Source organism: Saccopteryx leptura, chromosome 1, assembly GCF_036850995.1.
Source record: "Saccopteryx leptura isolate mSacLep1 chromosome 1, mSacLep1_pri_phased_curated, whole genome shotgun sequence".
Taxonomy (NCBI): domain Eukaryota; kingdom Metazoa; phylum Chordata; class Mammalia; order Chiroptera; family Emballonuridae; genus Saccopteryx; species Saccopteryx leptura.
This window is the reverse complement of record NC_089503.1, coordinates 56289608-56361696: the sequence shown is the minus strand read 5'-3', so window position 1 is coordinate 56361696 and position 72089 is coordinate 56289608. Positions and strand designations below refer to the sequence as shown.

The following is a 72089-nucleotide window of genomic DNA, read 5'->3' as shown; positions in this document are numbered from 1 at the left end:
TGAGAATTACTCTCTTCCGGACATTGTGGGGCCTCCATCGGAGGGAAGGGGGCTGTGGTCTTGAAGCTATGTGTCTTTAGCAAGCTCTCTATATTTGCATAGGCCGTGGGCATATTTGGGGGCATAGGAAGCCAAAGACAGAGGGTCCTAGGGTTCACAGTTTACCTGTCTGAGCAGGGAGAGGTGGGGAGGCATCTGTTGCCCCTACTTTTCTCCACCTGCCCCTGGGCTGTGTGTCTTTTCTGCATGTATTTTGCGCATCTCCTGCACATATTTATTGAGCACCCAGTTGGCCAGGCGTGGTATACACCTGTGAACAAACAGAGCCTCACAGGGGTGTTGTGAGGATCAAGTGAGGAAACACCTGTGGCTTATTTAGCAGTTACCAACACGCAGTAGACTTTCTCTCTAATCCTCACAACAACCCTATGTGGTTGACCCTAGTGTTATCCAAATTTTATGGAGGACTAAACAGGAAAAGGCCACACTACTTCAAGGCCATGTAGCCAGGGAGCAGCAAAACTGGGACTTGAACTTGGGCTGTCTGATTCTAAACCCCATTGCTGCTGTTTCCACATTTAACGTGTGTGTGTCTCCTCTGAGGTCCCTCCAAATCTTCCTGAGCGAAATTTGGACCAACCTAGTCCACTTACTCAGACTCCCCCCGACTCCTTCTGCAGGTTTAATTATTTCTGGTAGGGGGAGTGGGTGGTCACCAATGATTTCAGGGGCCCTAAGAAGGTGCCAGACCCAGGTCCCTTCTGCCACTTCCTTAGGTCAAGGCCTGTCAGGGAGCAGAGGGCAGAGCTATCCGGCACCTGCCCCATCATGATTGCCCATCACGGAACTGGAAATGCGGGGTTCAGAATTTTTCTAAGGGGCAGAGAGCACCTGAGAATTACTCTCTTCCGGACATTGTGGGGCCTCCATCGGAGGGAAGGAGGCTGTGGTCTTGAAGCTATGTGTCTATAGCAAGCTCTCTGTATTTGCATAGGCCGTGGGCATATTTGGGGGCATAGGAAGCCAAAGACAGAGGGTCCTAGGGTTCACAGTTTACCTGTCTGAGCAGGGAGAGGTGGGGAGGCATCTGTCGCCCCCACTTTTCTCCACCTGCCCCTGGGCTGTGTCTTTTCTGCATGTATTTTGAGCATCTCCTGCTGTCTTACTGACCCTCAGTGTGAGTTCCCTGGAAAGAGGCAGGGTGGAGAGTCCAGCCCAGCTCGTGTCAGTGATGCTGAAGGTGGAAGGCTGAGTAAGGCTGCAGAACATTCTCTGGGCAGAAAAGCCTTCGGTGACCTGGGGTAATGACCTGAGGTCCCAGAATCTCAGCTTCCTTATCCCCGAAGTGGTATGGATATTTCTTATGGCTCTGGAATTGCAGACCATGCTTGCCTGCATTGCCATCTGTGGTTCTTACCTGCGGGGCAGGTATATTGCTCTAGCATGTAACAACTGATAAAGCTGGGCTTGGAGGGCTCAGTGACATCTCAGCCTGACTCCTGACCGGTTCTCCCTCCCACTGCACTCATTTCCTGTGTCGTCCTGCTCGGGAGAGCTAAGGGACACTGGAAATTCCAGGGCCAGCTTCGGAGCCTCGCATGGGTGAAGTGGACAAACGTAGTTTTTGAATTGCTGGCTTCAAGTCCTGTGCTTTTTAGTTCTACAGCTGTGAAAGCGTGTTAACCACAGTATTTAATGACTGTTTACTCTGAGCCAGGACTACAATAGGCATTTTAGAAACACCATCTTTAACGTCACAATCTCAGAAAAATAGATATGACAATGCCCTCAATTAACAGATGAAGAAAGAGACTCAGCGAAGTTAAATACCTTGCATCACTTAACACAGCTAGTTTAAGTGGCAGGGACTGGAGCCCAAAGTAGTCTCATGTCAAAGCTAAAATTCTCTATGAGGTGGGTGAGCTTCAGGTCTCTGAGTCTCAGTTTTCTCATGTATGAAGTAGGAGTAAGAATTCCCCTTCCGGGGGCTTCTCTGAAGAGCAAACGGGCTGAAGTAGTAACCATTCATCATGTTTGCATCCCCCCCCCCCCCCCCCGTGGCTGGTGTGAGGAGAAAATGGGCTACGGGGCGGGGGCGGGGGAAGCGGCCTCTGTGAACCTCCTGGACCGGGCCCATGGTCATGGTCAGGCTGATAACCAGACATCTTTTCCCCTTTAATTATGTTGAGCTCCAGGCCCGTTCCCTGGTGTGGAGGGGCTGCTGTCCCACCACGTGTCCCGGGATGGGGTGGGCGTGGAGGATAGAGCTAGTAGTCCCCCTCACCAGGTGGAGGGCACCCGTGGGCTCTGGGGAGCCTGGAGGTGCCTGAGACCTCAGCTCTGGCCGAGGGTGACGCCATCCCCAGCGGTGACAGCAGTGTATGGATGGTGCACCTGGACTTGGGCAATCTGGAGAAACCTGGGCACCAGTAGAGACCTCAGTGCCCCCAGGGCTGGGAAAGTTTGGGTCACTCTGGAGAAAGTTGTGGCCGCATGGGAGAAAGTTGTGGTGGCTCAAACTTTTCTCACTCTGAGCTCATCGTTCTGTCCCTGAGGCTGGCTGAGTGATTTGCCACTAATTAGGCCATAATGAGCTGGACCTCAGTGGCCTGTGAGGCTCCCAAGGAAAACAAGGGTTCAGCAGGACACCTGGGGCCCAATTACAGCAGCCTGGGCCTGCCACTGGGTCCAGCTGCGGCCTGAGCCCCAAGGAGATCTGCCTGCCCCCCAGGTGCCCCTGTGCTCACCTGGCCAAACTTTTAATGAGTACAAATGGTGACTTCTCTCATTTGACTGTGGCCCACGCATGCCACCTGTGTCCTGCTTCTCCCTCCCTTAAGAGCCAGAACAATTGCTAGAGTATGACTTGCTGTAGTTTCATTTGATCAGTCAACAACAGGCAGGTCATCTGGAGTCTAGTCCGTGACCCACTGTGTGACCCTGGGCAAGCCCCAGGCCACCCTAGGCCTTATTTCTCAGTGGTAATAATCACAGGGTTGGTGTAAGGCCCAGGTGAGATAATGCAAACTGTAGAGCGCTTGCTGCTTGTGAATGGTCCTTAATTATTGTATCACACTAGCCCAGCTGGGGCCTTGCCCATGACCCCACTCTTAGCTGAATTAGAGCCAACTCTGACCTGGGGGCTCACAGAGGCAGCAGTGGGGCCCTCCCTGCTCTGCTGGCCCCTGGCTGGCCCCGCCGAACCACCCTGCTGTTTCTAGGTTTTCCTTGGCCAAACTCCCTCTCCCTCTCTCCTCCCTACCTCGTAGGTCTGCAGGCAGCACCAAGAATTATCAAGCCCAGTCCTTACTTCACAGATGGGGAAACTGAGGCCTAGGAGGAGTAGACCCTGAACCCAAGTTCCCTCCTTTTCTGGGGCTTAGTAACAATAAACCTTTGTGCATATGTAGGGCTCTTAGTATTATATATTCTGACCTCAGTAATCCTGCCGGGGTATTTGGGAGCCATCTGTTTACCTCATTTATTATGGCTAAGCTTGCAGGCTTCAAAACCGGCTGACTGGGTTCAAATCCTGTCTCCATTATTTACCAAGCACATCTCTGTGCCTCAGTTTCCTCAAATGGTACTTACCTTGTAACAACAATACTTACCTCATATATTTGTTGCATTAAATGATTTAGAATCCATGCAAAATGTGTAGAACTGGGTGTAGTATACAGTGGGCTCTGCATAATTAATATTAGCTGTAAATCTTATAATTCTATCATCTATTCAGCAAACATTAAGTGGGCTCCCACTATGTATGTGCTGGGCTTAGTGTGTTAGACCCTAGGGATATAGCAGTGAACAAGACTGACCTTTGGAGCTCCTTTTAGTTGGGGAGAAAGACACATAAAGTCATGATTTCAAGACTGGGGGTGTGGTAGGCTGAGAAGGGTACAAGCCAGGGACAAGCAGAGGGGCCCTGACCTGCCTGGGGGCGGAGGGAGGTGCAGTCAGGAAGGCTTCTCAGAGGAGACAGGGGTGGGGATAGGTGTTAAGCCATCATTTATTGAGTTTAAGATGGGTTGGGCCCTGAGCTAAATGCTTGATATTCATTATCTTAGTCATCCTCACAGAAACATGTGAGGTAGACCACCCTGTCTTTTTACTGAAGAGGAAACTGATGGTTAGGTTACTTGTATAAGATCACTCAGTCACTAAATAGTAGGGCCAGGGTCCAATCCAGGTTTGTCTAACCAAAATTTTCCCTTTATTCTCCCAAGAGGGTGCTTGTATCAGTGCAGATGGGATGGTCAGGATAGGGGAGGTAGCCTCAGGCAGAGAAGAGATGCTCCCAGGGAGTATGGGCCTTGGTGCAGAGGGCCCAGATGCAGTGTTTACCCTCTACTTCGGGCAGAGAGGCAGGGCTCACACTGGGCACCAGCATAGGCCCTGCCCCTGATCCACTTACCATAAATGTGATCAACCTTTTCGTATCTCAGTTTCCTCCTCTGTAAAATGGGGATAATGATTCTAGCAAGTACTTATGGTATTTCTAAGTGCTTTCTTCTAAGAATTTTACATCCATTATTCATTTACTCATTATGATCTTATGTCATTTTTTTCCAAGTGGGGGTAACACCTGAATAGTTTTAAGGTATAAATTAGTTAATGTACATATAGCACTTATAACAGTGCTTGGTACATAAGGAGTGCTCAGTAAATGTTAGTTGTTACTATTAGTCGGCACGATAGAGTGGCTAGAAGGCCATGGAGAAGATCCATAAAAAAACAATGAAGAAGATGATGATGACGACAATAGCAATTATAATAAAAAATGCCCTTATAATGCTAAAGCACTTCTCAATTTATAGGGTTTAAAGGATCTATTCTTTCATTTAAGACTGAGGAGGTGTGTCCCAAAGTGTGTTTCATAGAACAAAGTTTCACACTAATAAGAGGGTCTTTTAAAAAAGAGGTTCCCTGTTCAAGTAAGTTTAGAAAACACTGGAAAGTAACTTTTTTTTTCTTCCTGAGAGACTGGCTAAGATGCCTTGTCAGCCTCCACGGAGCAGAGGAGAGACAATAAGTGCTTCTCCACATTACTGGGCTACACAATCCCGTGCTCTGAGGAGCATCTGTGTGGGTTGTGACCCCTGAAACACACTTAAGAAAACTCTCGAGTAAAGAACTTTGACCAAGTAAGGTGATCCTAGGCCTCAGTTTTTCTATCTGTAAAATGGGAAGAATGATACATCTGTGACAAGTCCTTATCAGTGTTGTATGAAGACCAAATGAGATAACTGGTGTAATAATGTCCTCAGCACAATTCCTAGCAAATGGTAAACGGGCAATAAATGTTAAATTATTATTCTTCAACCACCTTATTGCCCCCATCCAGATAAGCTGAGCTATAAGTCTCTGCAGAGAGGGCCGACCACTTCCCCTGCAAGTGCCTGATCTTCTCTGGTCACTGAGGTTGTCGGTGGGCGGGGGAGGCGCGTCCTTGGTAGGACTCCGCGACCCGCGGGCCCACCCGCAGTGGGATGGGCAAGGGAGAGACCCCCTTCGTCCCAGCGCAGTTCGGGCAGCTTCGCGGCGGGGCAAGGCTGGAGCGGCTCTTGCCTCAAGTGACGGGAAGCGGGAGAAGGTCGGCGGGGGGAGGGGGGAGGCGGCACGGCCAGGCCAGTCCTGCGGCGGCGGAGCGCCCTGGTTGCCACGGCCCGGCCTCCAGCCTCCGCGGGGCTCGTTAGCTCGGCCGGCCGGCTGCCGTCAACACGGCCCCGGGGGGCCCGGCGACTTCGTGCGCTGACAAGGCCCGGGGGAAGCTGGCGGCTTCGTGGGCCGCGGGGGAGGCGGCTCGCTCGCGAGCGCCAGGCCTCCGGAGACCCGGTGCCGTAACCCCGAGCCCGAGAGGCAGGCGCGCTGCGGCTCCGGGCCGCGCGGGGGCGCCCGCGTCCACGGAATGAGCCGAGCGGGCGGCAGGAGCACGCGCGGCGCCGGAGCCCAGCCTGGCCCTTCGCCTGGCTCTGAGCCGCCTGGCCTAGGTGGTGCCATCGGGAAGGTGCTTGCTCACCTAGGGGCAGCAGCCTGGCTGGTGGGACCTCGGGGCACCTGCCCTGCGAGGTGAGGCATCTGTCACTCAACTACCTTCAGAGCAACAACGAAGAATTGAAGTCTTGGTAGAGCTTTAAAAGGCCTTGACTCTTAAGATTTTGGGATGCCTCATTTAAATTTTCCCACTATATTGTCTGGCCACAGTCTATTTTTCTCATTGACTATTTTCTTTTCTAGCCTTAAACCCAGTTCAATTTTCTCCTACTCCTACAAAAGGAAGAATAACAAAAGCCACCTGGGAGGTCTCAGCGCATCTGAAAGTCTGCACTTTCACTTGTTAGCATAGCCGGGGGCCTCGGGATGCACATCAGATCTCCAAGCAGCCTGCATGCTGGAGAAACGGGCGCCAGGCCTCGCAGGAGCCCGCGCTTATGGCCAGGCCTGTGCCTCTGATGCTCTGTTTCGTGTCCCGTGTCCAGAGTGTGGACCTAGCGCTGCCTCTCCCCCCCCCCCCCCCCACTTTTCCCCCGTATTTGCTCAAAATTTATTTAGTGGATGAAAGGATTACTTTTTTACAAAAGTTACAGATTGTAACTGATTCTTTTTCTAAATAATTTCTACTGTCTTCCCTTTTTATTTTCTGTTATCCCCTAGGTGCAGAAAACTCGAATGCTACCCCTTCTGCAAATGGCTAACTTGTCCTTATACCTAAATCCCCAGCTCCTTAATCTGAGCTGCCTCGGACTGGTAGATTGCATAGTGGTGATGATGTCTATTTGACAATGGCTTCCTATAGTGTTAACAGTGCCCTGTCTGTGATCCCCACATTACTTCCCTGGCCAGTGCTGTCAGTAAGGGTCCTATTGGACTGGAGTGGGATGGAAAAGATCTGGCTGCTATGTAGGGAATGTCAAGAAATCAGGTCTTGGCTAAAAATAAAATTTGGCCAAACAAGTTAATTCTAGCTGTTCAAAATCCTATATTTTATAAAGTGTTTTCTATTTCCCTTTCAAATGTGCAGGCCCATCTTAAGGTGTGGGTTAATTGGATTACAAAGAAACTTTGATTTCTTCTTTTTTTTTTTTTTTAAAAAAAAATGCTGACATCATCATCTAAAATCAAAGTTGGTTGCTTGAGGACCTCTTCTGAGTTTGTGACTAGAATTCTGAAGGGAAGAGTTCTTAAGAAAGGTCTGGCACTGACACCAGGCTGGCCATTTTGGAATTAGGGAATGGCTGCGGTGTGGTAGAGAGCCTGGCAGCACAGTGTGGCTCCCGGGCAGAGACCTGCATGGCGGAGGGGGAGGCAGTTCCTTCCATGTGTGCTCTGTTTCCGTCTACCTAACTTGGCCTACCCTCTAAGGTTACATACATCACTGCAACTGTTCAATCAACTGCAATGAAATGAACTTGGCCGTATTGGGTGGCAATCATGGCTACTGTGTCCCTGAAGGTGCAGAGGTGGCCCTGGAGCCCATTGCTCTCTGGAGGCTTGGAAGACCTGGTGGTGGTGCTGTTGTGACAACTCCTCCCCATCCCCACAAAGCAAGCACACCCTCCCCACCCCCAGGAAGCCTGTTGTGCCTTCAGGTCTACCCTGGATGGCCTCTCTTTAGTCTGTATTGCTTCCCAAGGGCATTAGTTGGCCAGATGCTTGGAAGGAACCACACTGGCAGGAGCTGAGAAGAGGGAAGAGCTCCTCCTGGGTCGCCAGGGCTATGTTCCCACATGTGCTGCAGGGAAACCCACCAGACAGGGGCAGAAACAGGCTCTCTGCTCAGTCTCTAGCTTACCAGAGCCTTGGACTTGAGTTAGTTCTTTGTCTTTATCAGTATCTTGGGCAGAATAAAAAAGTTTTTTAAAGAGTTGATTTAGAGCCTGACCTGTGGTGGTGCAATGGATAAAGCATTGACCTGGAATGCTGAGGTCGCCGGTTCAAAACCCTGGACTTGCCTGGTCTAAGGCACATGTGGGAGTTGAAGCTTCCTGCTCCTCCCCCCTTTTCTCTCTCTCTCTCTCTCCTCTCTAAAATGAATAAATTAAAAAAAATTAAAAAAGTTGATTTAGAAAGTATCATAATGTAAACATATTGTACCACTTTGATTTTCTTTTAATTTAAGACTCATGATGCACAGCTGAAGCCACTCATGAGGATTGTGCATCTCCAGAAAGCTGGGATTCCCTTTAAGGCAGGCGCTGTTTGAGATCCTTCTCTGTTGTCACTAGTCACAGACAGCTGAAGTGGTCCTGTCTCTAAGATTTGTGCCACCAATGACTTTGGTGTCCAGTGACTAGATCCCCTAAGCATGGGAGGTGGGTGAAGAGTGTTGGACACAGAGGGGTTCTTAGAAGAAATAACTAAATGGCAAATAACACACAGGTCCTTATCTTAAGGGAGCCTAGTCTTATGATTGCTTATTTCCAAGGATGATAGTAAAAATGTTTAATAACCAGCATGGCATGAATTGTAAGGATGCTGGCATTGATGGTAGCATGGCTTACTTCAGTTGGACAGAATAACTTTAAAAAAATATTTCAATTGCTGAGTCTCTTTCTTCCATATCCAGGCCTAGGTGGGGCCGGAGGGGAAAGGGAGAAAGTCCAGTGCCCACTGTCTAGTCTACTTCCCAGCAGGGCCTGCAGGATGGAGGCCTTGGATAAGACTGGCTGAGTGAGACCCAGGGTGAGACAGGACAGACCACGATTTTTGGGCCAAAAGAATACTTTTGTTCAGGTTTCTTAAGTCTTTACAGAGTTGAGAGCTGGGTCGTGGGTGGGTGGCTATGCCAGGGCTAGTTTCCCCATTGCCCAGTACTTGTCTGGCATCAGACTCGGCTCTTGTCACAAGGCTTATGTAAAATTGTGGCCACAAGCATGTAAAGCAGGACAGAAATACAAGAGGGGAGGGCCTCCCTGTCATGGGCTAGGCTGAGGTGTCGTAAACGTGTGGGGCTGAGGAAGCGGGTTGCAGGGATGGATGGATGGGCCTTGCTACAGTCCCCTGCCCTGGGAGCTCCTCGTGTGTGGAGGGGTACAGGGTGTCAGAGGGCTAGTGATGGGGAAGGGCAGGCTTGACACTCAACCTATAGCAGTTTCAGTCTCTAAAATATTGGAACACAAAATATCAATTGGAAATGGCTGGGGCCCTGAGCCCTCTGAGTACCTGTTATTGCCTTAACCCCCAAACCCCCTTGATGGGCACCATCAGGGGTTGGAGACCTGGCTCTCACTGGCCTACACACTGTCAGCTCACCACAGAGGTACAGTGACCTCTGACCTGTCTTAACGTGTCCGCTTGACTAGGGTGAACACCTGGACCTCGATGGGAAGACAACTTCCCAGGAGACAGTGCTGGAAGTCTCAGATGCCGCTGTCAGCCCTGAGGCTGTGACTGCCAGCTGGTGCCAACCCCTCTCATGTGGCAGTTTGTGGAAACTTCTACCTCCACTGTGAACTGAATCAATTGTCAAATATTTGGCAGTCACTCCCAGAAAGGGGAGGGGACAGTTGGGTGAGAAATTCTGCTCTGGGTGGGAGGTCTCTCCACTGTGGGGATGGGTGGCACACTTGGCAGGCTAATGATCTTAGTTGTGGTGAAGAGAGTTGAGGGTGCCAAACCCAGTCCACAGGGCTTCCCAGAGACTATTCTAATATCTCCGCTGCAGGCGGGGTCATCAGTCCGCCATAGCAGACCACGTCACCTACTCTGTCTCCCAGCCATACCTGGCTGGAACCCCTGCTGCACCCCTGGGGGCTGAGTCCCGCTGGGAGCCAGGGTCTGCCAAAGGCTGGGAGCAATGTCTGCCTGTACCCTCTGCAGGTGGTTGGCAGGTTGAGTCCTGCTTCCTTGGCCACTTCCTGCCACTGCTAATCTCCTCCCTGTGGTCCTTTCTTGGCAATGAGCCCTGCCTGGCAGAGCAGGCTGCGTGCAGGTTGTCTTTGCCAGGCAACCCTGCCTCTTTCACGGGCACTGGCCCTGTTCTCCGGAATCCCTCCTGGTTGCACCGGCCCTTGCAGAATTCTCCCGGATCCTCCAAAGCGCCTCTCTTGCCAGTCCAGCACCTGATCACATTCCTGGATTTTTCCCCTTAAACTTTTCTGGTGTTTGCAGAATGCTTTACTGTTTGCAAAGCACTTTTTTTTTTTTGTATTTTTCTGAAGCTGGAAACGGGGAGAGACAGTCAGACAGACTCCCGCATGCGCCCGACCGGGATCCACCCGGCACGCCCACCAGGGGTGACGCTCTGCCCACCAGGGGGCGATGCTCTGCCCCTCCGGGGCGTCGCTCTGCCGTGACCAGAGCCACTGTAGCGCCTGGGGCAGAGGCCAAGGAGCCATCCCCAGCGCCCGGGCCATCTTTGCTCCAATGGAGCCTTGGCTTCCGGAGGGGAAGAGAGAGACAGAGAGGAAGGGGGGGGGGGGTGGAGAAGCAAATGGGCACTTCTCCTATGTGCCCTGGCCGGGAATTGAACCCGGGTCCCCCGCACGCCAGGCTGACACTCTACCGCTGAGCCAACTGGCCAGGGCTGCAAAGCACTTTTATATTTTATCTCATCAGGTGCTCAGAAGCCCCTCAAAGAGAAAGTGGTACCCCTGAGACTGAGGGCTCTGGAGTGGGCAGGTTTCCTGAATGGTGTGCTCTGCCTGTGCCTTTGTGCCCCAGGTCAGGGATTGGTGGGAGAGCACATCCTCAGGGTCTAGTTGGGGCAGGTGTGTTGCCATCTAATAGGGGTCATGAGTCCTTGTCTCCCGAGAAAGGCATCAGAGGGGTCAGGATAATGTGGCACCACCGTGGCTACCTGCTCTGTAACCAGTGGGGAAATTCTCTCACAAGAGCAGCAGCTTCGGGGTTAATCTGCAGGGCAGTGAGAAGGGGTCAGTAGGTGGGGTCTCCTGTGTTACCAGGCCACATGGAGACCTTGGCTTAGAGTGGGCACAGGAAGCTAGTGGGGGGTGGTGCTCACTAGGGAGAGGTGCGGGTATGTGGATGGAGCTGGGATCAGCCAGTGAGTGTCAAAACTTGGGGGAATACTCCTCCAAAATGGAGGCAAACTGAAGTTTGCAAGAACTGAACTAGCCATTCCTTCTTGGTGGATCATAGCAGTCTGCTGCCCATGCCATTCCCACCAGAGTCTGTGACAACTCTGTGCTCCCTCTGCTTGCTGCCTGCTCCCTCAGTGGGTCTGCTGGCCTCAGGGCTGGGGTGCTTTGTGGTGTGGGAGTCCTCCCCCTGTAGCCTGGGGCGCCCTTGTGGTACACTGAGCCTCCCACGATGGTGCTGGGCCTCCCACGATGGAACCGGGCCTCCCACGATGGCACTGGTCCTCCCATGATGGCACTGGTCCTCCCACGATGGCACTGGGCCTCCCACAATGGCACCGGGCCTCCCCTGATGGAACTGGGCCTCTGATGATGGCACTGGTCCTCCCACGATGGAACCGGGCCTCCCACGATGGAACCGGGCCTCCCACGATGGCACTGGGCCTGACATAATGGCACTGGGCCTCCCCTGATGGAACTGGGCCTCTGATGATGGCACTGGGCCTCTGATGATGGCACTGGTCCTCCCACGATGGAACCGGGCCTCCCACGATGGAACCGGGCCTCCCATGATGGAACCGGGCCTCCCACGATGGCACTGGGCCTGACATAATGGCACTGGGCCTGCCCTGATGGCACTGGGCCTCTGATGATGGCACTGGTCCTCCCCTGATGGCACTGGTCCTCCCCTGATGGCACTGGGCCTCCCACGATGGCACTGGTCCTCCCCTGATAGCACTGGGCCTCCCACGATGGAACCGGGCCTCCCACGATGGCACTGGTCCTCCCATGATGGCACTGGTCCTCCCACGATGGCACTGGGCCTCCCACAATGGAACCGGGCCTCCCCTGATGGCACTGGGCCTGACATAATGGCACTGGGCCTCCCACGATGGCTCTGGGCCTGACATAATGGCACTGGGCCTCCCCTGATGGCACTGGGCCTCCCACGATGGCACTGGTCCTCCCATGATGGCACTGGTCCTCCCACGATGGCACTGGGCCTCCCACAATGGCACTGGTCCTCCCATGATGGCACTGGTCCTCTCCTGATGGCACTGGTCCTCCCCTGATGGCACTGGTCCTCCCATGATGGCACTGGTCCTCCCACGATGGCACTGGGCCTCCCACAATGGCACCGGGCCTCCCCTGATGGCACTGGGCCTCTGATGATGGCACTGGTCCTCTCATGATGGCACTGAGCTTCACAGGAGAGATGTATGGGCTCTGGAAGATGTACTTCTGGGAGGTGACCTGCCTTCCTCCCATCACCCCTGCTCCTACTCAGGGCCTGAGAAGAATTTCACCTGGATAAACTGACGTTCTTCTCTCACCAAGAGAGGGGAACAACATCCTTGTGGCCTCAGATTAGCTGCCAGAAGGCTGAGGGGTGTGGCTCAAGCAGGTGCTGGTGCCCAGGCTGAGAGGAAGATGTCAAAATCCAGAGGGCTCTTAGGAAGGTGCGGGGGCAGTGTGGTGGGTGACAGTCATAGAGGAAGACGGGATTGTCAGGGTGCAGGTCTCTGCTGGAAGACACTTCCTTTCCATGGGGGTGGTGCTCTTCTTGGGCAGAATCCAGCCCTTCCCCCCAAAGAGGTCACCTGAAGACCCACCTTTCTGACCCTTGGTGGCCTCTTTCTTCCTGGTGAAAAGCCCGAGTTTGCCTTTGCTTGGCTGAGGGACTCACTTCTGTCAGTCGTCCTCAGGCTGTGGCTGCTGCGGCCCCACAGCCACTGTGGCTCTCTCAGCACCAGCCCTTCCTGTTCTCCTTGTGTCCCCTCTTCTGTGTGTGTGGGTAGGTTTGGGACAGGCCTGCACCCCATGGCAGTGGGAGCCAGGAGGCAGTCGGCTCACTCTGGTCATGCCAGAGTGCTTCAGTTTATACTGAAAGCCTAAAACCTGCCTGTAAGAGGTTAGAACTTTAAGTAAGAGTTGTCGGGCATGTCAATATGGTGACAGAAGGTTTGGAACTTGAACTGGGGGATGGGAACACCATGCTGCACTCTTGGCACAATGGAGTTGCAGCTGTTTCTGGATCTAAGGCCTCACTAGGAAGGTAAGAACCAAACCTGGTAGAGCTGGTGACTTCTCTGATACCAAATATGTGCCTATTGTACATATTTGAAGTGTGATTAAAACTCTGCCCTTCCAGGACCTGACATCTGTGCCAGACTTTATTATATGCTTTAAATATACACACACTTGTATGTGTGAAGTACGCGCGTGAGTATACATGCACACACACACACACACACACACACACACACACACCCCCCTATGACTCTATCCTGGATAAATATATACACACAAACACGATCCCACATCTATTATCCTCTTACTCCTTTCCCCATGTATTGTCCTCTCTATCCATCTTAAAAACCAAGCATTCATATGACACCTCCAGGTCCAATCAAACACCTAAGATGCATTTCAACCTCCTTCCTTTCCATATTAAGTTCCTTCTCCAAGAGTGAAAAACCAGGCTTTAACTATCTACAATAGATTTACTTATTTGCATAACCCTAGAATACATAGAGTACAGTTTCAGAATGGTTACCTAAGTCTACTGTGGGAAACAAACCTGCTACGTAGATTTCAATGTTTGTTGGAGCCTGAGGGAATGGAGGCAAAATATTGGCTCAAAGCTTACCCCCCTTCACTGCATGTGCCATTCATTTGAAATACAGTTGGGTTCATTTGCTTCCATTTGTATTCTATGGTAGGGGTTTCCCCTTTTATCCTTGATTGCATTCATTAAACCAATTGAGTATGTTAAATGTTAATGTGGTTCCAAAGTCGGAACAGCAGAAACCTGTAAACTCTGCCAACTCTCACCGCCCCACTTTGCTTTGTCTTCCCACTGTTTTACTTCCAACCACTCCCTGAAGGTATCTAACCTCGTTTGTTTCTGGGTTGCGTTTCCTAAGTTTATTTTTGTACAATTGTACAGATAATATATAGATTTTCTTATTCCACCTTTCTTTCCCAAAAGATGGCATACTCTTTCTCACATTTTTCTTTTGTGCCCTGACCAGGGATTGAACCCACAACCTTGGTGTATCAGGACAATGCCCCAGCCAACTGAGTTAACTGGCCAGGGCTCCTCACATTTCACTTTTTCATTTAACAATATATTTTGGAAGCCATTCCATATCAGTTTATAGATGTTGATCTCTCTTTTTTTTTGTTAGCTGCATAGTATTCTGTTGGGTAGATGTACTATTGTTCAGTCAGCCATTCTTTCATGTAAATAATTTAGGATGTTTCTAGTATTTTGCAATTACCATGCTAAAGTGGATAATTTTGGGCATATATATTCTTGGACAATTAGAGATGTTTGACCAGGGTAACCAGGGTAAATTGCAATAAGTGGAAAAAGCACGTGTCATTTTGTTAGATACTGTCCAATTTTCCCTGATTATCATGGTACTAATCTGCATTAAGACCACCGATGTGTAAGAGCATCTATTTCCCCCAGGCTTGCCAACAGAATGTATTGGTATACTTTTTTTGTTACCCTAATTTATTTTTAAATTAATTTTAATGGGGTGACATTGATAAATCAGGATACATATGTTCAGAGAAAACATCTCTAGGTTATTTTGACATTTGATTATGCTGCATTCCCATCACCCAAAGTCCAATTGTCTTCCATCATCTTCTAACTGGTTTTCTTTGTGCCCCTCCCCTCCCCCAACCTCCTCCCTCTTCTCCCCCCCACCCTGTAACCCCCACACTCTTGTCCATGTCTCTGAGTCTCATTTTTATGTCCCACCTATGTATGGAATCATATAGTTCTTAGTTCTTTCTGATTTACTTTTTTCGCTCAGTATAATAGTTATCAAAGTCCATCCATGTTGTTGTAAATGACCCAATGTCATCATTTCTTATGGCTGAGTAGTATTCCATAGTATATGTGTACCAAAGCTTTTTTTTTTTTTTTTTTTTCTTTTTTTTTTTTTTTTTTTTTCTTTCATTTTTCTGAAGCTGGAAACAGGGAGAGACAGTCAGACAGACTCCCGCATGCGCCCGACCGGGATCCACCCGGCACGCCCACCAGGGGCGATGCTCTGCCCACCAGGGGGCGATGCTCTGCCCATCCTGGGCGTCGCCATGTTGCGACCAGAGCCACTCTAGCGCCTGAGGCAGAGGCCACAGAGCCATCCCCAGCGCCCGGGCCATCTTTGCTCCAATGGAGCCTTGGCTGCGGGAGGGGAAGAGAGAGACAGAGAGGAAAGCGTGGCGGAGGGGTGGAGAAGCAAATGGGCGCTTCTCCTGTGTGCCCTGGCCGGGAATCGAACCCGGGTCCTCCGCACGCTAGGCCGACGCTCTACCGCTGAGCCAACCGGCCAGGGCTGTACCAAAGCTTTTTAATCCACTCATCCACTGATGGACACTTGGGCTGTTTACAGGTCTTCGCTATTGTGAACAATGCTGCCATAAACATGGGGGTGCATTTCTTCTTTTCAAACAGTGCTATAGTGTTCTTGGGGTATATTCCTAAAAGTGGGATAGCTGGGTCAAAAGGCAGTTCGATTTTTAATTTCTTGAGGAATTTCCATACTATTTTCCACAGTGGCTGCACCAGTCTGCATTCCCACCAGCAGTGCAGGAGGGTTCCCTTTTCTCCACATCCTCGCCAGCACTTATTCTGTGTTGTTTTGTTGATGAGCGCCATTCTGGCTAGTGTGAAGTGATATCTCATTGTGGTTTTAATTTGCATTTCTCTAATGATTAGTGATGTGGAGCATTTTTTCATATGCCTATTGGCCATCTGTATGTCCTCTTTGGAGAAGTGTCTATTCATTTCTTTCGTCCATTGTTTGATTGGATTGTTTGTCTTCCTGGTATTGAGTTTTACAAGTTCTTTATAAATTTTGGTTATTAATCCCTTATCAGACATATTGTCAAATATGTTCTCCCATTGTGTAGTTTGTCTTTTTATTCTGTTCTTATTGTCTTTAGCTGTGCATAAGCTTTTTAGTTTGATATAGTCCCATTTGTTTATCCTGTCTTTTATTTCACTTGCCCGTGGATATAAATCAGCAAATATATTGCTGCGAGAGATGTTGGAGAGCTTACTGCCTATGTTTTCTTCTAAGATGCTTATGGTTTTAAGGCTTACATTTAAGTCTTTCATCCATTTTGAGCTTATTTTTGTGAATGGTGTAAGTTGGTGGTCTAGTTTCATTTTTTTGCAGGTAGCTGTTCAATTTTCCCAACACCATTTGTTGAAGGGGCTATCTTTACTCCATTGTATGCTCTTACCTCCTTTGTCAAATATCAGTTGTCCATAGAGCTGTGAGTTTATTTCTGGGTTCTCTGTTCTGTTCCATTGATCTATATACCTGTTCTTATGCCAGTACCAGGCTGTTTTGAGTACAATGGCCTTGTAGTATAACTTGATATCCAGAAGTGTGATACCTCCCACTTTATTCTTCCTTTTCAAGATTGCTGAGGCTATTCATGTTCTCTTTTGGTTCCATATAAAGTTTTGGAATATGTGTTCTATATCTTTGAAATATGTCATTGGTATTTTAATCAGTATTGCATTGAATTTATAAATTGCTTTGGGTAATATAGACATTTTAATGATGTTTATTCTTCCTAACCATGAGCACGGTATATGCTTCCACTTGTTTGTATCTTCCCTGATTTCTTTTATCAATGTTTTATAATTTTCTGAGTACAAGTCTTTAATCTCCCTGGTTAAATTTATTTCTAGATACTTCACTTTTTTGGTTGCAATGGTAAAGGGGATTGATTCCTTAATTTCTCTTTCTGACAGTTCATTGTTAGTGTATAAAAATGCCTCTGAATACTGAGTATTAATTTTATATCCTGCCACCTTGCTGAATTCATTTATCAGGTCTAGTAGTTTTTTGACTGAGAATTTAGGGTTTTCTATATACAATATCATATCATCTGCAAATAATGATAGCTTGACTTCTTCTTTTCCAATTTGAATGCCTTTTATTTCTTTTTCTTGTCTGATTGCTGTGGCTAGGACTTCCAGAACTATGTTGAATAAGAGTGGTGAAAGGGGGCACCCCTGCCTTGTTCCTGATCTTAAGGGGATTGCTTTTAATTTTTGCCCATTGAGTATGATGTTGGCTGTGGGTTTGTCATAGATGGCCTTTATCCTGTTGAGGTATGTTCCCTGTATTCCCACTTTGCTGAGAATTTTGATCATGAATGTGTGCTGGATTTTATCAAATGCTTTTTCTGCATCTATTGAAATTATCATGTGGTTTTTCTCCTTCCTTTTGTTTATGTGATGAATCACATTGATTGATTTGCATATATTGTACCATCCTTGCCTCCCAAGAATAAATCCCACTTGATCATGGTGTATGATTTTTTTCATATATTGCTGGATCTGGTCTGTTAATATTTTGTTGAGGATTTTAGTATCTAAATTGATCAGGGATATTGGCCTATAATTTTCTTTCTTTGTGTTATCTTTGCCTGGTTTTGGAATCAGAATTATACTCACTTCATAAAAGGAGCTTGGAAGTCTTTCTTCCTCTTGAATTTTTTGAAATAGCTTGAGAAGGATAGGGGTTAGTTCTTCTTTGAATATTTGGTAGAATTCACTTGTGAAGCCATCAGGCCCAGGAGTTTTCTTTTTTGGGAGTTTTGATAACTGTTTTAATCTCATTTGTTGTAATCAGTCTGTTTAGGTTTTCTGATTCTTTCAGATTGATGAGAGCAAATCCAAATGTGTCCTGGGAAACTTGAGGTGGGACCTAGTCCCAGCAACTGTCCTCCCAAGAGCACACAAATCCCTCTTCCAAATAACTCTCTGCCAATGTCTTGGCACTGGAGAGCCTATTGTGTGAGTTTGTTCGCGTCTGATCCTCGATCACAATAGTACAGACGGCTAGCCACAAACAAACAAACCACAAATTGAGCAGATTGCAAATCTGCTCTGCTTACCTCCAGAGGCTTCCTTGATGACTCCAAATGGGTGGACGGGCATGCTGATTGTCCGAGGCTGACTGTCAGCCAGACAGAAAAGACCAGTGGGGCCCTGGAATATCTCAGGTGGTGCCTCCCCGCTGGGTTTCTGCTCTTGGAAGTCAGGCTGAGGGGGTCAGCTGCCCTGCTTGTGTTGCAAATTCAAAAAGACAAATGAGTCCAAAGGACTCTTATCTTGCCGGAGCCTCCATTAATATGTTGTATCAGAACAGCGAGAAACAAACGTCTTGCCACACAATTAATTAGCCAAATTAATTAGTCTTTAATTAACCGGCTGCACAGACCACATGGAGACCTAAGTTGTTCAAATCAATGTGGTGGGGAACACAGTTTGGGGCTAGCTTTTAAAGGGAAAGTTACATACTGACTGAGAAATGGGAAGGAGAGGAAGCACAGCAGTAAAACAAAGCAGTGAAACAAGCTTTCTTCAATGTTTATCTATAGGGTTAATTCAGGAAGAAACATTCTGAGAACATGTGCAACTTTGCAAAGCCAGCCCAAGGCCACAGTCTAGGAAACCAGCCTCAAGGCCAGGAGTCTTTTCAGAAAAAGTAAGTTCTGCTAAAAGTCTCTTTGTTTTAAAGAAAGTAAGTTTTGCCAAAAATTATTCATGTTAAGAGCTTTTCTTTTCTACACTTCAGCTGACATGGCATCATCAGAACTGAGAGCAAGAAAGTGAGTGTCCTTCACCCAGAAGCTCCGAGCAGCACAATCTGTGGCTGTGTCACACATTAGCCCTGTAATTTCGGACAGTTTAACTCACTCACCCTGCTAAGCCACAGTTTTCTGTTCTATAAAATGGGGATAATAGAAACAATACAAAAAGAAAACAAAGAAAAACAATACAGCATTACAATGTTGAGAGAATTAAATGAGTATAGTAAGCTACTGTTTTACTATATTTAAAGGCTCAGAAAACATTACTTCTTAGAAACTGCACCACTCTCTTGGTGAAAGGAGCTCCTATTCTTTGAAAGATCATCTAGAGCAGTGGTCCCCAACCTTTTTTGGGCCACGGACCGGTTTAATGTCAGAAAATATTTTCATGGACCGGCCTTTAGGATGGGACGGATAAATGCACAAAATAAAATTATGCGACCGGCGTAAAAACTGTAGTATTTTAAAATATAATTGTTGAACTTACAAGACAAGCGTCAAGAGTTAGTCTTAGATGGATGTAACAGAGGGAATTTGGTCATTTTTAAAAAATAAAACATCGTTCAGACTTAAATATAAATAAAATGGAAATAATGTAAGTTATTTATTCTTTCTCTGTGGACTGGTACTGGGGGTTGGGGACCACTGATCTAGATGGTACAATTTCAGCTCAGGGCTCTTCCCACATTGCAGTGCTCCCTACAGACTGACTGTGGAGGTCAGTTCCAAGTGGGCTCATTTTCATCTTCCCCTCAGTACTTCATCTTGGTAATCGCTGCAGCCCTCTGAGGTGCCCCAAAGAATCCTGCTTCCAAATAGTCTTCTAGCCCCAGGCGTGTACTGTCAACTCATCTTTGACAAAGGAGCCAACAGTACACAACTGGTACAGGATAGTCTCTTTTTGGTAAACAGTGCTAGGAAAACTGGATATTCACACCCAAAAGGATGAAACACGACCCTTATCTCGAGTCAACTGTTCACGTTAAAAAGTGTAAACTGCACTGCAAAGCTTTCTGTAAAAACCTCAAAGAATTCACAGGAAAAAAATGTAGCTTAAAACAAGTTCAGTTCACCAACATCCTAAAGTACACTTGCATCCCGGGTTTTGAAGTAAAATGGATAAAATAATCTCGTGTTCGGTCACAGAAATACAAAATTTCGTATCTGTTGGTTGCAGATGAAATGGTGTCTGGAGAAGATGGGCCTTCTCATAGAGGTCATTACAGAGGACATAAAATAACTTTGAGGGTAGCATATTGTTTTCTGGGATAAAAAGTAAAAAATGGAAAAAAAGTAGTGATAATAAAAAAGACATTCAAAACATTACAAAAACATTGACTATAAGAAAAACCCATCTTAATAGAAATGAAAATTAAGCACATCCAAGGGTAGCTAAAAATGAGAAATCTGGAATGGTGAGGAGTTAAAGAGGTGAGAGCTGGCGGGGAAGCTAAGTCAGCCCTGTCCCAGAAGGTCTACGAGCATGGCAGACATCAGGAAGGCCCATGCAGCCCATGTTCCCACTACCTCTAGCTCTTAGTGCCACATCTGTCAGCTGTCACGGCACTGGCGCACTTTAACAAGACTTCCCTGAGGCTCAGAGATAAACGAAGAGAAACACATAGAACCATGGCATTAGAAATACTGGCTTAAAGTACAGTAGTACTGTTTACTACCTGACAACATGATACCCTGTCATATCTCGGTGAGATATAGCTCTGAGAGAATTCTTGCTCTCGATATTCCCTGTCTGCAGAGGAGAGAGGCATATATGAGGCAATCATTTCATTATAAGAGTTATTTCTTCATACACCATACCATGTTTATTGTCAACAGCCCAGAATTTCCTAAATGGAAAGGAAGGGTAAGAACTTTATATGTGCACTAGTCACCAGACCAGAAACTCCAGTGTAAGGGGCTGACCAACTCATCCCAGATTGCTTGGGACTGTTCTGGCATTTAAGTCTGCCTCCTGGGAAACCTCAGTCCTGGGGAAGCTGGGGCAACCGTCATCCTAGCTGCGCTGAATGAAGAAAGTGACTGGATAAACTTAAGAGGAAAAGATAGATCTCAGGCAATAATTTTGTTCTCGGATTCCCTCAGCAGCCAAACAGCATGGGCCTCTCAGGTCCTTGTGCCCTGCAGGTCCTTAGGCCCCTCAGACACCTACGCTGAGTGAATAGGAGAGAGAATGCACGAAGGGGGTTGTGGTAGTCTGGGCAGTGGCTGTGGGGTCTTACCATTTGCTCAGTAAGACCCAGTCCTAACAGATAATCTGTGTGCTCCTTTCAGAGTAATCTCAGAGTATCAACCCCACCTAGGAAGAACAAGTCTCCCAGACTGGGCCAGCATCTCTGGATTGAGGCTTGGCAGCCAGGTCAATCATGGGCAATCAAATCAGCAAACTGTATCTCTCTTTATTAGCTGGTACAGCTCTCTGGAGCTCAGATAGAGAACTGAATGGACCCTGTCCTGGTAGAGTACTCCTTCCACCAAGTCCAATCCTCTCTTCCTGGTCAGAGTGGTTGTCCCCATCCCAGAAGCTCCTGCAGTACCCGAGTCCAGGACTGGACTCCTGTCTCCTTATTAGCATTAGAGTCATTTTACTAACTGTCCTCAATCCGTTCTGATTCTGCTGTGTTTCCTACCAGAGGCCAGGAGCTCATGCTTCTGCTTATGATGATGACATATTTGAGAAGAAACAGCCTTATGAATATGTGATGGAATATTACTTACTGCTTCTGATCACCTTTCTCTTGTTTGCATGACTGTCACCCTTTTCATGGAGACCTGCTTCTTCTCTTGATAGTTCATAAAAAATGCAGGCTTTGAGGTTTTACGTTAGAGCCTGGGAGAACCAATAAAGATTTGGATGATTGTTTCCATGTCTTGGCCACTGTGAACAATGCTGCAATGAACATGGGGCTGCATGTGTCTTTACGTATCAATGTTTCTGAGTTTTGGGGGTATATACCTAGTAGAGGGATTGCTGGGTCATAAGGTAGTTCTATTTTCAGTTTTTTGAGAACCACCATACTTTCTTCCATAATGGTTGTACTACTTTACATTCCCACCAACAGTGAATGAGGGTTCCTTTTTCTCCACAGCCTCTCCAACACTTGCTATTACCTGTCTTGTTGATAATAGCTAATCTAACAGGTGTGAGGTGGTATCTCAATGTAGGTTTTTTTTAAAATTTTATTTATTTCTTTTTTTTTTTTTTTTTACAGAGACAGAGAGAGAGTCAGAGAGAGAGATAGATAGGGACAGACAGACAGGAACGGAGAGATGAGAAGCATCAATCATTAGTTTTTCATTGCGCATTGCGACACCTTTATTGTTTATTAATTACTCTCTCATATGTGCCCTGACTGTGGGCCTTCAGCAGACCGAGTAACCCCTTGCTCGAGCCAGTGACCTTGGGTCCAAACTGGTGAACTTTTGCTTAAACCAGATGAGCCTGTGCTCAAGCTGGCGACCTCGGGGTCTTGAACCTGGGTCCTCGGCATCCCAGTCTGAACCTCCATCCACTGTGCCACCGCCTGGTCAGGCTCTCATTGTAGTTTTGATTTGCATTTCTCTAATAACTAATGAAGATGAGCATTTTTTCATATATCTTCTGGCCATTTGTATTTCTTCCTGGGTGATGGGTATGCAACATAATTGAATGACAAGATAATCTGGAGATGTTTTCTTTGAACATATGTACCCTGATTTATTGATGTCACCCCATTAAAATTAATAAAAATTTATATATAAAAAATATTTGGATAAGTATGGAAAGCCAGAAAATCTGGAAGGGTTAGGGACATAGAAAATATTTAATTGGTGGATTTGGCCATTAAGGGACGTCAAAAAAAATGGGGCCTTGGAGGATCAGACATTGGAAACCTCTTCCCATGTCCTGCGTTCTGATGGCATACTGGGGGCAGTATGGGGGAGAATTTAGGTCTTTTGGGGAGGTATGAAGGCTGAGAAAGAGTGTGATAGGGTGTTGGGCAATTAAAATATATTATGCTCACTTTGTTAAAGATGGTGCTGCCCACGTGGAAGCCCGTATCCCAGGTGATGATATTAGTTGCCCTTATGCTTGGAATGGGCGTGATTGTATTAATGTGTGCTGGGGGCGAGCTGTGGGCAGGCAGGCTCCTTGTAGCCTGGGGCTTGGTTTTTCCCACCCTTTTTGATGTAGGGTGGTGCACTCTCATGAGGAATCCCATTATGCCTCAGATAAGTGACTTTGTATCAGAGACTTCCTTATTTGTATATTGGATTAAAGGTTATGATTTCTGCACTATAAAGTGGGGCAGACCAGGAGCTTGCTCTCTTGCGTCCTGAGATTAGCATTAGAGGAGAGAGCAGAAAGGAGAGCAGAGAAAGGCCACGTGGAAGAGGCCAGGGGAAGCAGCCAAGATGGTGAAGTGCTAAAGGAGAAGCCAGTTTGTGCAGAGTTTGTGCAGAGGGAAGGAGATGGGGAACAGAGGTGAATAAGTCTGGTGAACTAGAAACCTTTGATTCTAGGAAACTCGGATAAATCATTAGCTTTGTGAGCACTGAATGAGTGGGTTTTGGAGCCCAGTGTGTGTTTTTACTTGCCTGCCGGGTGCAAGCTAGGATTAAAGGTAATGGCCCACCAGTTCTTGGCTTCATTGTTTCTTTACCGACTGTCCGAATCCAATGCGAACCTGCATGGGCCAGGCGACTGTGACAGTGGCTGTGTATACTGGCCATACATAGGGCTTTTGGAACAATGACAATGGTGGACTGCACAGGCTCTTGGGGACAAAAATCTCTTTCTTCCCGCACCGCCCTTTCACCCCAGGTCCCTGAGTCCTTACTCAGGTAGAAAAGGAATCCCCGACTAGACAGTATGAACCTGACTCCTCCCCCTCTCTGCTCTTTCCCCTTTCTGTCCTGAGTTCTATCTTCCCTGGTTCAGGGGCTTCATAGCATCTGTAACACAAGAAAGTGGGATTTGTTCACTAGGATCCTAGGACTCTCCTGAAAAGAGTCAAAGGATCTCGGAATGACCAGAGGAATCATCTGGCATGAAACTCCCATAATGAACAGGGTTCTCTAATTTGTACGAGAAACAACATGATATCCCTTGGGAATAACAAAGGGGAGATGGCAATAGGGAGACATTAGAAATGATTAAGTTTTATAATCTGAGGTAGAAAAAAGCCTGTCAACTTGCTTTTAGGATCTAGAAAAAAAGCCATCTGCCTCAGGCTGCAGAGGGGATAGCTTTCTGTATATCCTGACCTTGTACATCCTGACCCTCAGAGTGGTGTCCTTGGAGGCCTCCATCCTGTCCTGCCTCCTTGCCACCTGACCCTGGGGCTCACTAACAGTCACTGATCATAAAGAAACTTACTTCAGTCCCATCTGGATTCATATTACCTGAGGAGGAGCGGTCTCTTTCAGCAAAAAGCAAATTTTTACCTTATTAACTAAGCTTCACAACAGACTAAAATCTGGCCCAGAAAACAGTGAGCAAGAAGACTGAGATGTGTGTGAACCATACCCCTTGCTCCCCAGGAAGACAGCACTGAAGACTTCGGAACTCTGTGTGCTCTCCCTCTGGTTGAGGGGGCATGTTTCTACTGGCTCCCCTAAAACTCTCCCATGGGGTTTCTAAAAATAGCCTGTGTTAAGTTTGGGTTCAGGGCTCCTTTAAACTCAAAGCCCGTTTTTAAAGCCAGTTGCCACGGCCACCATCACAGCCGCCTGGCCCATGCAGGTTCGCATTAGATTCAGACAGAAGGTAATGGAACAATAGAGCCAAGAACTGGTGGGCCATCATGTTTACTCCTATCTTGCACCCGGCGGGCAAGTAAAAACACACACTAGGCTCCAAAACCCACTCATTCAGTGCTTATAAAGCTACTGACTTTATCCGAGTTTCCTAGAATCAAAGATTTCTAGCTCACCAGACTTATTCACCTCTGTTCCCCATCTTCTTCCTTCTCCCTGCACAAACTCTGCTCAAACTGGCTTCTCTCTCAGCACTCCACCATCTTGCCTGCTTCTCATGGCCTCCTCCACATGGGCTTTCTCTGCTCTTCTCTCTAATGCTAATCTCAGGAACCAAGAGAACAAGCTCCTGGTCTGCCCCACTTTGAAGTGCAGAAATCAAAACTTTAATCCAATATACAAAAGAGGGAAGTCTTTAATACAAAGTCAGTTATCTGCCTGACCTGTGGTGGTGCAGTGGATAAAGCGTCGATCTGGAAATGCTGAGGTCGCCGGTTCGAAACCCTGGGCTTGCCTGGTCAAGGCACATATGGGAGTTGATGCTTCCAGCTCCTCCCTACCTTCTCTCTCTGTCTCTCTCTCTCCCTCTCTGTCTCTCTCCCTTTCTCTCTCTTCTCTAAAATGAATTAAAAAAAATATACTCTGGTTTCTCTTCAGATCGCATAAATCTTTCGCCTTTTACAAAGTCAGTTATCTGAGGCATGATGGGATTGTACCACCCCACATCAAAAAGGGTGGGAAAGGTTTAGTCCTAAAACCAAGCCCCAGGCTACAAGGATCCTGCCTGTCCACAGCCTGCCCCAAGCACATATTAATATAATCACGCCCATCCCAAGCAATCACCTGGGCAACGGGATTCCAAGTGGGCAGCGCCATCTTTAACAAAGTGAGCATAATATATTTTATCTGCCCAACACCCTTTAAACTCAAACTCTCCACACCCAACCTCCCACCCACTAGGGCAACTTCTTTATTACATATCTCCTCCTCCTTCTCTTTACCAACCCCCCACTCCACCCCAAGGTTCTGGGAAGTGTCCTCAGGACAAACAAGGCCTTCAGGAAGGGCCTGAAGGTTGGGAAAGGGAGACAGTCTGTGACTAAGGCCACAAACCAGGATATGCTAATGTAAGCATGTCCAAGTGCACTAATCCCTAGGTCAGCAGTTGCCTGCATAGTCCCTATATCTGCCACCCCTTTCCTGCAGCTCTCTGCTGATGCCACTCTGGTCTCAGCTCTTCTGCTCACAGATGCATAAATAAACTTTGTATAAAACTCACCAGGTTTTATGCATCCCTAATTTGGCCGACCTAACATCCTGCACATCTTGGCCCCTCTTAGCTTCACTCTGGGGATACCGGTGGGTCGCTGACCCAGAACTTGGTTCCTGAACTCTGGTCTTTGGGTATGGGGTTGTAACTCCAGTAGCCATAACCACCATCATAGCTGCCTGGCCTATGCAGGTTTGAATTTGATTCAGATAGATAGTAATGAAAAAATGGAGCCAAGAAATAGTGGGCCATTACATTTAATCCTAGCTTGCACCTGGCAGGCGAGAAAATACACACAGTGGGAAAACACTTCCCTTTCCATTCAGGCCTCCCAAAGCCACTGACTCATCTGAGTATTCCTAGAATGAAAGGTTTGCACCTCACCAGCCTTATTCACCTCTGTTTCCCATCTCCTTCTCTCTGCACAAACTGGCTTCTCCTTCTGCAATGCTAATTTCAGGAACTGCAAGAGAGAGCCCTTGGTCTCCCTTATTTTATAGTGTAGAAATTAAAGCCTTTAAGCCATTATACAAATAAGGAAGTCTGATACAAAACCACTTATCTGAGGCATAAATGGGATTCCTCATGAGAGTGCACCACCCCACATCATGCAACAGTCAAGGGTGTGGGGTAAAGCTCAGTATTGAGAAGATTTTAGGATTAAAAGGGTGAGAAAGGCTTAGTCTTAAAACTAAGCATTAGGCTATAAGGACCCTGCCTGCTTACAGCCTATCCCCCACACCCAATGCAAACCATAAGTGAGCAAACATATACATTGTATTTGCAAACTTATTTGACCCACAGGGGTTCACTAGCTTTTATTGCCTTCCGAGATAAGTGAAAATATGCCAGATTTCTGTTCAGTAAGGAACTACACTGTCTCTCACAGTGAAAATAGGGCTGTCTTCCTGTTGGATAAGAAAATGGAAAGAACAGGAAGAGTGGTAGGGTGGGGACACATAGGCTGATAAGAAACAGGAGGAAAAGCAATGGTGGGCAAGCTGGAGGGGAAGTGAAGGTAATGAGGGTGGAATAACAGAAAGGATCTAAGGGTCCTAAGGGTGATAATAGTACTAAAAGGCAGGAAGAAATGGAGAAACTTAGAGGGTGGTTGTCCCACCCTCAAATAACTACTTCCGGCACTCAGCAAACCCAAGGCCTTTCCCTTCACTTGCTCCCCCAGCTTCCTTGAGGCCATCTGTTCCTGAGGCTGGGGGCCTTGCCCTAGGCCTTCACCACGTCACCCTGGGGATGTGAGCGTACCTCTCCAGAGATCATGGTCCTTCTGGAGAAACTGAATTTCTTCTCCTCCTCTGTCAGCTCCTCCAGGTTGGGCAGCATCAGGTCATGCAGAAACTGGGCCTTGTCTCTCTGAGGCTGACTGTAGTTGCTGGAATACGTGTCAAGCAGGGGAAAGAGCAGAACAATTTAATAGAGAAGTCACCTTCTCTGTGGTCAGAGAAGTGGTGCCCTGAATCAGCTCTGAGACCTCCTGCAGCTTAGGAAATGACAAACACCTTGTAAAGCCAGTAGTCACAGCCACCATCACAGCCGCCTGGCCCGTGCAGGTACACATTGGATTTGGACAGATTGTAATGAAACAACGAGCCAAGAACTGGTGGGCCATTAACTTTAATTCCAGCTTGCACCTGGTAGGCAAGAAATACACACAGTGGGAAAACACTTCCCTTTCCATTCAGGGTTCCCAAAGCCACTGACTTATCCAGGTTTCCTAGAATCAAAGCTTTCTACCTCACCAGCCTTACTCACCTCTGTTCCTCATCTCTTTCTCTCTGCACAAACTCTGCACTAACTGGCTTCTCCTTCAGCACTCCACCATCTTGGCTGCCTCTTCTTGCCTCCACGTGGCCTTTCTCTGCTCTCCTACAGCATGGGTTCCTCCTAGAATGTAATCACTCCCCCCCATCCCCAACAAAGCGATCTCTCTTCCTATTAACACCTTTTGGCGTAAGAGCCCTCCCCCAACACATATTAACATACTCATGCCCATCCCAAGCAACAAGGGCAACTAATATTATTATTATGTAAAGCCAGTGGCCGTGGCTACCATCACAGCCGCCTGGCCCATGCAGGTTCGCATTGAATTCGGACAGTCGGTAAAGAAGCAATGGAGCCAAAAACTGGTGAGCCATCATCTTTAATCCTAGCTTGCACCTGGCGGGCAAATACAACATACACTGGGCTCCAAAACCCACTCATTCAGTGCTCACAAAGCTACTGACTTTATCCGAGTTTCCTAGAATCAAAGGTTTCTAGTTCACCAGACTTATTCACCTTTGTTCCCAATCTCCTTCCTTCTCTCTGCACAAACTCTGCACAAACTGGCTTCTCCTTCAGCACTCTGCTATCTTGACTGCTTCTCCAGGTCTCCTCCACATGGCCTTTCTCTGCTCTTCTCTCTAATGCTAATTTCAGGAACCAAGAGAGCAAGCTCCCGTTCTGCCCCCATTTTATAGTGTAGAAATCAAAACCTTTTAATCCAATATACAAAATAGGGAAGTCTCTAATACAAAGTTACTTATCTGAGTCATGATTGGATTGCACCACCCCACATCAAAAAGGGTGGGAAAGGCTTAGTCCTAAAACCAAGCCCCAGGCTACAAGGATCCTGCCTGCCCACAGCCTGCCCCCAACACACATTAATATCACCTGGGCGACGGCTTCCACGTGGGCAGCATCATCTTTAACAAAGTGAGTATAATATATTTTATCTGCCCAACACACCTCAAGGGGAAACTGACATTGAATTTCGTGCTCATTTCTCTGAGGTTCCCTCTTCCATTTCATGTCTCAGACTACATGGCATCTCTGAATTCCAGCTTCCTTTTTCCCAGCCCAACTGAAATGCCACAAGTCCTGGCCACCTCCTCAAAGGCTGAGCAACTGTTCTGAGGTAAAAAGCACAGGGACATGTGAGGCTTGTCTAGGTGCTTCCACATTCTCTCCAGCGATTTTCTCCTTCAAGTCCTATCTGACTTGATTTTTCTCTAACAACTTCAACTTCTTTAAATATTTTATTCAGCTTTTATATTTACTAGTGATAGAAGGGTTAGTGTGACATAAGGTACTCTGTCATGTGCAGATGTCAAGGTTGGATGTACTTTATGCTCATTCACAAATGTCCTAAAGCTCCAAATCTACTGATTAGTTTAGATTTCATTCTTTGTCATCAACATGACAAAGATTTCTAACAGTTCTCTTACCCCTTACTCATTACCTAGTTAGCAAGTTAGCATGGAATGGAAGGGGTAAGCCTGGAGGCAGAGACCTCAAAATGGGACAATTTAAACATCAAAAAGACTAATATCTGCAATGGATCCAAACCCATGTAATATAAATATATTAAAACCAAGAGTTTATTGTATTTTTTTTTTAAATTTAAAAACAATTATGTACCTTGGGAAATTCTAAGAGACTAATTCATTATTCTGAAAGCTGGTGACAGGAATATTAAGCAGGTCCCTCCTCTGTAAACTATATTTCCAGTGCCAAATCTAAACCTTTCTGGGTTTCAGTATACGTGGGGCACGATGTGCCCTCAAACTGCTATCAGCCAAATCCAGTCCCCTCGTTTGGGTTTTAGGATTTTTCACGGCATCTCAGTGGCATTTAACCCAGGCGGCCACTTCCACTTTGTGGAAACTCTCTTCCTGTGGTCTTCAGAACACTTTTTTTTCTGTCTCTATTTCTCCTCCCCCTTGCCCCGCAGTTCCCAGTGCCCATCTGGGGTGCTGCCCTCCTCAGCGCCCCCAGCCTCCTCTGCCATACATCAGCTCCACACTTCCCTGTGGGTGAGCCGAGGAGGAGGGGCTAAGGTAGGCAGGGTGGGGTCTGGGGCTAAGTCCCTGCTCCTGCTCTGGGTGGGGCGGTGCTGGGCAGATAAAATATACTATACTCACTTTGTTAAAGATGGCGCTGCCCACATGGAAGCTCGTCTCCCAGGTGATGATATTAGTTGCCCTTATGCTTGGAATGGCTATAATTATATTAATGTGTGTTGGGGGTGGGCTGTGGGCAGGCAGGATCCTTGTAGCCTTGGGCTTGGTTTTGGGACTAAGCCTTTTCCCACTCTTTTTGATGTGGGGTGCTGCACTCTCATGAGGAATCCCATTATGCCTCAGATAAGAGACTTTGTATCAGAGACTTCCTTATTTGTATATTGGATTAAAGGTTTTGATTTCTACACTATAGAATGGGGGCAGACCAGGAGCTTGCTCTCTCGATTCCTGAGATTAGCATTAGAGGAGAGAGCAGAAAAGGAGAACAGAGAAAGGCCATGTGGAGGAGGCCAGGCAAAGCAGCCAAGATGACAGAGTGTTGTAGGAGAAGCCAGTTTGTGCAGAGTTTGTGCAGAAAGAAGGAGATTGGGAACAGAGGTGAATGAGACTGGTGAGCTAGAAACCTTTGATTCTAGGAAAACTCGGATAAGTCAATGGCTTTGTGAGCACTGAATGAGTGAGGTTTGGAGCCCAGTGTGTGTTTTTACTTGCCCTCTGGGTGCAAGCTAGGATTAAAGGTAATGGCCCACCAGTTCTTGGCTCCATTGTTTCATTACCGTCTGACTGAATCCAATGCAAACCTGCATGGGCTGGGTGGCTGTGATGGTGGCTGTGGATACTGACCATACAGGCACTTCCGACCTGAACTTCCATGGGGTCTGCGGCCACCTTGCAGACTTAGTGAGAAGGGAGAGGGTGTGGCCAACGCGCTTCCTCTGCCTGGGAGGGGAACGGTGACAATAGGAAGCTTCGTTACAAGCAACGAAAGACCTGGTAGTCTAAGCTGCTTTAGGCACTCAGTGGGAGCCTGGGTGATGTTGAGACCCAGAGCCCAGCCAGGTAGTGAGATCATGTCCTTTTGGTCCATGCTACCCCATACTGTCTGGTTAAAGGCAAAGCCACACACCCCGGTCTACTCAGTGAGGGGAGGTGATGTGGGGTACTGTCACTGCAGCTGGAGGCTCCACTGCTACTGCAGCAGTTCCTCAGCGTGGGTCCCACTTATGTGGTCACAGGAATAAGCACACAAACCTCAGGTCATGGCCACCCTTTAATGAAGCAGACAGTATACATATATTAGAGGGAGACCTGCTGTGGTCAAATAAGTTTGTAAATATGATATATATGCTTGCTCGCTTATAGTTTGCATTGGGTGTTGGGGACAGGCTGTAAACAAGCAGGGTCCTTATAGCCTAAGGCTTAGTTTTAAGACTAAGCTTTTCTCCACACCCTTGACTGTTGCATAATAGGGGGTGGTGCACTCTATGAGGAATCCCATTTATGCCTCAGATAAGTAGCTTTCTATCAGAGACTTCCTTGTTTGTATATTTGATTAAACGTTTTGATTTCTACACTATAAAATGGGGCAGAGGAGCCCATGCTAGGAGGAGAGCAGAGAAAGCCATGTGGAGGAGGGGAAAAGCAGCCAAGATGGTGGAGTGCTAAAGGAGAAGCAAGTTTGTGAGGTGTTTGTGCAGAGAGAAGGAGATGGGGAACAGAGGTGAATAAGGCTAGTGAGGTATAAACCTTTGATCCTAGGAAAACTCAGATAAGTCAGTGGCTTTGGGAGCCCTGAATGGAAATGGATGTGTTTTCCCACTGTGTGTATTTCTTGCCCACTGGGTACAAGCTACGATTAAAGATAATGGCCCACCAGTTCTTGACTCTGTTGTTTCATTTCCATCTGTCCGAATCAAATGTGAACCTGCATGGGCCAGGCAGCTGTGATGGTCGCCGTGGCTACTGGCTTTATACCTTCTTAGGAATTAGATAAATAAATTCTTACATCTGTCCCATGCACTATCAGGTGTAAAATAACAGTGCAGAAGCGAGACCTTGGTTGCTTGAAGGCCTGATGTTGTAACTGGTGTGTATGTGTGCTTTCTGATTGCTATTAGTGCCCAGACTTCAGATCTGAGGAAGGAAGGTGGGAAGAGTCAATTTTGGTAGCTTTAGGTCTCCGTGGACCCAAAAAGCCAAGGTGAAATTTAAAGTGGAATGTGGGAGACCAGAGGACAGAAAGGCTTTCTTTACCTGCTGCTCTCTTTCCTCACCACCACCCTTTGGGGAATAGAGACCACTCTGCCTTCCACCTTCTCCAGGACTGCTCCCATTTGGGGTCCAGGAACCACCAAACCTGACCTGGGAATACACATCTGTGTCAGTTAGCCCAGGAGCTAGAGTTTATTAGTCAGAGCAATCTGAACACCCACTTAGTGACACACAACTAATAGTGGTGAAGGAAGACAACTATGATAAAAAGTAATTCCATTATGCAGCCCCATGTTCATTGCAGGATTTTTCACAGTGCCCAAGACATGGAAACAACCAAAAAAGCCCTTCTATAGATGATTACATAAAGAAGATGTGGTACATATATACTATGCAATACTACTCAGCCATAAGAAATGATGACATCGGATCATTTACAACAACATGGATGGAACTTTATAACATTATACTGAGTGAAATAATTAAGTCAGAAAAAACTAAGAACTATATGATTCCATACATAGGTGGGACATAAAAATGATACTCAGGGACATGGACAAGAGTATGGGGGGAGTGGGGGAGAAAAGAGAGGAAGGGGGTAGGGGGAGGGGAGGAGCACAAAGAAAACCAGATAGAAGATGACAGAAGACAATTTGACTTTGGGTGATGGGTATGCAACATAATCAAATGTCAAAATAACTTAGAGATGTTTTCTCTAAACCTATTTACCCTGATTGATCAATGTCACCCCATTAAAATTAATAAAAAATTTAAAAAAAGAAAAAAACAAAACAAAAAAGTAATTCTATTAAAGAAATTTAAAGAGGTAAAGGAAGAAACAAAACATAACACTTTCTGAGGCTATAACATGATTTCTCTTAAAAACAGTTTAGTAGATGAATTGAAGGAAGAGATGGTTTTTCTTGAGAACAAAAATAGATTTGAGAAATATCTCAAAACAAGCAGCAACACTAGCCCTTGAGCAAGGGCGCAGGAGTGCAGCTTCGCCCTGCCATGGAACCGAGGCTTGTGGCCTGACGCGGGAGCTGGCTCCTCCTGCAGAGGTGGAGCGAAAGCCCAGAACAGGCAGAGTTCTGCAACTGAGCATGGGCACGCAGCCCCGCCCAGCCAGTGGAGCCAAGGCTTGCAGCGGTCCCACAAGTAGGCTCCTCCTGCAGGGGCAGGGCAAAAGCCCAGAATCAGGCAGAGACCCACAGCTGAGCAAAGGTGCTCATCACCCCTGCCTTCAGGGCCAAGCAGAAACCCACCTGAGGGGGCGGGGCAAAGGCTGAGGCTACCGAGGCTTGTAAACCTGAGCATGTGATCACAGCCCCTCCCATGAAGGAGACTCAGAAATCACAGCAGCAGCCCTAGTGGGCCGGCACCAGCAACGTCCATACCCGAATGTGGTAGGCAGCAGCAGCAGAGGGGGTGCCGGGCCTGCAAACAGTCCACACCTAGGGAACACAGAGGACACACTCGGTGACCAAAACCTTCTTTTACACAGACAAAATGAGAAGGCAGAGAAGTGCAACACAAATGAATCAAGAGAAATCCTCAAAAAAGGACCTGAATGAGACACATATAACCAAATTACCAGAATCAGTTTACTTTTTTTTTTTAAATTAAATTAAATTAAATTTATTTTAAAAAGATAGAGAGTCAGAGAGAAGGATAGATAGGGACAGACAGACAGGAACAGAGAGAGATGAGAAGTATCAATCATCAGTTTTTTGTTGCAACACCTTAGTTATTCATTGATTGCTTCCTCATATGTGCCTTGACCGTGGGCCTTCAGCAGACCGAGTAACCCCTTGCTCAAGCCAGCAACCTTGGGTCCATGCTGGTGAACTTTTGCTCAAACTAGATGAGCCCGTGCTCAAACTGGTGACCTCGGGGTCTTGAACCGGTGTCTTTCCACATCCCAGTCCGACGCTCTATCCACTGCACCACCACCTGGTCAGGCTATATACAGAGTTTAAAATAATGATTATTAGGGTGCTCAAAGATCTTAGAACAAAAATAGATGGCCATTATGAGCACCTAAATAAAGAGATAGCAAATATAAAAAAGGACATTGAAATAATAAAAAAGAATCAGTCAAAAATGTCAAATACAATATCAGAAATGAAGAACACAATGGAAGGAATTAAAAGCAGGATGGATGAAGCTGAGAATTGAATCAGCAAATTAGAGGACAAGATAAATGAAGGCACAGAAGTGGAGCAGAAAAAAGAAAAGATACTCAAAAAGTCTGAGGAAACTCTAAGAGAGCTCTGTGATAACATGAAGAGAAATAACATCCACATCATAAGGGTTCCTAAAGAAGAAGAGAAAGAACAAGGGATAGAGACTTTATTCAACCATGTCATAGCTGAAAACTTCCCTCAATTAAGGCAGGAAAACATCTCACAAGTTCAAGAACTACAGAAAACTCCATAAAGAGAAACTCAAAGAAATCGACACCAAGACACATCATAATTAAAGTACCAAAGCTAAGTGATAAAGAGAAAATATTAAAAGCTGCTAGAGAAAAAAAGGCTATCACTTACAAAGGAGCCCCCATAAGGATGACTTCCGACTTCTCAACAGAAACACTTGAGGCCAGAAGGAAATGGCAAGACATATTCAAAGTAATGCAGAATAAGAGCCTACAACCAAGACTACTTTATCCAGCAAGGCTATCATTTAAAATTGAAAGAGAAATAAAAAGCTTTCCAGACAAAAAAAAAAAACTTCAAGGAATTCACTACAACCAAACCAATGTTGCAAGAAATGTTAAGGGACCTGTTTTAAAGAGATCAAAGGGAAAAAAGAATATAGCAAAAGTGGAATATAGTTTTAAAGAATAAAATGGCAATAAACAACTACATATCAAAAATAACCTTAAATGTAAATGGATTAAATGATCCGATCAAAAGACATAGGGTAGCTGCAGGGATAAGAAAACAGGACTCATACATATGCTGTCTACAGGAGACACAGCATAAAACAAAAGATGCACATAGACTGAAGATAAAACGATGGAAAAAAATATTTCACACAAATGGAAATAAGAAAAGAGCTGGGGTAGCAATACTTATATCAGACAAAATGGACTTTAAAACAAAGGCTATAGTAAGAGATAAAGAAGGTCATTACATAATGATAAAGGGAGCAATACAACAGGAAGATAAAACTGTTATAAATATCTATGCACCTAATATAGGAGCACCTAAATATATAATGCAGACTTTGATAGATTTAAAGGGTGAGATCAACAACAATACTATAATAGTAGGAGATTTCAATACCCCACTAACATCACTAAATAGGTCCTCAAGAAAGAAAATTAACAAAGAAACAGCAGACTTAAAGAATAGACTTGATCAACTGGATTTAATAGATATCTTCAGAACCTTTCACCCTAAAGCAGCAGAATATACATTCTTTTCAAGTGCTCATGGCTCATTCTCTAGGGTAGACCACATGTTAGGGCACAAAAGTGGCCTCAACAAATTTAAGAAGATTGAAATCATATCGAGCACTTTCTCTGATCACAATGGCATTAAACTAGAAATCAACCACAACAGAAAAACTGAAAAATACTCAAACATGTGGAAACTAAATAACCTGTTATTAAATAATGAATGGGTTAACAATGAGATCAAAGAAGAAATAAAAAAATTCCTACAAATGAACGATAATGAGCATGCATCAACTCAAAATTTATGGGACACAGCAAAAGCAGTCCTGACAGGGAAGTTCATAGCATTATAGGCATACCTTAAACAGCTAGAAAATCTCAAATAAACAACCTGACCCTGCATCTAAAAGAATTAGAAAAAGAACAGCAAGTAAAGCCCAGAAGGAAGAAAATAATAAAGATCAGAGCAGAAATAAATGACATAGAGGCTAAAGAAAAAATACAGAGGATCAATGAAACCAGGAGCTGGTTCTTTGAAAAGGTAAACAAGATTGATGAACCATTAACCAGACTCACCAAGAAAAAATGAGAGAGGACTCAAATAAAATTAGAAACAAGAGTGGAGAAATAATAACTGACACAACAGAAATACAAAATATTGTAAGAAAATACTATGAAGAACTGTATGCCAAAAAATTAAACAACCTAGGTGAAATGGACAAATTCCTTGAAACATGTAATCTTCCAAAAATTAATCTGGAAGAATCTGCAAACCTAAACAGACTGATTACAACAAAAGAGATCGAAACAGTTATCAAAAAGCTCCCAAAAAACAAAACTCCTGGGCCCGATTGCTTCACTGGTGAACTCTACCAAACATTCAAAGAAGAACTAACTTCTATCCCTCTCAAGCTATTTCAAAAAATTTAGGAGGAAGGAACACTACCAAGTTCCTTTTATGAGGGAGCATAATTCTGATTCCAAAACCAGGCAAAGACAACACAAAGAAATAAAATCATAGGCCAATATCCCTGATGAATTTAGATGCTAAAATTCTCAACAAAATATTAGCAAATCGGATCCAGCAATATATGAAAAAAATCATACACCATGATCAAGTGGGATTTATTCTTGGGAGGCAAGGCTGGTACAATATTTGCAATTCAATCAATGTGATTCATCACATAAACAAAGGAAGGAGAAAAACTGCATGAAAAATTTAATAGATGCAGAAAAAGCATTTGATAAAATCCAGCACACATTCATGATCAAAACTCTCAGCAAAGTGAAAATACAGGGAACATACTTCAACATGATAAAGGCCATCTATGACAAACCCACAGCCAACATCATACTCAATGGGCAAAATTAAAAGCAATCCCCTTAAGATCAGGAACAAGGCAGGGGTGCCCCCTTTCACCACTCTTATTCAACATAGTTCTGGAAGTCCTAGCCACAGCAATCAGACAAGAAAAAGAAATAAAAGGCATCTAAATTGGAGAAGAAGAAGTCAAACTATCATTATTTGTAGATGATATGATATTGTATATAGAAAACTCTAAAGTCTTGGCCAAAAAACTACTGGACCTGATAAATGAATTCAGCAAGGTGGCAGGATATAAAATTAATACTCAGAAATTAGAGGCATTTTTATACACTAACAATGAACTGTCAGAAAGAGAAATTAATTTAGCAATCCCCTTCAACCATTGCAACCAAAAAAAATAAAGTATCTAGGAATAAATTTAACTAGGGAGATTAAAGACTTGTACTCAGAAAATTATAAAACATTGATAAAAGAAATCAGGGAAGATACAAACAAGTGAAACCATATACTGTGCTCATGGTTAGGAAGAATAAACATCATTAAAATGTCTATATTACCCAAAGCAATTTATAAATTCAATGCAATACTGATTAAAATACCAATGACATACTTCAAAGATATAGAACACATATTCCAAAACTTTATATGGAAACAAAAGAGAACATGAATAGCCTCAGCAATCTTGAAAAGGAAGAATAAAGTGGGAGGTATCACACTTCCTGATATCAAGTTATACTACAAGGCCATTGTACTCAAAACAGCCCGGTACTGGCATAAGAACAGGCACATATCAATGGAATGGAACGGAGAACCCAGAAATAAATCCACACTTTTATGGACAACTGATATTTGACAAAGGAGGTAAGAGCATACAATAGAGTAAAGACAGCTTCTTCAACAAATAGTGTTGGGAAAATTGGACAGCTACCTGCGAAAAAATGAAACTAGACCACCATCTTACAGCATTCACAAAAATAAACTCAAAATGGATAAAAGACTTAAATGTAAGCCTTAAAACCATAAGCATCTTAGAAGAAAACATAGGCAGTAAGCTCTCTGACGTCTCTCGCAGCAATATATTTGCTGATTTATATTCACAGGCAAATGAAATAAAAAACAGGATAAACAAATGGGACTATATCAAACTAAAAAGCTTCTTCACAGCTAAAGACAATAAGTACAGAATGAAAAGACAAACTATACAATGGGAGAACATATTTGACAATACATCTGATAATGAGTTAACAACCAAAGTTTATAAAGAACTTGTAAAACTCAATACCAGGAAGACAAACAATCCAATCAAAAAATGGGCAAAAGAAATGAATAGCCACTTCTCCAAAGAGGACATACAGAGGACCAATAGGCATATGAATAAATGCTCCACATCACTAATCATTAGAGAAATGCAATTTAAAACCACAATGAGATATCACCTCACACCAGTCAGAATGGTGCTCATGAACCAAATAACACAGAATAAGTGCTGGCGAGAATGTGGAGAAAAGGGAACCCTCCTGCACTGCTGGTGGGAATGCAGACTGGTGCAGCCACTGGGGAAAACAGTATGGAGATTCCTCAAAAATCTGAAAATCGAAGTGCCTTTTGACCCAGCTATCCCACTTTTAGGAATATACCGCAAGAACACCATATCACTGTTTCACAAGAAGAAATGCACCCCCATGTTTATGGCAGCATTGTTCACAATAGTGAAGATCTGAAATAGCCCAAGTGTCTGTCAGTGGATGAGTGGATTAAAAAGCTTTGGTAGCCTGATCTGTGGTGGTGCAGTAGATAAAGTGTTGACCTGGAAATGCTGAGGTCACCGTTTTGAAACCCTGGGCTTGCCTGGTCAAGGCACATATGGGAGTTGATGCTTCCTGCTCCTCTCTCTCTCCTTTCACTTCTCTCTCTCTCTTCCTCTCTCTCTCCTTTTTAAAATGAATAAATAAAATAAAAAATAAAAATAATAATAAAAAAGCTTTGAGATATATATATATATATATATATATATATATATATATATATATATATATATATATACTATGGAATACTATTCAGCCCTAAGAAATGATGACATTGGATCATTTACAACAACATGGATGGACCTTGATAACATTATACTGAGTAAAATAAGTAAATCAGAAAAAACTAAGAACTATATGATTCCATACACAGGTGGGACATAAAAATGAGACTCGAGATATTGACAAGAGTGTGGTGGTTATGGGGGGGGGGGGGAGGTGAGTGAGGGGGTTGGGAGACGGAAAGGGCACAAAGAAAACCAGTTAGAAGGTGCCGGAAAACAATTTGACTTTGGATGATGGGAATGCAGCATAATCAAATGTCAAAATAACCTGGAGATGTTCTCTCTGAACATATGTTCCCTGATTTATCAATGTCACTCCATTAAAATTAATTAAAATAAAAGAAAGAATAACAAGCAGCAACAATATAAACATAATTCATGAATAACAAAGTGAACATTACTAAAAATCTAGGAAGAGTAAAAGACATTGAGTGAGAGACAACCATTAACAAATAGACTATTTCCTGAGCTGTAATAAAAGGCTCACTGTGCCCTGGCCGGTTGGCTCAGTGGTAGAGCGTTGGCCTGGCTTGCGGAAGTCCCGGGTTCGATTCCCGGCCAGGGCACACAGGAGAAGCGCCCATCTGCTTCTCCACCCCTCCTCCTCTCCTTCCTCTCTGTCTCTCCCCCTCCTGCAGCCGAGGCTCCATTGGAGCAAAAGATGGCCCGGGCTCTGGGGATGGCTCCTCGGCCTCTGCCCCAGGCGCTAGAGTGGCTCTGGTTGCAACAGAGCGGTGCTCCGGAGGGGCAGAGCATCGCCCCCTGGTGGGCAGAGCGCCACCCCCTGGTGGGCGTGCCGGGTGGATCCCGGTGGGGCACATGCTGGAGTCTGTCTGACTGTCTCTCCCGGTTTCCGGCTTCAGAAAAATACAGGAAAAAAAAAAAAAAAAAAGGCTCACTGTGTTTCAGGCCAACCATGCTTCCTCAACCAGGGAGATAAACATCCCCAAAAAGGTAAAAATGGTTCTTGGGAAGTGGCAAAAAATATTACTCTTTTTTTGTATTTTTTCTGAAGATAGAAACGGGGAGGCAGTCAGACAGACTCCCGCATGCGCCCGACCGGATCCACCCGGCACGCCCACCAGGGGGCGATGCTCTGCCCATCTGGGGTGTCGCTCTGTCGCGACCAGAGCCACTCTAGCGCCTGGGGCAGAGGCCAAGGAGCCATCCCCAGCGCCCAGGCCATCTTTTGCTCCAATGGAGCCTCGGCTGCGGGAGGGGAAGAGAGAAACAGAGAGGAAGGAGAGGGGGAGGGGTGGAGAAGCAGATGGGCGCTTCTCCTGTGTGCCCTGGCCGGGAATCGAACCTGGGATTCCTGCAGGCCAGGCTGACGCTCTACCACTGAGCCAACCGGCCAGGGCCAATGTTACTCTTTTTTTTTTTTTTTTTTTTTTAATTTATTCATTTTAGAGAGGAGAGGGAGAGACAGAGAGGAGAGACAGAGAGAGAGAAGTGCGGGAGGAGCTGGAAGCATCAACTCCCATATGTGCCTTGACCAGGCAAGCCCAGGGTTTCGAACCGGTGACCTCAGCATTTCCAGGTCAACGCTTTATCCACTGCGCCACCACAGGTCAGGCACTTTTTTATGTATAATGCACAGATACAATACATACACAGAAGTGCAGGTTATCTGTTATTAAATTTTCATAAGATGCAATTAAGAAAAAAGTGTTTTAAAGTTTCCATAAGTGGGCGATAATGAATAAAAGATTGAGAAGCATTGGACTAGACTGATGAGAAAAGAGAAACACCAAAGTATATGCTGGTAAAAAGTTTAAACTTGAAGGAGAAAGAGAAAAATCTTACAAGCATCCAGCTAAAAAGAACGTGTACAAAAGAAGAATCATGCTGGAATTAGATTTTTTACAATCTCTAATGCTGAAACTGAGACAGTAGGATGACAGTTAGGGCTACTGAAGGACTATACCCAGCCTATACTCAGCCAAGACATGGCTCATCTGTCAGGGTGAAAGAAAAATACATGGGAATTTGGAGAGTTCCCCACTGAGAAAAATACTTGAGAGAAGACTTTTCAAGCATTATCACTTGTGTGAACTAGAACAGAAATTTGGGGGGAATGGAAAGAAGAAAACAGGTGATTACTGAGGCTTGGAATAAATAATTAAATCGTTCATTATGAAGTCTAATGGAAAAAGGTGAGATCAGCCAAATGGAAATGTGGCTGAGGTAATCAAGACTCACATGTCTTGTACTAATTGCAAGCTTGTACAATAATATAAACATCAAAGTTAAGTACCATTAATGACTTCGGGATTTGAAACTATGTGAGTTTCATGTAATTCTTTTCATGAAGAATAAAACTTTAAAAACGATGAGCCCATATTAATTGTAAGAATTTATATTTCCATTGTAATAAAATAGGGCTGTAGCAAGGCTATCTTAAGTGGTCGATCATTTTTGTATAAGATCCTCTGAAGATAAGCAAGGGTGAAATGGACAGGAAGAGGTGAAGGCATTGGGAAATGGTGTTAGCAAACAAGCCCACTGGGGACAAAGGTGAGACTGGAGATGATGGCTCTGTCCCTGGAGCCCTGGTGTAAGTGCTTCCCTCAAGGTCTCTCATGACAGAGGATAAACAGCCCAACTCCTGAAATGCAACAAGCTGAAGCTCATCTCCAATTTAAATGTCTGTTCCTGAGGACTTAATCTAAGGCTGGTGAGTGAATTAGACATGTGTGATGAGGGTGGTTCCAGGATCAAGGTAAGGGCTGGGCTGATGTTATGTCCCAGACAGGCCAGAGATGACAGGACTCTTGGAGGCCATTGATATATGTAGATGCAGAATGGAAAAGACCAGACGCAGCAATCTGGTTGGTTGTAGGGGAAGTGGAGGGTGAGGTGTGGGAAAGGAGGTGATAGTACATGGGCTCTCTGGTGGTACTAAAAATATGTAAGTAAAGAGTTGCCATTCACAAAACAATAGGTGCCCTATTAATTTGACTGGGTATGAAAAAAAACAAAACAGAAAACTGCAGACATATCTCAGAAAATATGAGAAGAGCCTTGATCATAACTGAGATCTGTGCCAGGCTTCCCAAAGCAGGCTATGGGGAAGGCTTTGAGGAGGCAGCCAGACCTCCTTGGATAGATGTGAGAAGAAAGTATGGAGGAGGAGTCATTTAAGAGGGTGTTTTAGGGTCAACATGTGTTATACCAAAATCTTTCTGACAGGAGACCAAATAGGCAATTCCCCAACCTTTTAGCTCTCTGGCTTCAGTCATCAACTGAAATAAATAAAACTTCCCTGCTATGACCTTTCCCAGTAACCTGACATCATCAGCTTCTATTATCTCCCCTCATCTCAAGCCCTTGCCTCTGTTGAATTATGTATCCCCAGCTTCTTCCTCTCACAGAGCAGCCATATGCCCTATAGAGACAGTTCCCTTCTCAAGGCCAGTGACTGGTCCCCCTTGACCGGAAACTCTAATGTTAGAACAGTTTCTCCCATCACTTATAGGGTGGTAATAGGAGCTGTTTTTCCTTTCCAGAAAGAAAACAGAAACATCAGGAGGGGGAATCTGGAATGGAAAAAATAGTGATAATGTGCAGAAGATATAACAGTTACTGAGATAGATATTTAGAGATATTCCTCCTTCACCAGAGGGAACTAACATTTGTCTCCAATTCTCCAAAACCACCTGTTTACAAATTTGCTTCACCTTCAAACTGTAAGCCCCTAGGATCCTGAATGTTTTTCACTTTTTCTGATAGTCCCTCTTTATAATATGGTGCTTGAAAAATGGTAATGCTTAAAACATACTTGCTAAAAAACTGAGTTAATGAGTGAAAGTACACTACCAAATATATGATATAATTTCCATCTCCAAATATCATGCTCTTGTGTGCCCAGCAATAATGCCTTTCTTTTTCCTATTTTAGTTATTTCTAAACTTACTCCCCTAAGTGGTGAGCACAGGGAGTACTTCAGCTCAGACACACATTCCTTGTCAATGTTGCCTATTAAAGTTCTTTTGACTCTCTTCACAAGTGAGCAAATTATATGTGATAATTTCAGAAATATAAAATCTTATTTCTTGCAATTACAGTTATGGTATTTGGGAAATGATCCACGTTTATTGAGTTCCACTTTCCTTAAATGTGAAATGGGGTTAATACCCAGTCCTGAAGTGGACATTCAACATCTAAATTCAGAAATATACAAAGCACCACATATGAAGTGTTTACTGCAGTCTCTGGAAAAAGTATATGTATAATATGCTTTATGTTTTATGTTCAGATTCATTCTATATCTAGAACACCACTGGCTTTTTAGAATTTTGTGTTTTTAGTCAATGACTGTTTCAATAAATCTCTACCAGTGATCTTTCTAAAGTAGAGTAATTGTTCTAAACTATTGGCTTCAAGATATCTGATGATGCTCCTTGTGAAAAGCATGGTCTTACTGTAACGTTGTGACCAAGGCCTTCACAATTAGGAAAAGCTGCCTGTGTGACTCCTCCCTTCCTGTTCCAGCACTCCCTGTGCATCAGCCACCAGGCTAAAAACATTTCAACAATGTAAACCCGGCACATATGGGAGTTGCTGCTTCCTGCTTCTTCCCTATTCTCTCTCTCCTCTCTCTCTAAAAATGAATTAAAAAAATAAAAAAAAAAGAATGCAAACTCTTTCTTATGCTGACTCTCTATTTTCATTCTTTACCTGTTTCCATTCTTCACCTTAAATTAACTGCTCAATCTCAAGTTCAAGTATCATTTTATCACTGCCTTCCCAGACATACACAATGGATTCCTCTCTACATTGATAACCATCTGTTTTGTAGGAAAGAACATACAACAATATTTTTACTTTGATTAGTTGGAAATGTGTATCTTTTAAAAAAATTAATTAATTCATTCATTTTAGAAAGGAGAGAGAGAGGGAGAGAGAGAGAGAGACAGAGAGAGAAGGGGGGGGAGGAGCAGGAAGCATCAACTCCCATATGTGCCTTGACCAGGCAAGCCCAGGGTTTCAAACCGGTAACCTCAGCATTTTCAGGTAGACGCTTTATCCACTGCGCCACCACAGGTCAGGCCGAAATGTGTATCTTTTAATGAGAGTGTTACTCATTAAGAGCACAGAACATATCTTTTTCACCTTTGTATTTTTATTTGTCTCATTATTTGCATGTTCAAAGAAAATGGAAGTGTAGATTATGCCAAAATCTTGTGGTGTCTTCACAAAGATGATCCCAGGAAAGTCTACATTTTCTTCTGTCTCTGTGAATAAGAAGTGATGTCTCTGGTGGTCTTGCCAGGCACATCTACCTCAAACCTCTCTGGTGTTAGCCACATGGTCTTCCACTTGCGGGGCATCCCAGGCTTAGAGGACAAGCACATGTGGATTTCTATCCCCTTCTTCACCTCCTATGTCACTGCGTTGCTTGGGAACAGCCTGCTCATCTTCATTATCCTCAACAACCGCAGTCTCCATGAACCCATGTACCTCTTCCTCTGCATGCTGGCCGGAGCAGACATTGTCCTCTCCACATGCACAGTACCTCAGGCCTTGGCCATCTTCTGGTTCCGTGCTGGGGAAATCTCCCTGAATCGCTGCATCACTCAGGTGTTCTTCATCACTTCCACTTTCATGTCTGAGTCAGGGATCTTGCTGGTGATGGCATTTGATCGCTACATTGCCATATGCTACCCTCTGAGATACACCACCATTCTTACACATGCACTGATTGGGAAAATTGGTGCGACTATCTTTCTGAGAAGTTTTGGTACAGTATTTCCCATGACATTTCCTCTGAAAAGACTGACTTTTTGCAGAACTAACATTCTTCCACACACTGTTTGTGAGCACATTGGATTGGCCAAATTTTCCTGTGATGACATACGAATAAATATCTGGTATGGTTTTTTTGTCCTGATGTCAACAATTGCTTTAGATGTTTTTCTAATTATTGTTTCATACATGCTTATTCTCCATGCTGTCTTCCATATCCCTTCCCGAGATGCTCGCCACAAAGCTCTCAATACTTGCGGCTCCCATGTCTGTGTCATCTTTCTCTTTTATGGGCCTGGGATCTTTTCAACCCTCACTCAGCGGTTTGGACGCCATATCTCACCCCATATCCATATCCTGCTGGCCAATGTCTGCATTCTGGCTCCTCCTATGCTGAATCCCATCATTTATGGGATCAAGACCAAACAGATCCGGGACCAGGTGACTCATATTTTGTTTTCAAAGCATATATGACTTTGGGAATGGGATCCAGACTAATTTTCTTAACATTTCTCACCATACATTGAGGTGAGCTTTAGAAGCCCTAGTAGGTGAGGGACAGCTGAGACTATATATTTATGTAGTCTATAGATTGTATCTCACTGATTACATTTCTGGAGCAAGTTCACAGGGGAGCCTAGGACATGCTTTTCAAAGTCTCTGATCAGTAAATAGATCAATTTCTTTGTGGCTCAGTGAACTTTCTTATACAGAGTCTGATAAACAAACCATACCTAGTCTATGACCCTGGATAGATAATTGGGAAGAGGTATATTATTGGGTAATTGCTGGACTACGCTTTCCTGGTTTGTTTTATGCCTTGCAGTGATGAAATAGTTCCCATTCCTCTTAACTGCATTGAGATATTGCTCTATCTATTATTACCTCTGTCCTCTTTATCACAAAAGTTTATCATTTACAGGTTTACTTCTATCTCTAACATTCTGTTGTATGTCCTAAAATTTAAAGGAAAGGAAAAGGGAGAGAGGAAAACAGGCAAAAATCTCTGGCACCCACATTCCCCTGGAGCCTTTCCTCTACCTTTCTTTCTCTTTTCCTTCTTTCTCTTTTTCTTCTTTCTCTTCATCTTCATCTTCCTCCTCTACTTCATCGTTCTCCTCCTCTTCCTGGTCTTCATTCCCTTTCTCTATCACAGTAAAAGACTTTGAAAGAGTTGTCTGTACATTCAGGATTCAATATCTTTCTCTATTTCTCTTTCCCTCACCCCAGTCGGAATTTTTTTCTATGCCGTGGCTCTGCATGCCACAGTAGCCTTCACACTGGCAAATCCAATGGTCAAGACTCTGTCTACATTGTACATGACACATTGGCACCGCCTGACACAGTGAAATATTCTCTCATTCTAGAAACTCCTCACTCATTTTACCTAGAGAGTGTACTAGAAATAAAGTAAGTACAAACTCCCATTTTTCAATATAGAGATAATCACAGCTAATATTTTAGAGAAGACTGCTATGTATTTTCTATCCGGTATGTGTGTGCAGGTAAATATAAACTTTTAATGGGACAATATTACACCTACATTTTCAGAATGCACTTTTTCAGCTAGCAAAGTAGTGTGGACATCATCTTATGCCCAAAAGACACAATCTATGGGCATTTTAATAACTCCTCCATTGTTTTTGTACAAGAATATGCCACATCACTTTTCCAGGCATTTTCTTTTAAAAAGCATTTCTCTCATGTCATTGTAACTATTTATTTACTGTTCATTTCTGAATGAAGAGCAGGCTCAGCATTCTATATACCTTACTTCCCTAGTGTCCATTATATCATCTGATAGAGTAGACACTGAATCAAGATGTTTAAAATACATTTCTTTTTAAACCGTAAAACTATAAAATTATCACTTTAAGTAAATTGGAGATAATAAAATGCATAAAGAAATCACATTTATTACTTCTGTTAGTTGATTTACCTTCTCTTTTTTATGTTTTTAAAATATTTTTTACATAATTAAATTTTACATAAATTTTCACATAGATTACATATATAATCTATGCAAGATATATTTATATTTTTAAAATGCTTGAAACTATTTTCTCACATAGAGCTATAGTATAAGTAGTTATTACATTTTAAACATTTTCAGCTGGCTATAAAATATACTAGTTTATGGAAGAACAATAATTTACCTAACCATTTCATTATTATTAACATTCAGTATATTTCAAATTTTTCAGTTGCCCAAGAATGTAATGTTTATTTAAACATTACCTCATTTTGCCTGTTCATGAATTTTAGTTATACATGAGTCTTTAGATAGTATGTTGTCAACGTACTTTTCTTTGTGTTCCTCAGAATTGTTTCAAAATCAAACAAGAATTACATTATTTTAATGTAAAATTTTGCTTCTACTTAATTTAGCACCTGAATAATCATAGTCAATATTTCAAAAATATTTTTTTGCAGAAATACAAAATAGCCAAGAAGCATTTTAATGACTAATAATCATACCCATTAACAAAATATTCTGTAATTACAAATGCTTTTGTCATTTAAGCTTATTGTAACATAATTGTGTATGTGTTGTATGCCTTTCTTTTTTTAACTTAATGTTATATAACAAGCATTTTACTTTAGCATTGAGAACATTGTGTAAATATTTAAGGTGCGAGGTGGGTACTGGAAATATCAGGGGGAACACTTTGTAAAATGTATGATTGCTCAACAACTATCCTGTACACATGATACTAATATAAAACAATATTAAATGTAAACTGTAATTGAAAGAAATTAAAAATGAACATTATGTAGTATTAAGTTTAATAACTATATAATATACTATTGAGAGATGTACTGTAATTTAGTAAACTACTGAATTCTTGTTTAATATCTACATTCAAGTAATTGATAGTATAAATAAAATTGTTATGAACATAAGCATTAATAAACATTTGCTGAGACTAAGAGACATGGACAAGAGTGTGGTGGTTACCAAGGGTGGGGGGAGGGAGGACATGGGAGGGAGGGAGGGAGAGAGTTAGGGGGAGGGGGAGGGGCACAGAGAACTAGATAGAGGGTGGCGGAGGACAGTCTGACTTTGGGCGAGGGGTTTGCAACATAGTTTAATGACAAAATAACCTAGACATGTTTTCTTTGAATATATGTACCCTGATTTATTAATGTCATCCCATTACCATTAATAAAAATTTATTATAATTAAAAAAAAAAAAAAAAGAAAAAAAAAATAAACATTTGCTATATTTTGTGTTTTTGTGTCACATTATGGGAAAGGTTCTTGAAAAATTTTACTGCATATATGTGATTGGCCCTGGCAAGGTAGAATGTGTTTAGTTTGTGCAAAGAGTTTTTCAAATACATATCTTATAAATCCTAGGATAATTTGTGTTTTCTAAAAATTGACTAGAATCCAATAACATAATATTATATATATCGAAAACCGGAAAGACTCCACCTAAAATACTATTAGAACTAATCAACATTGTAAATTTACAGATTATAAAATTAATATACAAAGCCCTGTTGTCTTATAAACTAATATTAAAACATCAGAAAGAGGAATTAAGAAAACAACCTCATTTACAGTTGCATCAAGGAGTAAAATATGTAGCAATACATTTAACCAAGCAGGTAAAAGACCTATATTCTGAACTATAAGATATTAATAAAAGAAATTGATGAAGATACAAATAAATGAAAACATATAATATGCTCATGGATTGGAAAAATTAGTATTGTTAAAATGTTTATACTATCCCAAATCTACAGATTCAATGCAATTCCTATCACATTTCAATGGCTTTTTTTCAAGAGATAGTAAAAAATAATCCTAAAATGTGTATGAAACCACAAAAGGACTAAAACAACCAAAGCAATCTTGAGAAAAATCAATACTGGAGGCATCAGACTTCTTGATTTTAAACTATATTATAAAGCTATAGTAATAAAAACTGAATAGTGCTATCAGGAAAAAAGACACATAGATCAATGGACAGTTCATGCATATTAGGTCAATTAATTTGTGACAAAGAATCCAATAATATACAGTGGAGAAATGGCAGTTTGTTCAATAAATGGTGTTGGGAAAACTATAGCCACATGCAAAAGAATCAAAGTGGACTACTATCTCACACAATTACACAAATATTGACTCAAAATGGTTTAAAAACTTGGACATAAGACTTGAAACCATAAAACTCTTAGAAGAAAACTTATGTGGTAAGGTCCTAACATAGGTCTTGGCAGCAACTTTAACTCTGACTCCAAAAGCAAAGGTAAGAAAGCAGAAATAAAAAAGTGGAACTACATCAAACTAAAAATCCATGCACAGAAAAGGAAATAATAAAATAAAAAGAAAAAAAGGAAAAAGTAAAGGCAAGTTATTGAGTAAGAGAAAATACTTGCACATCATATGTCTGATAAGAGGCTAATATTAAAAATATATAACACCAATGACATATTTCACAGATCTAAAACAAATATCCCCAAAATTTATATGAAACAAAAAAGAAAAGAAAAGAAAAGAAAAGACCCTGTATAGCCTCAGCAATCTTGGGAAAGAAGAACAAAGTTGTAAGTATCACAATACCTGATATCAAACTATACTACAAAGCCATTGTAATCAAAACAGCTTGGTTCTGGCATAAGAATAGGTATATAGATCAATGGAACAGAACAAAGAGCCCAGAAATAAACCCATACCTGTATGGTCATTTAATATTTGACAAAGGAGGCAAAAACATACAATGGAATAAAGACAGTCTCTTCAATAAATGGTGTTGGGAAAATTGAACAGGTACATGCAAAAACAAATAAATAAAAATAAAACAAAACAAAAAAACTAGATCACCAACTTACATCACATACAAGAATAAACTCAAAATAGATAAAAAACAAATATAAGTTGTGAAACTATAAAAATCTGAGATGAAAACATAGGCAGTAAAATCCTAGACATTTATTTCTTGCAGCAATATTTTTGTTGAAGTGAGAAAAAGGAAAAAATAAACAAATGGGACTACATCAAACTAAAAGGCTTTGCATAGCAAAAGAAATTAATAAAATGAAGAGGAAATCCACTGAATGGGAGAACATATTTGACAATGATACATCTGATAAGGGTTTATTTTTCAAAAAAAAATAAGAAACTTATACAACTCAACATCAAGAAGTCAAACAATCCAATTAAAAAAATGGGCAAAGGATCTGAATAGACACTTCTCTAAAGAGGACACAGAGATGACCAATAGACATATGAAAAAATGTTCAATGTCACTAGTCATCAGAGAGATGTAAATTAAAACTACAATGAGATATTACTTCATACTTGTCAGAATATATATCATCAATAAATCTATGAACAAATGCTGGCAAGGGTGTAGAGGATTGGATAAAGAAGATGTGGTACATATATACGATGGAATAGTACTCAGCCACAAGAAGTGATGACATATTTCCATTTATGACAACATGGATAGACCTTGAGAACATTATACTAAGTGAAACAAGTAAATCAGAAAAAGCTAAGAACTACTGTATATCATTTGACTTATAGGTGGGATATAAAAATGAGACTCATGGAATAAATAAAAGTGAAGTGGTTACCAGGGGAAAGGGGTTGGGAGAAAGGAGAATGAGAAGGTGGGGAGTAAAGAGGGACAAATATACAGTAATGGAAAATGATTTGACTTTGGGTGATGGGCACACAATGCAATAAACAGTTCCAATGTTATTGAGATGTTCGCCTGAAACTTGTGCACTCTTATAGGTCAATGTCACCCTGTTAAATTTAATTTTCTATATAAAAATTTAAAAAATTTAATAAAATATTTTATTTTCTAAATAAAATTAAGAAAAGAAAAAAGTAAAAGAAATGCTTGGGACTCCAGAAGCCTTACTACTCTCTCAACCACAACCTCTGCTCGTTTATACAACCAGAAGTTATGGGAAATTCTTTTCCCGACACTAAAACATTGGGTTGGGGGACCTGGTATAGGGCTGGAACCCTTCATTTTTTAGACAGCACCGCTGCAATATCCTTACAGATTTTTAACTGTCACATGTGGCTGTGGGTCCAGCCCATTTTGCACCTCTGCCCCTCCCACCAGTCTCAATTTGACTGCTTCTTTATAGCCTTAGTTATAGGACTTCTGTTCACTAGATTTCAGGTGGTGCTGAATGATGTTGTTCTGTAATGTAGTTTTGATTTTGATGTGGTTGTGGGAGGATGCAAGTACCATATTTACCTAGGAAATAGAACATAACTACCCACTTCTTAACTGTGGGATGCATATAGTGACTTTCTTCTAAAAAATATAGTCTGGGCCTGACCAGGCAGTGGTGCAGTGGATAGAGTGTTGAACTGGGATGTGGAAGACCCAGGTTCGAGACCCTAAGGTCACCAGCTTGAGCACGGGCTCATCTGGTTTGAGCAAAGCTCACCAGCTTGAACCCAAGGTCGCTGGCTTGAGCAAAGGGTCACTCGGTCTGCTGTAGCCCCTGGGCAAGGCACATATGAGAAAGCGATCAATGAACCACTAAGGTGTCACAACGAAAAACTAATGATTGATGCTTCTCATCTCTCTCCGTTCCTGTCTGTCTGTCCCTATCTATCCCTCTCTCTGACTCTCTCTCTGTCTCTGTAAAAAAAAAATGAATATAGTCTGGAAAGGGAGAAAGAGAGTAATGCATAGTATAGATTCTGAAAGACATTCAGCCATGGGAGTAAAGTCAACATCGATAGTGATCAGCCATGTTTAGTATATTCTGCACCCTTGTTTTGAATAGATAAAAATGGCAATTTACTTCTGTAGTCTTTTTTCCCCAAATCCTATAATTTCAGTATGATCATGAAAAGAGCATCAGACAAATCCCAATTGAAGTAGATCTTTCAAAATTCTTGACCACTACTGTTTAAGACCATAAAGATCACCAAAAACAATGAGGATCTGGGAAACTGCCACAGCCAAGAGCAGCCTAAATAGAAAAGACTACTAAATGTACTGTAATCCTGAATGGGATCCTGGAAGACAAAAAGGACATCAGGTAAAACTATGGAAGTCTGAATAAATGATAGGAATTCATCAATATTGGTTCATTAATTATAACAAAGGTATCATATTAATGTAAAATGTTAGCATGACAACTGTGTATTATGTAATTTTTCTTTAAATATGAAACTGTTGTAAAAAAGTAAATTTATAAAATATAATTTGTATATCGATTTTCAAGTTATATGTCTTATATTATATTAATAATTGGATTGATATTTATAATTTCCATTAACATGGTATCAGGAGTAGCTCCTAGCAATGCTAACATTAGATTTCTTGAAAACAATACATGTGTATATAATAATAAAAGAATGGAGTCCTGGAGGACTGGGTTTTGTGGGGGTGTTATTAAAGAATCATAATGACTTGGCCCATGTGCATTAAGTCTGAGATCCCTTGTGTATTAGCTTACTCTGTAGACTTTGGGCAATGCATAAAATCTCTGCTTTCTGATATCCATCTTTTATAGTCCTCCTGTGACTCACCCCATTCTAACCCATGAGGACTGCATGTGAAGCAGGTGACTATTTTATTGTAGTGAAGTAAAATTGTAGGAGGACGACTAGGAGTTATGGACCATAAGGTAAATGGTTGAAAATATTAGAACCTTTGATTGGAGTTATTTGGTAGAATGAGAGTAATGACAGCAGTAGTGTTCATAAGGATCAATTGTATACCTTTTGTTCCAAATTTACATATAGGGACATTATGTAGGTAGTTTGAAACTGATTAACACAGATGCATTTTAACCTAAGAAATTTGCAAACACCATAAAAAAGGGCTTGTTCTTTTATTTTTCCTTTTGGTTTGTATTTTCCCGAAGTGAGAGTGTGGGGGGGGGGGGAGAGGCAGACAGACAGACTGCCATATGCGCCCAATCGGGATCCACCCGGCATGCCCACCAGGGGGTGATGCTCGATGCTCGGTCCCTCTGGGGCGTTTGCTCTGCTGCAATCAGAGCTATTCTAGCACTGAGGCAGAGGCCATGGAGCCATCCTCAGTGCCCGGGCAAACTTTGCTCCAATGGAGCCTTGGCTGTGGGAAGGGAAGAGAGAGACAGAGAGAAAGGAGAGGGGGAAGGGTGGAGAAGCAGATGGGCGCTTCTCCTGTGTGCCCTGGCCGGGAATCAAACCTGGGACTTCCACTTGCTGGGTTGACACTCTACCACTGAGCCAACTGGCAAGGGTCTTTTTTTTTTTTTTCTCCAAAAGCTGTTTTATCAACACACCCCTGGACCGGAGTCACAACCATGAATGTCTAAGTAGAGTAAAAAGTGCTGTCTGGGAGGGAGGACAGGGGAGACTTTGGGCCCACACTTTAACTCTCAGCATGCCAAGGAGCTCAGACCCCTCCAGGGAAAGTTTCACATTGACACCAAATCCTGAGTACTGTACAATTTTATGCACAAGAAGGGACTCACTCTTGATTCCTGTTCTGATCATTTATCCATTCCATCTACTAGTTATCATTATTGAGGAATTAGATTGTGTATCAGTGTGCTGGTTTGTGGGAGTGTCGATTTACTAAAAAGACAATTGTCAGACTTCAGAAAGTTTACAATCAGTTGGGAAACACTGACAATATGCTACTATCCCCGAGATACATACACTGATGATTAGATTCCTGTGAGATCAGGAAAGGAGTGATTGTGGAAAGATGTCATGCAGGCACTTTCCTGACATAGTGGTGGACTGTGAGAGTGCACTGAATTGGGGCAGTCAGCTCCACAGAACAAATCAGAGAGCTGAAGCATCTTGTCTTGGGGACTGAAGGTGCCTGGACCAAGGCTGCAGAAACCATCATGAAACCTTTGACAAGATTTTTAAAGGCGAATGAGTTATACAAGGGACCACTTTAGTTCATAAAACCTCACGTGAAGACCAGCCCCCAATTGGAAAGCTCCATAGCCTGTATTCACTTCTACCTTAAAGAAAAAACCACTGTGCTGCTCCCAGAGTATCCCAGGTCCATCAACATGTGTAAGCAGGTCCTGTTCATCTCTTCTTTTTAGTTACTTAAGGCTTATTTGCTTTACCATCACCTTTTCCTGCAATTACTTTGTCAATGTAGTGGCACACGCATGTGTCCATCAGCTTGATGGCATTGTTGATGTATCTATTTTGATTTCTTCCAGCTCCTCCAGGAGGGTGGTTTTCCTCAGGGAAGTTTATGTTCTCAAAGTGGTTGTGTGGCTGACCTGGTGGTTGGTGACCACAGCAGGTCAAGCCTCTGCTGTACTCTGTTCAAGGAATTTTACTTTCAGTACAGTTTTAGCCATTTCTTAGGGGAGACATAGCAATAAATACCGAAGCAGAGCTTCCTACTCTAGAAATTAAATTTAGTGGTGAGGAGAATAAAATCAGGAGGCAGAGCAAACGAATGATTTTTTAACTTACTATGTGCCAGGCATTGACTAAATGCAAAGATGCAGAAAATAGCTTTATAGGAAGCTTCTTCATCCCCTGGATCTCTGCTCTCTCTCTCTCTCTCTCTCTCTGTGTGTGTTCTGCATCAGGCTCAAGTCCTGCAAATCAGTATCAACTTAAACAACCACCTGGAGAGCGTGTGAAGAGTTTAGATCTAGAGGTTTGCCCTGAGAGTGAAATTATTTCTTTTATAAACAATCGTTCTTGCCTCTGTTCACTAAACAACATGCATTTCTTTAAGAATATGAAAGAATTTAACTCTTATTTTCTGCCTTCTTCCTAGGTTTATAGATTAGGCCCACCTGCCTTCTATCATCTTAACACTTGGTGTTTCATTCTGCAGGACACTGGACAGCAGAGCTATTTTCTGAAGTTGCCAGCCTTCTAGCTTGACTACAGGATGCACAATGCTTTATATCCTTACCAAAAATTTACCCTTTTTCTTTACAGAAACAATGCCAAGAAAGCAAATATCAAAAGCTGGTGCAGTTTCACTCATAAATAATTATGAAATATTTGTAGTATTTTTCCTGTTCTTTATTCTGTGGTCAGGGAGCAGGATATAGCTACCTGCTGAGGGACATCCTTCCCCATGTCAGGAGGGCACCTCAATTTCCTTTAGTATAGAAAAGTGTCTTTTACTTGATCAATTTTAAAGATGAGGAAAGTATGACTAGCAAATTTAGAAAATCTTCAAATTTCTTCTCTGTTCTTTGAGTTTTGATGATATTCTTGAGTCTGAAATTCCTGTTTTGAAAAGTTGATGATGATAACTCCTATAGCTTGCATTGGCAGAAGAAATGAATGGTGTGTCATAAGTAATATGTTTATATCAGTGACTAAAATAGAGAAAGTAGTTTAAAAAGAATACTTCCCTGATCCATATTTCACTGTGACATTAGCTCATCAATATCTCAATTTTTCTTAGTTGGACAAATTTTGCTGTTTTATCAAATTCCAGTTTTTGCTCTCTTTTTTCATCCTATTTTTCATGTATCTGCCAGATCAGTATATCAAAAATGCTTTCCAATTTCAAAACTATTTGTGGTTGGCAATATTTCCCAACACAATAAAGTCTACCTTTTTAATTTGTATTCAGAGCCAGCCTATCTTTGTTACCATCTTTTTTTTCCAATTGCTCCAAATTTACAATGTCAGAAACTCACAAAGCTGAAGGCTAATCTCAATATAATTTGTATTTATGTGTCAAATTTTTTTACTTAAACTTTCAAACAATTTCATTCATTACTTGGTATATCCTCAAACTGATGACCTCCTACTCTGTTTTCAAAGCTAAGTTCAAACATGAAATCACTTTTAAGACTGTTGCAAGGCCCTGGCCGGTTGGCTCAGCGGTAGAGCATCGGCCTAGTGTGTGGAGGACCCGGGTTTGATTCCCAGCCAGGGCACACAGGAGAAGCGCCCATTTGCTTCTCCACCCCTCCGCCCCGCCTTCCTCTCTGTCTCTTTCTTCCCCTCCCGCAGCCAAGGCTCCATTGGAGCAAAGATGGCCCAGGCGCTGGGGATGGCTCTGTGGTCTCTGCCTCAGGTGCTAGAGTGGCTCTGGTCGCAACATGGCGACGCCCAGGATGGGCAGAGCATCGCCCCCTGGTGGGCAGAGTGTCACCCCTGGTGGGCGTGCCAGGTGGATCCCGGTCGGGCGCATGCGGGAGTCTGTCTGACTGTCTCTCCCTGTTTCCAGCTTCAGAAAAATGCAAAAAAAAAAAAAAAAAAGACCGTAGCAAATATGAACAATGAGAATTACTCTCTGTATTGTGTTTCCATATTAAATATTTTGTATAACTATTATATTGGCTTTTCATTTAATATTAGTTATATAAATTTCTATTTATAAGCTTAAAACCTCATCAGAAAACAAACCATAGCTTACTCACCTGTAATATCATAGCTCCTGCTACCCTCAGAATGAAAGAGAATCAAGTGGGCGTGAATAGTCCTTTTTTGGTAAGAAAATCTTTGCATATAATCTGAATTTTCCTCTCTGTCTTTGAATAGGAAGTGAGGTGCCAGGCTATCTGATCCAGGCATGACTACCTAAAACCTCTCTGGTGTTAGCCACACAGTCTTCCACTTGCAGGGGCATCTCAGGCTTAGAGAAAAGCACATGTGGATTTCCATCCCCTTCTTTACCTCCTATGTCACTGCGTTGCTTGGTAACAGCCTGCTCATCTTCATTATCCTCAACAACCGCAGTCTCCATGAACCCATGTACCTCTTCCTCTGCATGCTGGCCGGAGCAAGCATTGTCCTCTTCACATGCACAGTACCACAAGCATTAGCCATCTTCTGGTTCCATGTGGGGTGATCTCCCTGGAACGCTGCATCACTCAGCTCTTCTTCATACATTCTACCTTCATCTCTGAGTCAGGGATCTTACTGGTGATGGCATTTGACCGCTACATTGCCATGTGCTACCCACGAGATACACCACCATTCTTGCACATGCACGGATTGGGAAATTTGGTGTGACTATCTTTCTTAGAAGTTATTGTACAATATTCCCTATAATATTTCTTCTGAAAAGACCGAATTTCTGCAAAAGTATCATCTTCTCAAATACTGGTTGTTGGCACATTATCTTGGCTCATCTTTCTTGTGATAACATACGAGTAAACATCTGGTATAGATTATTTCTCCTAATGTGAACAGTGGTCTTAGACAATGTGCTGATTTTTTTTCATATGTGTTGGTTCTCTATGCTGTCTTCCAAATCTCATCCCAAGGTGCTCGCCACAAAGCTCTCAACACATGTGGCTCCCATATCTGTGTCATTATTCTCTTTTATGGGCCCAGGACTTTTGCAACACTTATTCAGAGGTTTGGATGCCACATCTCACTCCATATCCATATCTTGCTTTCTGATGCCTGCATTCTGGCTCCTCCTATGATGAATCCCATCATTTGTGAGATTAATACAAAATAGATCCTGGACCAGATGGTTTGTTTGTTGTTGAAAAAGCAGAAATAACTTTCTACCTTGTAGGTTGACACCCTTTTTTGTAGCTGTTGTATTTATGTATGAAGTGATTTTAGCACCAGTTCATGGCAACAGGTGAAATACTAGTCCAATGACTCCTGAAGTTGGTGTTTCTAGTACAATTTTATCAGTGAAGTGTTGATGCATGTTTCTTTCAAAGCCTCTAATTTGTTTTTAAATATTCTTTCTAGACTTAGTTTTCTCACCCATAGAATTGACAACTAGATCAGGCTACCAGACCAAATCTAACTTACCTTTGTAACCCTGAACTGGAAAATTCAATGAGTTTTATCTTTGATAGTGATTTTTTTCCTGGAAATTGCTGAACTATTCTTTTCCAGGGTGTTTTATGCTTTGAACAGCTTTGTTCTCATTAAGCTTAGGGCATTTCTCCTGCCATTCATTCTATGTCCTCAGTATTTTAAACTTTTTATTCTTTACTGAAAACCTATCTTTTTGCATTATATTTTTTCTCCAATGTAAAAAACATACCCCCCCAAAATAAATTTGAAAAATACCCCAGCCCTCAAGTCTACATTCACCTTCATCTCCTAGTTCATTTCTCTTCTCCAGCCTAGAGGCGAGAGAGTACCTAAAATGGTTTGTCCACTGGCAAGCTCGAATCTCCTCATTTTTCCTTTGACCCCACTCATTTTCACATTTACCCATACCATCTCATGCAAACTGCACTTGTTAATATACTAATGATCTTCACACTTTGAAATCAATAGTCAAAATCTCTATGTTTTTCAATGTTAGGCCCACTCTCAGTTCTTATCTTTCTTTTTAAAACTATGTATATTCCTCAAAATCTTTCTACTGGCTCCCTCTTTCTATCTTGACACTCTCCACACTGTGTATTTTCATCATAGTATTTTCTTTTAACAGTTGTTTTGAGATATAATTCAAGTACCACAATATTTATCCATTTAAAAAATACAGTTCAGTGGTTTTGAATGTATCACAATGTTGTGTGACCATCAGCACTATTGTAAGGCTGGTGGTTGTGGCCACGCAGATTCGCATTGAATTCGGGCAGACGGTAAAGGAATTGTGGAGCTGGAAAACAGTGAGTCATACCAATTCATTGGAGGCTCACAAAGATGGGTAAGCCAAAGAAAGAAAGGAAAAAAAAAAACCCAAAAGAAAACAAAGGAAAACCTGCTTTCGCAGTGGAGGGCAAGGGGTCGGGACACAACCGCACCTGGCCACGGTGGGAGCGTGACCTGCTCTAATCGCTCCTGAGGGGAAGCACTTGTATCCTTACAGTAGTGCTGTCATGTGCTCACGCACTAATTGCACAGAGTGCTTGCAGCAAGCAAGCCTAACACATCTGTTTTCCCTACAACTATCTAATTCCAGATTAATTTCAGCACTCCCCACCTGCAATCATTCTATTTCTTCAGGACCGAGTTCTCTTCTATATTCTTTTTCAGTTTATGAACCAAGGCACTGGTTGATTTTACCAACTTATATTGATTTAGCTCCTGTAATGTTGAATCTTGCCTGAGAATAGTTTTTTTTTTTTGTCCTTTCTTCAAAGGATCTCTACTCTGTCCAGTGTTAAGATAGAAATGACTTTTATTTTTTTAATCAATAAACTCTTCTCAAAGTAACCAACATCTTTTGCAGTATCTAAATATTTCATAAAGTACTTAGCAGATGTCTGATGGAACTTAAGAGATTCTATTTGAGATAAGGACTCAGGACTCCTGGAGGGATAATGGCTCTCTGATAGCCTATTATTGCTCAGGTGTAGAGCTTCATTGTTCTAGTTTTATTTATTTATTTATTTGTCTTGTAATTTTGTGATTTATTTATAAAATTACTTGAACCTGAAACATAATATTTATCAATTAGGATTTGAAATTATTTGCAGGTACATTTTCATCATATGCTGTTTCAAGTAGTTGATTTTTGACTATAAATTTCACTAAAAATTTTGAAGGTTAGATGATTATAAACTTGCCTTCCAGATTGTTAAAAATATTGATTTTAGTGAGAAAGACAGAGACAGACAGGAAGGGAGAGAGATGAGAAGCATTAGTTTGTAGTTGTGGCACTTTAGTTGTTCATTGATTGCTTCTCATACATACCTTAACTGGGGGGCTCCAGCTGAGCCAGTGACCCAGTGCTTAAACTAGTGAGCTTGTGCTCAGGCTGGCAACTTTGGGGTTTTGAACCTGTGTCTTCAGTGTCCCATGTTGATGCTCTATACACTGCACCACCACCGGCTGGGCAAAGAATTGATTTAAAATGTTTAAAATATGGCTTAGGGACTTTTAAATTTATTTTCATAGTAAAATTGTATGTGTCAAGGTTCATTACTTCTAGGAGAGGATTTACTGAATTGTTGCAATGACAAAGCTGTAGTTATTTTTGTAACAAATTATAAAGAATATAGTACCAGTCTTATCTGCCACGCTTTGTTTCTGTCAAAAGATGTTTTTCTTATTTTTTTTAATTAATTTTAATGGGGTGACATTGATAAATCAGGATATATATGTTCACAGAAAACATCTCTACGTTATTTTGACATTTGATTATGCTGCATTCCCATCACCCAAAGTCCAATTGTCTTCCGTCACCTTCTAACTGGTTTTCTAGTTTTAAAGTTTAAAGTCAAGGAAGTGTTTGCTGTCACTAGGTGATGCTGCCTCCTCAGTCTTGGCCTTCATACCAATCAGGGTTCAACTGGAGAAGCAGAACTAGTAAGAGATGAATACTGAGATTTATTGCAAGGAATTCCCTTATGCAACTATGGCAGCTGGCAAGGTTTGTTCTAAATCTGCAGGGGAGGCGGTAGGGAAGAGCACGCTGGAACTCTTGGGCATGAATTTAAGCTGCTCTTTGTAAGCAGAATATCTTTTTCTTCAGCAAGGTCTCAGGGTTGCTCTTAAGGCCTTTCACCTGATTGAATCAGGCCTACTCAGCTAATCTAGGACATTCTTCCTTATTTAAAGTCAGATGATTATGGACTTTAATGACATCTGTCAAACACCTTCACAGCAATATCTAAATAAGTATTTGACTGAAGAACTGGGGAATTACAGCCCAGCCAAGTTGACACATTAAACACCATCACAATTTTCATTTAGGTTGACATGGCCTTTAACCAACTGCATTTTTTTTAACAATATGTGGTTGGGAAATAATGGTGGGAATGGGGGTTCATAGCAAGCTGAATATTGAACTTGGCAATCTAAAGACGTGCATAATTGAGCTTTTAAGAAAAAATAAATGTAGCTCTTTTCCATAGGCAGTTGTGGAGCCACCTATGATTAGATGTGTGTTGGAAAGATTATCCCAGGTGTGTATGAGAGTAAGGATGAATGAGGTAGATTGAGACACTATTTACTTAGAAAGCTCTATGGCAAAGCATGTAGATAAAATAGAGATGTCAGCAAAGGCCGAGAGATGGGAGGAGAAAACAAAACTTGAGTCACATAAAGAAGGCAAAAACATGATTTAGTTGATCTATGTGAGTTTGGGCCAAATAGAAGTAGTTTGTGAGAGAAAATCATGAGCAATCTAGGGCAGGAATATTGATGTTGCAGATCATTTGACATAGATGATCAGTGACCCCCTTGTCAAAGTCAGCTTGCTGGGACAGAGGTGGTCCAGAATTCATGGGAAAATAAGGCAGGCTTGCTGGCTGAGGAGAGGTATCAACAAAGGGAGTGTCAGTGTCAAGAGAGAGTGATCAGCAGTCAGTGGATCCCTGCCATCACATCCTCAGAGGACAGAGGGTCAGAGGGGCTGCATTTTTTCCAGTGTCATTGAAACCAGTATTGAAGAAAGGCCGTAGGGGTCCAGTGAAGGCACATTCAGAGAAGGTATAGATGAGGGAGCCATGGTCAGTAATGTTGTAAAAGGAGACAGTGTTGGCCTCATAGTCCAGGAAGATCCCAATTTGGCTTGGAGGCACTGGAACATGGAGAGAATTCAGCAGGCAGGTGCCAGCCTCATATTTTTGGCTTTTCCACAACCAAATTGTCCAGAAGCCACTCATTGGGCTGAGCAAAAAGTGCCCCTTCCTCTGCACAGAGTCTCTACAAACCCCCAGGTCCCAGGCCTCCTTTCCAGTCACATCTACCTCCCAGTAATGTTTTCCGGAGTCGAAGCTCTGGGCACCCAGCACCATGGGATAAGTATCAAATCTCTCTTCATTTTTAGGCACCTCCTGATGGGTGTCTCCAAGCCTCACTTGTCTCTGATCCTCTGAAATGATGAGCCACGGATGGGCCGTGAGTGGGTCCAGAGTGATGTGTACTGCAGAGAAAGGACCACAGTCAGTCTGGGAGAGTATGTGCAGAGTCACTAACCTTTCACCAGTGGTGGGGCTGAAGGGGGTGACCTGAGCCTCACTGTGTGAGGAAATGACTCCCTAGCCAGCTCTAGCCTTTGCCCGGACCTATAAGGAAACCACTTTCCCCAGCTCTGTTTCTGCCCAATACACTTTGACCAGACATCTGTCCCTGACCTACCCTTGTCTTCCTATAGCTGCTCAGCAGGCTGGTGCTATAGTGCTGGAGCTCGCCTCACCTGCACACGTCCTCAACATACTCTTCAGCCCTGGCACATGGCACACGGTCCTTAGATCGGGAGAGACGATGTCCAGCTCTTTCAGGTTCCAGGACTCACTCCTGGGGGAAAACAGGCACTTGGTCTCCAACTTGTACCCCACGCTATGTACCCTAATGCTATAACCTCTCTTGTGGATGACTGATAATTTAATTCAACACAAATTTACAAACACCGGTTGTGTTAGAATCTCTGGGGGGAGGCAAAAGGAGGCAGGATTTACATCCCACCCAGGCCGTTCTGGTCATGGGGCCTCAGCAGCACATGGATAGTCTGTATCCCCTCTCAAGCCCGACATCACCACACAAGCACATTGTTTTATTTTAAGGCAGGTGCTGATACACCCTGATTCACTTTCTAAGGAACCTCAAGGAGTCTCGCCCATGCCTGGGTCTTACTCATAGCTCTTGCTCAGAGGCTTGTAACTGGTTAAAAAAAATTTTTTAAAGGAGTGCAACCAGGCTGTAGATGCAGAGCTTCCCAGAATTTCCCTGTTTGTTAGAGTTTCACTTTGTGAAGATGGTTCAGTCCAATTACTTTGGGCAACTCACCAAGTGATGCCCATTAATTAGCCTTCTGAAACCAGAAAATATTTTATGGAGGTTTGGATCTTTGAGAATAGTAAGGAGCATGGGAAAACTTCAGTGCATGTTTTTCTAACTCAATAATATATTACACAGGTGAATACTCTTCCTGCCACCTCTTCTTTTAAAAAAGAAAACCTCTTCTTACCTTTCCAGGACACTTTTCACCTCCTGAGGAAGAAAGAGACAGAGAGTAAGTTCCAGAATTACTGGATTAATGACTAAAATTTCAGTCCTCTGGGTGATGTGATGTTGCCACCCTGAGGCTCGCAGGACACTACCTTGCTCATTTCTTCTGGGCCATAGCCCAAAAGACAGTTCTGATCAATGTGGAACAGAGGGATGTGCAGATGGTCATGGGGTAAAAGAAACCCACAGGTAAGCAATATCCATGAGAAAGATGAGCAGTTTAAACTGTCAGAAAACAAAGAAAGAGGAAGACCAGTTTCTTCGGGGAGAGGAAGGGCATGAAGGAGAGTGGAGAGGAGCCCAGAGACGGTCACAGAACAAGAACAGCCAAGTCAGGCTGCATGGAACCTGCTGTCTCATCTGTGGGCTTGAGTTGTTTGGAGAAAACAGGCGGGTTAGGTAAAGCTCTGCCCTGTGCTGTAACCAGTGTTGCTCCCTAACGTATCTGACATCAGCTCACTTGAGAGTATTCTGTTGCCGAGGTTGGGAGCCCTGATCTGGAATTGGCAGGCTCCTTGGCTGAGTCAAACGTGCATGGGAAGCCTGGCTCAATGTTGGGCAAAATCAAGATTTAGTTAATGGGAAGAAGAGGGCCTGCCAAGTCAAGCCAATCCAGTCAGTTTTTTGTCCAAAGAGAAACAAATGGCTTCATGAAGACATCTGAATGAGACAGAGAGAGAGAGGTATGGAGAAAGAGCTGTAGACTGTTACAAGTGAAGGGACTTTTGAGACCATTGTTCCTAGTTTCTCAAAGTGAGGCAAACATATCATTGTTGGATATGAGATCCTGTTAGGTAGAATATATTTATACATTGTTGAATTAAAAAAGTTATATACTTATTTTAATCTTAGCTCTACCTCTTACTATTTGGGTAAACTTGCTCAAGTTATTTAGCTTTAGCCTCTCACTAAGTCTCTTAACATCTCTGTGCCTTAGTCTTCGCATCTATAAAATGGGGATAATGGGAGCAGCCACTTCATCACATTGTCTTGAGGGAATGAATGCCTGGCATGTAATATATGCTATTTAAGAATACGCAGGCCCTGGCCAGTGGGCTTAGTGGATATAGTGTCAGCCCAGCATGTGGACATCCCAGGTTCGATTCCTGGTCAGGGCACACATGAGAGGTGACCATCTGCTTTCCTTCCCCTCCTTCTCCCCTTTTACTCTCTCTTTCCCTCTGCAGCCAGTGGCTCAAATGGTTCGAGCGTTGGACCAAGACCCTGAGGATAGTTCAGTGGGTTCAAGTATTGGCCTCGAGTGCTGAGGATAGCTCGTGTTGATTCGAGCATCAACCCCAGATAGGGTTGTTGGGTGGATCCTGGTCAGGGCACATGTGGGAGTGTGTCTCTCTATCTCCTCACCTCTCACTTAAAAAAAAAGAACAGTTATCATTACTATTGTTATGAAATAGAAAAATATCAGTAACAATATCAACGTGATTTCTTGGCTACCATTGGTTAGGACAAATTTCATTTTAAACTAAATTAATTTTGGTAAAAGAGTGAGATAATGTGAAAAAAGATAACATGTTAAAATAACTTAGAATTCATAGAAGTAGTAGAAAGTGTAAATGTGTTACATTATGAATAAAGTTTGGGGAATCCTTCTCATTTAGTCCACAGCTTCTCTCTTATTTCACATATGGAGAAATTAGGTGTAGGGAAAGAAAATTTGGTTTAACCTGCAGTTATGGAGGGAATTGGTGACAGGGTTGGACCACTGTCTTTTAATTTTTAATACAGTATTTTATGAAAACCTTCCCATAGGCAGAAACTCATCAAAGAGCCTTAGTGGATTCTCTTCATTTAATCCTTACTAAAATTCTTTCAGTATGTGATACTGTAATACCCACTTAACATATGAGAAACCTGATATTCAGAAAGATTAAGGAGCTTCCCAAGGTCAGGAATATGGTACATGTCTGAACAGTCACTTACCAGAGACATCCAATTTTTAAAAATGGCTGCATGGAATACTCCTTCCTAGATCTGTATCTTCCATGCATTGAATGCAAACCACTGATGGGTCTGAATTCCAGTGTGTTTTAATTAAGAAAATTTCAGGTATGGGGTTTCTGTTTGCTCTGGTGGTAGCCCCAGAGAGCACCGGGTTTTGTTCAGTTCCTCCTGAGTACAAAGTGGGAGCCTCTCCCCAGTCTCACCTGCAGCAGCTCCAGCGCTGAGCCCCGGCTTCTCCGCTCCAGCTCTGAGATCAGCTCCTGCAGGGCCTGGCTATCCTGAGCCAGCTTGGCCTCTGTTTCCCCCAAGATTCTCAAGTGTTTCCTCTCTTCCTTCTCTAGCTTCTGCAGTTGTCTCTGTTTCTCCTCAGCCAGGAACGTTTTCTGCTGCTCAAATTCTGTGTGAATCCTCAATTTGTGTGTCTCAACCTTTTCCTTTAGCATTAATGAAAAGAAAGAGATGATTTTTAAATCAAAATCTCCCAAGATGTGGGAATGGAGGTGTCTACACCTGTTTCTACTTTTGTAGAATCACCACTCTGGCTCTGTCTGGGAATAAACACACATACACATACACACAAAAATTTGCTGCTTAGTGGGTGGGTGAGGCTTCTGGGATTAAGAGTGGATTGGGATTGGTGTGGGGCACACTGTCGCTGCCCTAGAGCCGCAGCTGTGTCAGCTCACAGTATCAGAGACGTCCTCAACTTATTTCAAAACCCAGTCAGCACTCAAGTGTGTTCTTTTGTCTTCATAACTCAGAGTTACTGACAGAGCAGCAGCTGTCCCTATTCAAACAATCTCACAAAGACACGCCCACAAAACCATTCTTAAGTACTGGGAAAAGAAACTCTTTGTGATATTCTTTGCCTGTCTGCCTGTGTTAGTGATTAGTGTCACCCGATGACACAAGATGACTCCTTTTGCCACCACAGCTTGGTTCACCATTTCTTGGTCTCATGTTGGTCTCTTCTGGTTTCTATTGGCCATGAGTTCCTTCCACGCATCTCTATCTTTGACCTGTCCCACCTCCAGATCGCCAGTGCAGAATAATGTTTAGTTCTCCATTCTCCTTGGCACCAGTGATCCAAGCATAGTCAAGCAACCACCTCGGAAGATTGGTTTTCTTATTTTAGGCTTTAGTGGTTCCCTTAAGTCTGTTTCTCATAGTCCCTGTAATCACTTGATATGCCCAGCATTATATCTCTTGGGATAAGATTGTCCCAGATACCAAGGCACTGGTGTCATCCTTTAAGACTGGGCTTAAGGAGCAGGGGCTCTGGGTATGGCTTTTTCCTCAGCATCTTCTCTAAGGCTCTTGATCCTTGTGTGTGACTGGGGTTCTCTTTGAGCTCTGTCCCTTTCATTCCCCTCTATCCCCTAGAAGGATTTGATTCTTGAAAAGTGATATACACTGATTCTATTATTCCTCAAACAGGTATAGCTATGGTTAGGGTTTTCTTGAGGCTAGGACCCTGAGCTTTGCCTAGGCTTTTGATCTAAGACTCCTTTTGGGATATGACTCTTGCCTTCCAGGTGGTTCTTTTCTTTGCAACATCCACTTCCAACTTCTCAGCCATCTCTTGCTCCTTTCTCAGTTTCTTTAATGCCACCTGGAGCTTCTCCTGCAAAGACAGATAGCAGGTTAATGCCCAACCAGACCAAGAAGTAGAGTGGGATGTTATGAGCTGGGGGTTGATAATAAAGCCTGAGTACAGACAAGGAAGGAGGACTAGAGTAAAATTGGGTTGTGAATTTTGTGGATAGGAATACTTTTGAAAAAAAGCTCATGTTTCTTAGAAAAGATCCACACTGATGGGTTGGCAGGGGTGGGGACACCACTCTCTTAATTAACCAGGAAGCCATGAGGAATCATGATTGTTGCAACATTTTCCCATAGCATCTACCCTGCTCCTGGTGAAGAAGGTTGTGATGAGCTTCAAATTAGACATAGAAGGTGAGGATTACTCTCCCTTTCTCCAGTCCCTCAACCTCTTCCACCCCAGTTCTGGGGAACACAGCACTGATTTTCTTTCTTTCTACCTATTCACACGTCCTCATCAGGCCTCACCTGGTATTCCTGAGCAGCTTCCTCAATCGGGACCATGGGGTGCTCACGGTGTTTCTTGGACTGGGAACACACCCAGCAAAGAGCCTTCCCATCTTTCTCACAGAATAGGTGAAGTTGCTCTCCATGCACCCCACATCGCTCCCTCTGTGTACCCTCCTGAGCATCTTCGTTGGTTTGTCTTAGGTTCTCTATCATGTTGGCAAGCTGCAGATTGCGCCGGAAGTTCTTAAGCAGGAATTTCTCCCGGCACACGGGACAGGATCCACCCCCATCTTTCCCGACCTCAGTGATGCATTCATGGCAGAAGCTGTGGCCACATTCAATGCTCACAGGATCCACTGTGGGGTCCAGGCAGATGGGGCAGGTGACCTCCTCCCACATCATTGCCAAGGTTTTTGACAAATCCATAGGGGAATGCCCCTACTATGCAGCACTGTGGAGATCTTGAGGTGACCTAGTGGGAAGAGGAGAAAAGTTAGAGTTAGTAAGAAGATGAGCAATGTTGTGTGAGAAAAAAAAATTCCAAGGAAGACATAAAGGAGCAGAGGCAGATTAAGGTAAGTGGAGGCTTCGGGAACAGAGGAAAATATTGGGCCCCTTAAAAAAAAGAGAGAGGGCCCTGGCCAGTTGGCTCAGTGGTAGAGCGTTGGCCTGGCGTGCAGGAGTCCTGGGTTCGATTCCTGGCCAGGGCACACAGGAGAAGCGCCCATCTGCTTCTCTACCCCTCCCCCTCTCCTTCCTCTCTGTCTCTCTCTTCCCCTCCTGTAGCCAAGGCTCCATTGGAGCAAAGTTTGCCCGGGCGCTGAGGATGGTTCTATGGCCTCTGCCTCAGGCGCTAGAATGGCTCTGGATGCAACAGAGCAATGCTCCAGATGGGCAGAGCATCGCCCCCTGGTGGGCATGCCGGGTGGATCCCGGTCAGGCGCATGCGGGAGTCTGTCTGACTGCCTCCCCGTTTCCAACTTCAGAAAAATGAAAAAAAAAAAATAAATTAAAAAAAAAGAGAGAGGGAAAATAAAAATACATGTTAACCATATTTTAAAATAGATAAAAAAACATTATGTACTGTTAATGTTAAAATTACACATATGAAACCAAACTTGGTGTCATTACAAAAAAATGTAAAGTTGAGGTTTTGCGGGGCCCTTTAGAAGTCAGGGCCCAGGGCACGTGCCTGGTGCGCCTGCCGTTAAATCCGCCTCTGTAAGGGAGAGTGAACTGGAGGGGTTAAACCAAGACAAGAACATTAAGCTGAATAACAAGAGCTTCTTCTCCACAATCTGGTCCATTGATTTTGTAATACAGAAGGGGTCACTGAGTCCCTGAAAGAGGCAGTGAAAACTGTTGAGAACCTCCAATATAGGGTTGTACATTCATCATACCTATCTTTGCTTAAGCCCTCAGTGCCCAAGCTTTTCCTGTTCACCTCCCATCTCAGGCAAGCAGCCCTCCTTGTTTACTTAGAAGCTAATCCTAATAATAGTGACCATTTACCAGGCGACTACCATGTGCCAGAGAAGCTGCCACATGCTTTCTGCACATCTTCATTAACTTCCAATAATGACAGTAGATCTATCTATCTAATATGAATGTATGTACAAGAATATTTACTCATATATTCTTATAAGTACATATGTAATCTGATGTGTGTATAAATGTATAATATATGGACAAGTGTATGTGTTTAACACACAAACATGTATGTGTGGTCAGCACTTCCTGGGCTCTTCTCTCAGCTACCCTAAACCTGGCAGCTGTCCTCATTTCTTCCAGGGCATAGACCCAAATATTTCTAACATCCTAAACAACCCTGCCCCTCTCTCCTACAGATGCTAGTCTCAAGGATCACAGACGTTCCTTCTCCCACTCCCCCAGTAGGGGCTCATCTGAAACAGCCTCAGGCTGGGTTTCCTTCCTGGGGGTTTTCAGCTTCAGCCCGTCCACCTCCTAGTTCAGGTGGCAGCAGCATGACATACTCCAGCTCCTTCCAGGTGACTTGGAAGTCACTTTCACAGCCCAGCCACCCCCAGGGAGACCCGCCAGCACGGAAAGAACCCCGCTGCGGAAAAGGGGAATCTCACTCCAAAGGGTCTAGGGGTGGGGAAGGTTGGAAGGGGGTCGTCAGATCTGGGATAGAGTACCTCGGTCCAGTCTGGTTCACTTACCTTCAGGGCACTCAACGAATGGCAACAGGCTTTCTATTTCGCTTTCGATTTCCTGTAAGAGGCACTTCTGTAAGGGAGGCAGGCTTAAAGGAAGCAGTGGGAGGAGCAAGGGGTGGAGAGAAAACCAAGGGTGGGGCGGGGCAGGAGATGGACAGGAGGTGGTGGAAGCAGGGAAGGCCGAGTTGAGCCGCTGCAGGGGTCAGAAGCTGCGGGCTCCCGGGATTGTGGTTTTTGGAGGCTGGGTCAGAATGACAGCTTCGCAGCATTTGCCTCTTGCTTTGTGCCCCCTCCCATGTCCTCATCATCTAATATATTGTAGTAAAATATCGTGTCTACTAGCTGGAGGGGTCATCATCCCACACAGACAAACGGTGCACCCGTGTGGGCGCTGCTCTTAAGTGGGTTTGGATAGAGAAGAGCACCTTCGCCACTGGCCACCCTCTACTTCTTGCTTACAGAAACAATTCCTTTTTAGGAGATTTTATATTCTTTTAACAGCAGGGTGTAAGAGATTTGTTTTGCATGACTCCAGGCAAGTACCAGTGAGTGGTAAGAAAGCAACTGATGGTTATTGAGCACCATCTGAGTTCTTATCACTGAATTAGGAATTTTCTTAGGCTGTTGATTATTATTTTTATTTACAAAATTGTGCTAAATACTCATAACATAAAATTTACCATCTTAACGTGTACAGTTCATTGTCATTAAATACATTCACATTGGTGTCCAACCATCACCACCATTCATCCATAGAACTTCTTTTATCTTGCCAAACTGAAACTCTAATTAACATTGATTGTCCACCCCCCTTCCCATTAGCCTCAGCAACAACAACCATTTAATTATCTGTCTCTGAATTTGACTGTTGTACGAGTCTCATACAAGTGGAATCATACAGTATTTGTCCTTCTGTATGATTCATTTCACTTAGTCTAATGACCTCAAGGTTCATCCACATTGTAGCATGTGATAGGATCTTCTTAATTTCTAAGGCTGAATTTCCTTTTTTTAAAAATTTTATTTAGAAAATTAACTTCAACATGGTGACGTTGATCAATAAGAGAACATAGGTTTCAGGTAAACATTTCTATAGCATTTGAACTGTTGATTATGTTGTATATACCCATCACCCAAAGTCAAAGCATTTTCCATCACCTTATATTTCTCCTTCTTTATATTCTTCCCCCCACCAATCCCCCACTTCCCCTTCCCACTGGTAACCACTTCACTTTTATCTAAGTCCACGAGTCTCAGTTTTATATCACACTTACTTGTGAAATCATATAGTTCTTAGCTTTTTCTGATTTACTTATTTCACTCAGTATAATGTTCTCGAGGTTCACCCATGTTGTGTCACTATGTCATCATTACTTATGGCTGAGTAGTATTCCATTCTATATATGTACCACATATTCTTTATCCAATCCTCTATTGAAGGACACTTTGGTTGTTTCCATTTCTTGGCCACTGTGAATAATGCTGCGATGAGCATGAGGGTGCATGTGTCTTTACGTACCAATGTTTATGAGTTTTTGGGGTAGATACCAAAGAGAGAGATTGCTGGGTCATATGATAATTCTATTCTTAATTTTTTGAGGGCCCACCATACTTTTCTTCCATAATGATTGTACTAATTTGCATTCCCACCATCAGTGAATCAGGGTTTCTTTTTCTCCATAGCCTCTCCTACACTTGCTATTACCTATCTTGTTGATAATAGCCAATCTAACAGGTGTGAGGTGGTATCTCATTGTAGTTTTGATTTGCATTTCTCAAATAGCTAGTGAAGATGAGCATCTTTTCTTTTATCTGTTGGCCATTTGTATGTCTTCTTGGGAGCAGTGTCTGTTCACGTCCTCTTCCCAGTTTTTAATTTGATTGTTTGCTTGTTTGTGCTGAGCTTTGTGAGTTCTTTATATATTTTGGATATTAACCCCTTATCGGAGATGTTGTTTGCAAATGTTGTCTCCCATTTAATTGGCTGCCTATTTGTTCTGTTGTCAGTTTCTTTTGCTGTGCAGAAGCTTTTTAGTTTGATTTGTCCCATTCATTTAATTTTGCCTTTATTTCCCTTGCCTTTGGCGTCAAATTTATTAACCCACTCGTCCACTGACGGACACTTGGCCTGTTTCAGATCTTGGCTATTGTAAACAATGCTTCAATAACCATGAGGGTACATTTCTTCTTTTGAATCAGTGATTTAGTATTCATAGATATATTCCTAAAAGTGGGGTAGCTGAATCAAAGGGCAGTTCCATTTTTAATTTTTTGAGGAATCTCCATATGTTTTCCAAAGTGGCCACACCAATCTGCATTCCCACCAGCAATACAGGGGGGTTCCCTTTTCTCCATACCTTCTCCAGCACTTATTATGTGTTGTTTTGTTAATGAGCACCATTCTGTGAGATGTGAGGTGGTATCTCATTGTGGTTTTAATTTGTATTTCTCTAATGATTAGTGATGTTGAACATTTTTTTCATATGCCTATTAGCCATCTTTGGAGAAGTGTCTATTCATTTTTTTTTGGCCTATTTTTTGATTGGATTGTTTATCTTCCCTGGTGTTGAGTTTTACAAGTTCTTTATAAATTTTGGTTATTAACCCCTTATCAGACGTATTGGCGAATATATTCTCCCATTGTGTGGGTTGTCTTTTGCTGTGCAAAAGGTTTTTAGTTTGATATAGTCCCATTTGTTCATCCTGTCCTTTATTTTACTTGCACGTAGAGATAAATCAGCAAAAATGTTGCTATGAGAGATATCGGAGGGTTTACTGCCTATGTTTTCTTCCAAGATGTTTATGTTTTCATGACTTACATTTAAGTCTTTTATCCATTTTGAGTTTACTTTTATGAATGGTGTAAGTTGGTGATCCAGTTTCATTTTTTTGCAAGTACCTGTCCAATTTTCCCAACACCATTTGATAAAGAGGCTGTCTTTACTCCATTGTATGCTCTTATCTCCTTTGTCAAATATCAATTGTCCATATAGGTGTAGGTTTATTTCTGGGTTCTCTGTTCTGTTCCATTGATCTGTATGCCTGTTCTTATGCCAGTACTAAGCTATTTTGAGTAAGATGGCCTTGTAGTATAACTTGATATCAGGAAATGTGATACCCTCTTGCCCCACTTTATTCTTCTTTTTCAAGATTGCTGAGGCTATTTGTGTTCTTTTTTGGTTTCATATAAATTTTTGTAATATTTGTCCTATATCTTTGAAGTACGTCATTGGTATTTTAATAGGAACTGCATTGAATTTATAGATTGCTTTGGGTAATATAGACGTTTTAATGATGTTTATTCTTCCTATCCATGAACACGGCATATGCTTCCATTTGTATGTATCTTCCTTGATTTCCTTTAACAATGTTTTATAATTTTCTGAGTACAAGTCTTTAACCTCTTTGGTTAAATTTATTCCTAGATATTTTATTTTTTCTGTTGCAATAGTAAAGAGGATTGTTTTCCTAATTTCTCTTTCAGACAGTTCATTGTTAGTGTATAAAAATGACACTGATTTCTGAATATTGATTTTATATCCTGCCACCTTGCTGAATTCATTTATTAGGTCCAGTAGTTTTTTGATTGAGACTTTAGAGTTTTCTATGTACTGTATCATATCATCAGCAAATAATGATAGTTTTACTTCTTCTTTTCCAATTTGAATGCCTTTTATCTCTTCTTCTTGTCTGATTGCTATGGCTAGTACTTCTAGAACTATGTTGAATAAAAGTGGTGAAAGGGGGAAGCCTTGCCTTGTTCCTGATGTTAAGGGGATTGCTTTTAATTTT

General features: G+C 43.1%; 2 protein-coding genes and 1 pseudogene across 2 annotated transcripts; 2 read left to right on the top strand and 1 right to left on the bottom strand.

Moving 5' to 3' along the window:
- Positions 1-43721: 43721 nt before the first annotated feature.
- Positions 43722-45801, top strand: LOC136388868 (olfactory receptor 52B4-like). Its single transcript, XM_066360676.1, has one exon. It carries the CDS (start codon positions 43791-43793, stop codon positions 44757-44759), a length of 969 nt encoding a protein of 322 aa, XP_066216773.1. The 5' UTR covers positions 43722-43790; the 3' UTR covers positions 44760-45801.
- Positions 45802-55795: 9994 nt separating this feature from the next.
- On the top strand, positions 55796-56737 carry LOC136394258 (olfactory receptor 52B4-like; annotated as a pseudogene).
- Positions 56738-59809: 3072 nt separating this feature from the next.
- Positions 59810-68372, bottom strand: LOC136394252 (E3 ubiquitin-protein ligase TRIM21-like). Its single transcript, XM_066367117.1, has 7 exons — positions 68301-68372; positions 66136-66578; positions 65588-65689; positions 64269-64493; positions 62063-62085; positions 61292-61392; positions 59810-61018 (listed from the first exon to the last, which is right to left on the bottom strand). The coding sequence occupies exons 2-7, from the start codon at positions 66541-66543 to the stop codon at positions 60474-60476; spliced, it is 1404 nt and encodes a 467-aa protein (XP_066223214.1). The 5' UTR covers positions 66544-66578; positions 68301-68372; the 3' UTR covers positions 59810-60473.
- Positions 68373-72089: the final 3717 nt, after the last annotated feature.

Bases quoted from the DNA above. Each gene is read 5' to 3' on its own strand.
- LOC136388868 (XM_066360676.1), top strand. From the start codon at position 43,791: ATGTCTCTGGTGGTCTTGCCAGGCACATCTACCTCAAACCTCTCTGGT.
- LOC136394252 (XM_066367117.1), bottom strand. From the start codon at position 66,543: ATGGATTTGTCAAAAACCTTGGCAATGATGTGGGAGGAGGTCACCTGC. The intron at 65,690-66,135 runs GTGAGGCCTGAT...CTGTCTTTGCAG, and splicing joins AAGCTGCTCAGGAATACCAG to GAGAAGCTCCAGGTGGCATT. The intron at 61,019-61,291 runs GTGAGGCGAGCT...CTTTCTCTGCAG, and splicing joins TATGTTGAGGACGTGTGCAG to TACACATCACTCTGGACCCA.